General features: G+C 42.2%; 1 protein-coding gene and 1 pseudogene across 1 annotated transcript; both read left to right on the top strand.

The window, feature by feature from the left end:
* The first annotated feature begins 27,674 nt into the window (after positions 1–27,674).
* MEX3C (mex-3 RNA binding family member C) lies at positions 27,675–50,833 on the top strand. The gene is made up of 2 exons (XM_001155789.7): positions 27,675–28,789; positions 47,806–50,833. Exons 1-2 carry the CDS (start codon positions 28,036–28,038, stop codon positions 49,029–49,031), a joined length of 1,980 nt encoding a protein of 659 aa, XP_001155789.3. The 5' UTR covers positions 27,675–28,035; the 3' UTR covers positions 49,032–50,833.
* Positions 50,834–65,862: 15,029 nt separating this feature from the next.
* LOC134808610 (serine/arginine-rich splicing factor 10-like) lies at positions 65,863–67,462 on the top strand (annotated as a pseudogene).
* The last annotated feature ends 4,627 nt before the right edge of the window (positions 67,463–72,089 follow it).

The following is a 72,089-nucleotide window of genomic DNA, read 5'->3' as shown; positions in this document are numbered from 1 at the left end:
TAAAATTCAGGGGCCTTCCACCTCAAAATTTCTAGGGGTCCAATGGTGTGGGACCTGTCGAGATATTCCATCTAAGGTGAAGGATAAGCTGTTGCATCTGGCCCTTCCTACAACCAAGAAAGTGGCTGATATTGTTTGCCCATGTCCCCACCCAAATCTCACCTTGAATTGTAATAATCCCCATGAGTCAATGGCGGGGCCAGGCAGAGATAATTGAATCATGCAGGTGGCTTCTCCCGTACTGTTCTTATGGTAGTGAATAAGTCTCATGAGATCCGAGGATTTTCTAAATGGGAGTTCCCCTGCACATGTTCTCTTGCCTGCCACCATGTAAGACATGACTTGGCTCCTCACTTGCCTTCCACCATGATCGTGAGGCCTCCCCAGCCATGTGGAACTGTGAGTCAATTAAACCTTTTTCCTTTATAAATTACCCAGTCTTGGGTATGCCTTCATTAGCCGCAGGAGAACAGACTAACACCTAGTGAGCCTATTTGGATTTCCAAGGCAACACACTCCTCATTTGGGTATGTTACTTCAGCCCATTTATTGAGTGACCCGAAAGGCTGCTAGTTTTGAGTGGGACCCAGGACAGGATAAGACTACACAACAGGTCCAGGCTGCTGTGAAAGCTGCTCTGCCACTTATGCCATGTGATCCAGCAGATCCAGTGGTACTTGAGGTGTCACTGGCTCCAGATAGAGATGCTGTCTGGAGCCTCTAGCAGGCCCTCCTAGGTGAATTACAGCAGAGGCCTCTAGGATTTTGAAGCACAGCCTTACCATCTTCTGCAGGTAACTAATCTCCTTTCAAAAGATAGCTCTTGGTCTGCTACTGGGCCTTGGTGGAAACTGAACATTTGACTATGAGTCACCAAGTTATCAGGCAATCTGAGCTGCCTATCATGACCTGGGTGCTTTCTGACCCATTTAGCCGTGAAGTTGGGCCTACACAGCAGTATTCCATCATCAAATGGAAGTGGAATATATGTCAGTGGTCTCAAGCAGGTCCTGATGGCACAAGTAACTTACCCGAAGAAGTGGCCCAAATGCCATGGTCCTCACTTCTGCTACCCAGCCTTCTCTCTCCCAAGCTGTACCTATGGCTTCATGGGGAGTTCCCTATGATCAGTTGGCAGAGGAAGAGAAGAGAAGATGGTCTGCAGATGGTTCTGCGTGATACCACCTGAAAGTGGACAGCTGTAGCACTACAGCCCCTTTCTGGAACATCCCCCAAGGACAATGATGAAGGGAAATCTTCCCAGTGGGCAGAACTTCTAACAATACACCTGGTTGTGCACTTTGCATGGAAGGAGAAATGGCCAAATGTGCATTTACATAATGATAAATGAGTTGTAGCCAATGGTTTGGCTGGATTGTCAGGGACTTGGAAGGATCATGATTGGAAAACTGGTGACAAATGTGGGGAAGAGGTATGTTAATGGACCTTTCTGAGTGATCAAAAACTGAAGGTATTTGTGTCACACATAAATGCTCATTAAAAGTTGCCCTCAGCACAGGAAGATTTTAATAATCAAGTGGATAGGATGACCCATTCTGTGGACACCACTCAGCCCCTTTCCCCAGCTACCCCTGTTATCGCCCAATAGGCTCATGAACAAAGTGGTCACGGTGGCACTGATGGACATTGGCTCAGCCATATGCTCAGCACATGAACTTACACTCACCAAGGCTGACCTGGCTACAGCCACCGCTGAGTGCCCAATCATCACCAGCAGAGACCAACACTGAGCCCTCGATATGGCACCATTCCTCAGGGTGATCATCCAGCTACCTGGTGGCAGGTTGATTATACTGGACCACTCCCATCATGGAAAGGGCAGTGGTTTCTCCTTATTGGAATAGATTCTTACTTCTGATATGGATTTGCCTTTCCTGCACACAATGCTTCTGCTAAGCCTGGACTCATAGAATGCCTTATCCACAGCCATGGTATTCCACACAGCATTGCTTCTGACCAAGGAACTCACTTCACAGCCAACGAAGTACAGCAATGGGCTCACACTCATGGCATTCACTGGTTTTACCATATTCCCCATCATCCTAAAGCAGCTGGCTTGATAGAACAGTAGAATGGCCTTTTGAAGTTGCAATTATAATGCCAACTAGGTGACAATACTTTGCAGGATCAGGACAAAGTTCTCCAGAAGGCTGTATATGCTCTGAATCTGTGTTCAGTATATGGTACTGTTTCTCCCATAGCCAGGATTCATGGGTCCAGGAACCAAGGGGTGAAAGTAGAAATGGCACCACTCATCATCATCCCTAGTCACCCACTAGCAAAATTTTTGCTTCCTGTTCCTGGGACATTATGTTCTGCTGCCTAGAGGTCTTAGTTCCAGGGGAGAAATGCTGCCACCAGGAGACACAATACAATTCTGTCCAACTGGAAGTTAAGACTGCCACTGGCTACTTTACTCCTCATGCCTCTAAGTCGACAGGTTAAGAAGAGAGTTACAATTTGGCTGGGGTGATTGACCCAGACTGTCAAGATGAAATCAGACTACCACTCCACAATGGAGATAAGGAAGAATGCCTGGAATTTAGGTGATCCCTTAGGGTGTCTCTTAGTATCACCCTGCCCTATAATTAAAGCCAATGGGAAACCACAACAACCCAATCCTAGGAAGACTACAAATGGCCCAGACCCTTCAGAAATGAAGGCTTGGGTCACTCCATCAGGTTAAAAACCATGACCAGCTGAGGTGCTTGCTGAAGGCAAAGGAAATATAGAATGGGTAGTAGAAGAAGGTAGTTTTCAATACCAGCTACAATCATGTGACTAGTTACAGAAAAGAGGACTGTAATTGTTATGAGTATTTCCTTCTTACTTTGATAAGAATAAATTTGTGCATATATATAGTTGTATTAAGCAGGTATCTTTGTTTTATTTCCTTTCTTATTCCTTTATCATGTAACATAAGATTTATTGACTTCATATCAGCATTTAAGTGTTAATTCTATGTAATAGTACTTAAGGATTAGTGCAAGTTTGGTTGTACAAAGGATAGTTGTATTATGTTAGGCATAATTGTGACCTTATTATGATCTTTATTGGAGATAAGCATGATTCAAGGACATATGTATGGGTGCCATGTTGACAAAGGGTAGACTTGTGATGGTTAATATAGGTGTCAGCTTGACTGGATTGAGGGATGCCTAGATGGCTGGGGAAGCATTGTTCTTGGGTGCGTCTGTGGTGGTGTTGCCAGAGGAGACTGACATTTGAGTCAGAGGACTGGGAAAGGCAGATCCACCCTCAATGTGGGTGGGCACCATCCAATTGGCTGCCAGCATGGCCAGAATAGAGCAGGTGGAAGAAGGTGGGATAGGTTTGCTGGCTGAGTCTTTTAGCTCTCTCTTCTCATGCCAGATGGTTGCTTCCCCTCCTCCTGCCCTTGGACATCAGACTCTAGGTTCTTCAGCCTTTGGACTCTGGGACCTGCATCAGCTGCCTCTTGGGGGTTCTCGGGCCTTGGGCCACAGACTGAAGGCTGCACTGTCAGCTTTCCTGGTTTTGAGGTTTTCAGTCTTGGACTGAGACATGCTACTTGCCTCTCTTTCCCTAGCTTGCAGTCAGCTTATCATGGGACTTCGCCTTGTAATCGTGTGAGTCAATTCTTCTGAATAATCTCCCTTTCATATATACATATATTCTATTGGTTCTGTCCCTTTGGAAAGCCCTGACTAATACACAGCCCATCTCTATTTAGACACTGAATTTCATCAGAAATATTTGACCTGTATCTAGATTTCATAAATTTTACAGTTGACAAAGTAGATTCACATCCCCAAGTAGTTCCAAGCATGCTTACAAATTTTCCAAAAACGTTATTATTAGTTCTTAAATTTAAATTAATAAAAAATAAGTAAAATTTAACATTCAGTTCCTCAGATATGTTAGCCCCATTCCAAGTGCTCAGCACCCATGTGTGCCTGGCGGCTACTCTATAGAATAATGCAGCTTTAGAGGAGACGACAGACAAGAATCAAACGCTCTCATTAACAGCTCTACAGCTAAAATTATAATAAGTAACAGGAAGTATAGATACATAGTGTTAAGAGGTTGTAGAATACCTGACTTTGCCTGAGGGGAAGTGCTACTTAAGAATTCTGAAGATTAATTCTTCAGAAGGAGAGCACACTTGGGAAGAAGGGCTTTCCTGGCACAGGAAGAAGCATTTTCAAAGGTCCGAGGCAGAAGGGAATTAGTCATCATCTTGTGGGGAATCAGATGGCCCTTTCAAACTGGGTAATTGTACTGGTGTTCAATAAAGGACTGTTTAACAAGAGGCCAAGCCATAGGGAAAATAGTACAAGATAGTGCAGTACCCTAGGCTAGCAACAGCAAGGAGCCATTAACCACCACACCACCCAGCTTAAAGGAGGAAGGGGATAAAACAGTTATCAGAATGTGGAATGGGTGTGGTGAGGGCCTTCTAATAGGAGCTGTGGCCTTCACAATGGATATGCTTCCAGCCCACAGAGTTCCAGCAGGATGGTAGCAGGGGAAACAAATAGCCCAACTTTACTTTCCTTCCATCCCCCAATGTCCTACATGTGCCTCCCTTTGGCCAAGCCCAATCAGGACCAGAAGGGAAGAGAGCCCACTGATGCAAAACACACAGGTCATCCTTGAGCAGGAGGAGTAGAGAGTCAGCCTCTACTCTTAGGGAAGAAGGGCAAGCTGAAGATACTCAGCTCAATCGTTTGTGTATTAGCTTCCTATTGCTGCTGTAACAAGTTACTGCAAACTTAGTAGCTTGAAACAGAAATTAATTATCTTGCAGTTCTAAAGTCCTAAAATCAAGGTGTTGCAGAGCTTCATTCATTCTGGAAGCTGTAGAAGAGGATTTATTTCCTTGCCTTTTCTAGCTATTAGAGGCCTCCCACATTCGTTGGCTCACAGCCTCCTCCTCCCATCACTCTGCCCCCTGCTTCTGTCATCACATCACTTTCTCTGCCTTAGACCCTCCTGACTTCCTCTTATGAGGACCCTTGTGATTACACTGGGCCCAGCTGGCTATTCCAGAATAATCTCTCCATTTCAAGGTTCCTAACTTCATCACATCTGCAAAATACCTTTTGCCATATAAAGTAACATATTCAGAGGTTTCAGTGATTAAGTTGTGGACATTTGTCATGGAGGGGGTGAACTGGCCATTATTCCATCTACAAGGTGTGTCAAGAAAGTGAACTAAGGCCACTGTGGTGGAACACAAAGGGTAAAGAGGGGATATGGAGAGTTACAGTGATGATGGGATAAGAAGGAGCCCTATCAGCAAAGTCTTGTAGACCATGATAGAAATCTTGTTCTATATCTTAAGACCAGTGGAAAGTCATTGAATTTGCATTTTGAAAAAAATGCACTCTAACTATAAAATGGAAAATAGATTGGAAGAAGGAGTAAACACATTGAAGATGAGGCAGTTGTATGATTGAAAATAATGGCTCAGACTAAGGAGGTAGAGAGAGGTCAGAGGATTTGAGAAATATTGAGAAAGTAAAGTTTGTAGGACTTTCAGATCAGCTAAGCAATGAGGAGTGAGGGCTGGAACAGGTTAAAGATGAGGCTTAGGTTTCTGACTTGCAGAACTGGATCGATAGTGGTACAATTCACTACAAGGAGAAACACTGTACTCAGCACAAGTTTATTTGGGGATATGGTTTTGAACATGTTGAGTTTGAAGTGACTTTTAAAAAAAACTAAGCAGAAAAATCAAATGGGCAATTGGGGACAGAAGTATAGAGTGCAGAATTTCCTCTGGTTGCACAGGAAATTTTAAATGCTTGGTTTTGAGGTGATCATTAAAGCCTCACGGATGAATGAAATCACCTAGGAGGGAATTCAGTTAGGAGAGTGCCTAGGACTCAGCCTTGAGAGACTGGAACATTTAATGACCAGAGAAAGGAGATAATGACCTGAAAAAGAAGAGACAAGTCTGAGGCATCGTAAAAGCAAAAAAAACCCTATTATTTAAATAATAATAATAATAATAATAAGATTGTAGTCAACAAGGTTGATTGCTCCTGATAGTTCAACATAAGTGATGTCTGGAAGATCAATGTCAACTCCACCCATACAATCATATCATGAGATTCTGATAGAGAATTAAACACCCTTGATGCTAGGGGCTGTCTACCCTGCCTCCCCACCAATTTTAAGTAGATAATGGCCATGTTGATTGGTTTAGGGATGGGCACATAACCACTGAGAGCCAATGAGAGGCACTGACAGCCTTCCAGGAAAGAGTATCTTTCCTGCTCTCTTGAAATGTAAGATATAGGGCCTGGAGCTGTTGCAACTCTGTTGCTACCACATGAAGCCTAGGACTAAAGGCAACACTTGAAAAGCAGAAGAGAAAGATAATGAAAAACCAAATATTTATGCTATCTTTTGAGCTCTAACTCAGCTGTGCCTGAAGTTTGATCTAGCCCCACACTTTCAGTTTAGGTGAGTTGATAAATTCTTTTTTTGCATAGGCCAAGTACTTTGTCACTTACAATGAAAAGAATACTAAATTCTAGGGGAGGATAAAAATGTAAACAGTGTCCAAGATCTTCAGAAGAAAAACACCTCATATATCAAGATGATCAAGATGTTAACTAAAATTCTCATCAAAATTGTAGTAAAGCCATGAAAAAAGATAAGAGAGGTTTGTTTTGTTCTGTTTTTGAGACAGAATCTTGCTCTGTCTCTCAGGCTGGAGTGCAGTGGCGCAATCTCAGCCCACTGCAACCTCCACCTCCCAAGCTCAAGTGATCCTCCCACCTCAGCCTCTCCAGTAGCTGGGACTACAGGCGTGCACCACCATGCCTAGCTAATTTTTCTATTTTTTTGTAGAGACAGGGTTTCACCATATTGCCCAGGCTGGTCTCAAACTCCCAGCTCAAGAGATCCTCCCGCCTTGGCTTCCCAGTGCTGGGATTACAGATGTGAGCCAGCATGCCCAGCCAAGATGGTCTTGAGAGCAGAAAAATAAAATAGACAGAAATACTAGAAGAGTATCTATGTTTATAAGCTCCAATTTAAGATGAAATACACAGAAATAAATAGGAATATATGTAAAGATAATTAAAAATTATAATCCCAGACCATCTTCAAGTAACTTCTTTATTATAACCAGAAATCTGGTTCCAAGGTTTTCATTGTATCTTTCATGAGCCCTGAAATGGCAATTTTACAGATGCATAAATTATGGTGTTCAAGATTTCCACAGCATTGTAACTGTACTCAGTAATTATAATTTTTTATTGACACAAAAGTTAGACTCCTGGGCCTGTCTCAGTAGAATTTAAGACTATTGCTCAGCATCTCACAAAAGTGATTATCCCCTTTGTGGGAATTAAGGAATTTGACCTCGAAATAAATTTTACATTTGGAAGTTAAAAAAATTTACTGGCCTTGCCTTCTCTGAACCCATTTGTTAAAAACTCACCAAAATGTGGTGCTACCACTACCATGACCTAAGAGAAGAAAATAGATCCAATGGAACAGCAGTCCCCAACCTTTTTGGCACTAGGGACCAGTTTCACGGAAGACCATTTTTTCTTGGAAGCAGGGGATGATTTCAGGATGAAATAGTCCCACCTGAGATCACCAGGCGTTAGATTCTCATAAGGAGCACTCAACCTAGATCCCTCCCATGTGCAGTTCACAATAGGGTTCGTGCTCCTATGAGAATCTAATGCCACCACTGAACAGACAGGAGGCAGGGCTCAGGCGATAACGCTTCCCTGCCCTCCACTCACTTCCTGCTGTGCGGCCCCATTCCTAGCAGGCCACAGACCTGCACCCATCTACAGCCCAGGGGTTGGGGACCCCTGCATTAGAAGAAAATCCACAAACATCTAATGAGGACCCATCATATACAAGACAGCATGCTAGGCTCACTCAGTGGTGTGAGGCATGATCCTTGCCCTCACAGAGCTTGGAGACCTGTGGCAGAGGTAAGACATACTCATGAAGAGTCAAATATCAATATAAAGCTCTATGTAATAAGTGATAAAAAGAGTAAGACAAACACTAAGAACTTAGAGGCTGGAAGAGCAAGAAATCAGTAGAGATTGGAATGCTTCAGAGTAGGTATAAGTAAACGGACAGGAAAGAAGCGCAGGGCTCTGCAGGCAGAAAGATCTGTATAAACAACTATCCAGGGGAGGAAAGAGTGTGGTAAGTAACTGTAATTATTATAGAATATTCTGACTGAAGCAATGATTCTTAGAGAGTTTTAGTTGGGGGGAAAAATGTTGAAAAATTAGGGAGAAAATTAAATAACAAGCTAAAAACTTAGGCTTCTTGTTATATGAAATGAAGTGCTGAAGACTGTTGAAAATTAAGTCAATGGAAATAGACCATCTCTTTTCTTCAGTATCAAAGCCATCAAAGCCACTGATCTAAGAGCTTGCACTTGGTTTGTGTGTGAAATAATAAGCTTTTGAACACAGGAGACTTCAATCTAGGTTGAGTGCCCCTTATGAGACTCTAATGCCTGATGATCTCAGGTGGGACTATTTCATCCTGAAATCATCCCCTGCTTCCAAGAAAAAATGGTCTTCCATGAAACTGACAATCAAGCATTATATTATATGAAAAGTGAGAAATTTGGAGAGGGTGGGAATGAGTCATGGGAAACAGGCATCATACTGATAAGGTGAGGTTTGCATTTCAGGTATCTTGCTGTAGCTGCTACTTGGAGGATGGATTTAACAAGGATGAGATTGGAAGGAGCCCAGGTAGAAGGCTATTGCAAAACTCCAGGCAAGAGTTAATGAAGGCCTGTACTGAGCTATTGACAACAGGGATGGAGAGGAGAAGAATGCAAGGCATATTTAGGATGCATCATTGGGACTTGATGATTACCACTGACTATTGAGCGGGGTGATGAGAAGGAGGAATTCTAGACTGACCCACAAGTTTCTGACCTGGGGGATGCTATAAACTGAATTCTGTGCCCCACTCCCTACCCAGTTTCGTATGTTGAAGCTTTAACCCTTAATGTAATGTATTTGGAGATGGGGTGTTTGGAAGTTAAATGTATTTATTTAAATTTTTTATTTCCATAGGTTATTGGGGAACAGGTGGTGTTTAGTTACATGAGTAAGCTCTTTAGTGGTGATTTGTGAGATTTTGGTGCGCCCATCACCTGAGCAGTGTACACTGCACCAATCTGTAGTCTTTTATCTCTCACCCACTTCCCATCCTTTTCCTCTGATTCCCCAAAGTCCATTGTGTCATTCTTATGCCTTTGCATCCTCATAGCTTAGCTCCCACTTATGAGTGAGAACACACGATATTTGGTTTTCCATTCCTGAGTTAGGAAGTTAATTAGATTTAGAAGAGGTCATGAGGTTGAGGCCCTCATGATGTGATTAGTGCCCTTATAAGAAGAGACACCAGAGTTTGTTTCCTCTCTCTCTCTCTTCACCTTGTGAGGGCACAGGAAGAAAGTGGCCATCTGCAAGAAAAAGGCCCTTACTAGGGAAAAGAATTGGCTGGTGCCTTGATCTTGGACTTCTCAGCCCACAGAACTGTAATAAATAAATTCCTCTTGTTTAACCCACTCAGGCTCCAGTATTTTGTTTGGCAGCTGGAGCTGACTAACACAGGAAACTAGGTAGAGAGTACTATTAACCAGGATACAGAAGGAGGTTCTTTTGGGAGAGGAAGATGGTGAGTTCAGTGTTAACACTGTATAAATCAGGACTCTTTGGCTGCCAAGTCATGGAAATCCATATCAAACTACTTTAGGGAACTTCATAAATTCACCAAATGGTGGAAAGTAGGGGTTGAGAAAACTTCTTCAAAACTGAACTCCAAAAGCACCAGGATTAGCTCTCTGTCCTGACCTCTGTCTCTCTCTTTCCCTCTCACCCTTTGGCTTCACCTGTATTTGGGCTCATTCTCTGAAGGCCCTTCAAGTGGCAAGGGATATTCCACCAGCAGTTCTGGAATCCAAGAAGAAAGAGAGCTACTCCTTCCTTGCAACTTTGAAAAATTCCTGGAAAGAGATCCCACAGGAATCAAAAAAATGAATGAGATATTCTAAGTCCCTTCTTTTGAGGAATTATAGTCAAAAAAACACAAAAACTTGAAGACACCTCTGATATTTCCAAAGAGCGGACCCCAATCCTGGCATGTAATAAGAGCTCAATAAATATTAAATCAAAGGACAATGAAAGGACACTTTCCATAAGATCATTTGGCATTTATGAAGTACCTTCATGGCATACATTTTCATCTATTATAGAGTCTCTCCTTCGGCCCTGGCCTCAACTCATATGTCAAACAGTAACAAGTAGGTTGAAGTTTTTGGACAGAAGAGCCAAATTCTGCAGTCACACTTCACTCAAAACTCCTGGGAGACCAAGCAACAGGAGGCAAAAGCTGGAAAACACATTACACTTTGCATAAAGAATTTCTCCCCACCCCCACCCACCACCATCACACCATTTAAATTGTCCCGCCAACTCACCAACACAGCAGTATCCACTGCACCATGTGTTAGGAGAGGAGGCTCAGAGCCCTAGCGAACCGCTTCTAAAGACTATAAAACCAGCTTTACACTATCACAGTGAACACTGGTTTCTCTTCATAATTCTACTGAGCTTCTCTAAAGACAAAGATTGGATGGGCATGTTTAACAGCGATATTCATAAATGACAAAGACTAAAATCAGATTTCAAAACTGCACAGTGCATCTTCAGTATTACAGCACACAATGTTTTTTGCCTTTTGTCTGAACCTCAATATATTTAGTTTTATTATATACTAATTTTATTTTGTTTTATTTTATTTAGGCTGCCAGTAACATTTATTGAGGGCTCCCTCATGCATGACCCTGAACTATGTACCAAGAGAAAGATAAAAGCAGCTAAGTTTCCCCAGGGCACAATCAAAAGAGTATCAAGAACATTATTTATTTGATAAGTCTAGATTAGACCCCTCTTTCTCAATCTCTGAATCCCAGTCCCCCAGAAACCTCTTTGTTCTGATCCTATGGGACTCCACACAGACTCATAAGTGGTCATGACCATTCTTTCCCCTACCTTATTGGTGGCCTCCAGTTCTTTCACCATTTCCCTGCTGCCACTGTCACAGCCCTGTCATCGCCAGCTGGGTATCGCCTTGACTGTAGCCAAGGAACATTTATTTGTTCCAGCTGAATGATCTACTTATCTATTGAGTGGGGTGATGAGAAGGAACAATTCTAGACTGACCCACAGGTTTCTGATGTGAGAGATGCCATAAACTGAATTGCATGCCCCACTCCATACCCAATTTCATATGTTGAAGCCTTAACCCCCAATGTGATGGTACTTGGAGATGGGGTGTGCATGTGTCCACACACATGCACACACACACACACACAACCCCGTGATGTATTCCATTACTCACCACAAGATAACTCTACCCTGGCCTCCATTACTTAAAGAACTCTAAAGATATAGTTCGCTCCACTTGCTTTTCATTACAACCCTCTTGCCAACAACCCTGGCACAAGTCTATAGGAACTAGCTTAACAATATAACACTGTTAACATCTCTAGCGGTTAGGCCAAAAGGCCTTCTGGAAACCTCCACCCTCACCAGCCCTTAGCCTCCTGTTCTTCCTGCCTCCAGCGAAGGTCTTACATCAAGTTCATGTGCATCCTCTCCTCCCTCAGGTCTGTATTTCCCTTCTGGGTGCTCACTCAGAGGGGACTCCTGGTTACCCTAATGGCTCAGGAGTCTTGGGCTTGGAGTGGGCGTCCTGTGAGCGAAGCCACTCAAAGGGGCCCACACACCTATCAGAGTCCATAGCAGAGAAACATTCTAGACCTATGCCCCTGGGGCTCCCTCTACACAAAGATGATTTATGGTCAATTGTTTGGAACTCAGAGCCATTTTCCTCCCTAAACAAACTAAAGAGTGGTGGGTAGGTGCTCAGGAGAACTCACAAAACTCTATTTGACCAACAGACCTCATCTGGAGTTCTACACATATGATAGAACCTACCTAACAATATCCTGCGGTTCTATGGTTGCCATGGGGAAGTGAGTTCTAAGTTCCAGCCAGGATCACAACTCTGCCACTGCCATCAGCAGGAACAACCCAGCTTTCACCTTCCACTGCTTGCCATCCCAAAGGTAGGGAATTGCCTGAAGCCTAGAGAGTGTTTGTTTGTTTGTTTGTTTTTTTAATGGACAGGGGCAGCCACTTTGAGGGCTGAGGTAAGAGGATCACTTGAGCCCAAGAAGTAGAGGCTGCAGTGAGCTGTGATCACACCACTGTACTCTAGTCTGGACTACAGAGTGAAACCCTGTTTCAAAAATGAAATGAGGCCGGGTGCAATGGTTCATTCACACCTGTAATCCCAGCACTTTGGGAGGCCCAGGTGGGTAGAGCATCTGAGGTCAGGAGTTCGACACCACCCTGGCCAAGATGGTGAAATCCCATCTCTACTAAAAATACAAAAATAAGCGGGGTGTGGTGGCATGCACATGTAATCCTAGCTACTGGGGAGGCTGAGACAGGTGAATCACTCGAACCCGGGAGGCAGAGGCTGCAGTGAACCAAGATCGTGCCACCGCACTCCAGCCTGGGAAAGACAGAGAAAGACTCTGTCTCAAAAAACCACAAAAGAACAAAAATGAAATTAAAAGGGATGAGGGAAACAGAAAGATGTGATTCTGGGAGATGAAGCAGGCTGTACAGGCAAGGGAGTTCAGAAGGGCTGCCTCAGGGTTTTGGGCTCCTCCAGAGACTCAGGCTGCTCCCCTGTGTGTCAACTCAGAAGACAGGCCTTGATGGCATGTTCAGCCCGGATAGGACTCCCATCACAGAGTCTACACTACTGCACTGATGCTGCAGAGAGCAATGGATTTGGGGGTTCTAATGGAAGAGAAGGTGGGAACTAAGAAAAGTCTGTCAGGTTTCTGGGTGAGGTCAAATAAGGAATTTTTAAAAAACGATTAACAACTAAAGCTAGATCAGTATTTGATCAGTATTGTACTTAATGAGGTCAAATCCAATTTAATACACTATTATTACGGAATTCTGAATACATATATTGAATGTTTGTCAATCCTATTAGATAGGGCCCTTTTGTAGATTTGAGAGACCCCTCGACCTTTGTCTATGTCTAATCTGTCTCTCTTATTTGCACTTTAATTAATACTTGGCTTGTGTAGAGTCAGATAAACTTACTTATAAGTTAAAAAAGCTAAATGTAAAGAAAACAAGTATTAACCTCTATTATATTTCCCTGGATCTGTTCAGAAAGGTAAAAATATATATATATATATATATATTTTTTTTTTTTTCTAGATGGTGGAGTAGGAGGAGGTGTGAAAAAGTTTTCTATATTTTTAATAACCTTTGTTCAGAGACCCAAAAAGTAATTTTTTAAATGGCAGTAATAATATGAAAATGTTTCTTTTCATTGCAAATATGAATGGATTTAAACGACTTTTATCTAAGTCTACTGTCTTATTCTGCTCTCATCTAAGTCTGTACTCTCATTTTATTTAAGATATTATGGTGTCAAATTACTTTCACCTGACCACGTACCTGAAGTGGAAAAAAGGGAAATGATGATTTAGAAAGTTTACCAGATTCAGGAAAGGAACTGAAGGGCTATTTTAAATTCCACAATCCTGGTAGCTTTGGTGTTCTGTATTAACAGAATAAATAGTTCCATGAGAATTATTTACATGCAATCAATTCAATGGTATTTTCTGAAACTATTATGTGCTAAACAATGCATTGTAGTGTGTCACACGAGGATCTACACACAAAAGCACACAGCATGGTACCTTCATTGATGGAACTTATAATTATTTACATATGTGAAAAGCCAGAGAACTCTGTTTAACATGTAACCAACTACTAAACCCAGTGCCTATTGCTTTCTTAAATAAGAGAAGATGAGGGACCCAAGGTAGCTCCAGCGAACAAGTTACAATTTAAATAGACTGACAAGTCCTTTGAATGTTGGAAATTAACAAGAGCCCAAGTAAGGTTAAGCTTGGCCTTTTATAAGAAAGTATGGGCCAGGCTGGGTGGCTCACTCCTGTAATTCCAGCACATAGGGAGGCCGAGGTTAGTGGATCACCTGAGGTCGGGAGTTCGAGACCAGCCTGGCCAACACAGTGAAACCCCGTCTCCACTAGAAATACAAAAATTAGCCGGGTGTGGTGGCACGTGCCTGTAGTCCCAGCTATTCAGGAGGCTGAGGTAGGAGAATTGTTTGAACCCGGGAGGCAGAGGTTGCAGTGAGCCAAGATTGCGCCACTGTACTCCAGCCTGGGCGACAGAGTGAGACTCCATCTCAAAAAAAAAGAGAGAGAGAGAGTATGAAGAAACTGGGCTGGGCACAGTGGCTCATGCCTGTAATCCCAGCACTTTGGAAGGCTGGGGCAGGCAAATTGCTTGAGCCTAGGAGTTTGAGACCAGCTTAGGCAACATGGCAAAACCTTGTCTCTACGAAAAATAAAAAAAATTAGCTGGGCGTGGTGGTACATGCCTGTGGTCCCAGCTACTGGGGAGGCTGAGGTGGGAGAATCACCTGAGCCCTAGGGGAAGGCTGCAGTGAGCCATGATCACACCCACTGCACTCCAGCCTGGACGACAGAGTGAGATCCTGTCTCAAAAAAAAAGAAAAGGAAAGGAAAAAAACTGGCCTGAAGTGGGAAAGTTACTTTGGAACACACGGGAAGAGATAAGAGAGAGGAGAACGTGTTTTGAGAAGATGAGCTTGTCAGTGGTGTGGAGGTGCATAAGAGGAAAATACATCAATTATGAGGTCACTGCAGTCTTCTAAGGGGAATGTGGCCAGAGTTAGCACTAGTGTGGATGTATGAAAATGAAAAGGGAGAAAGACAAAAGGTATTTCAGCAGAAATACAGACACAACGTGTGCATCATTAGAGTAGGAGACAATACTTGTTCCTTTTAAATTTTTCATCTTGGTTCTTTCCTTTTGTCTGGATCCATTTCCTCTATGTCTTTTATTTTTTTGTCTTGTTTTTTGTTGGTGGTGATTGGGTTTAATTTTTTTTTAATTTTTTTAATTTGTGTTTTAAATTATACAAGCATACATGTTAGTTTTGGAAATTTTGAAAAATATACAGGAAAAGTATAAAGACATTAAAAAACACCTGTACTCCCACCACTCAGATGATTTCAGATAACATTTTTTTCCAATCTTGATGGATGCATTTAGGAGTGATTATTAAACAAGATGGGCTGGGTGGAGTCCATAGATGAAGCAGCTTGATGGCTTCCTTCCCACCATGGCCTTGGAGCATACTTCATCAGTTCCCCATTCTCTGCCCTGAGCCACGGTTCAGGAAGATCCCATAGCTTTCCTGTCATTTTCAGGTATTGGCACTGAGTCACGTGCCGGCATTAAAAGTCCATATCTAAGTCAAGTCAATACTTCCGCCTCCCTGAGCTCAGGATCTGCAGTTTAGGGGCTTGGAGTGGAACAGGTCATGGTCTGCTTTGTCATTCTTGTCACCCCATCCTATTCACACTGTGAGAAAATCCATATACCCTTACTCCAAGGGTGGAAGTGAGGCTTGTGCCTACTGGTGCTCACTCTCTCTTTGCCCTGACTTTGTGGACTACTCTAGCCAACTTCCCACTTTCGGATATTGCCACAGCTGTCTCAGGCACCGGGGTCTATGCCACAAAGCACTCTCTACCCCCATAAATTCACTTCAATTGTCCTTTCTGAGAAATCTCTTATATAGGCTGCTGCTGGTGATAACGGTGAGCACTAGGCTTTTCTTTTTTAAATTTACAGTAAATATTGTGAAGCTCTGTCTAACCCCTTTTTTGAGAATATGAGGATATTTGTTATCAATTATTCCTAGCTTTGGGCTTTGGCCAAAAGTTCAAGACGATAGAAAAAGTCCATTTCACATCCTAATACATATACACACACACATACACACATAAAATAATAATACTTAGGCCGTGCACAGTGGCTCATGCCCGTAATCTCAACACTTTGGGAGGTCAAGATGGGAGGACTACTTGAAGCCAGGAGTTCAAGGCCAGCCTGGCCAACATAGTGAGACCCCATTTCTTTTTTTAGGAAAAAAGAGAAATAATAATAATAATAATTGAGACCACATCACATCATTTGCCTCATACTTATTTTCCACTAGCATTATAGAGTGAGCATTTCCTGTGTCACAAAACTATATTCCAAAAACATGAATTTTTTCTTTTTTTTTTGTTAATAACTGCATCGTATAATGGCAGTAATACAATTATAGGATTAAGAGACCACAGGAGAAAAGGCAGGTGATGTTTCTGGAAGACAGATATGGAGTACAAAAAGGGAGTGGAAGAGTCATGTGACAATCATTATAAAAATACAGTACAAGGCCGGGTGCGGTGGCTCACACCTGTAATCCCAACACTTTGGGAGGCTGAGGCTGGTGGATCACCTGACGTCGGGAGTTCAAGACCAGCCTGACCAACATGGAGGAACCCTATCTCTACTAAAAACACAAAATTAGCCAGGTGTGGTGGCGCATGCCTGTAATCCCAGCTATTCGGGAGGCTGAGGCAGGAGAATCACTTGAACCCGGGAGGCAGAGGTTGCAGTGAACTGAGATCGCACCACTACACTCCAGCCTGGGCAACAAGTGTGAAACTCAGTTTCAAAAAAAAAAAAAAATACAGTACAAAAACATGATTTTTTTAAACATGATTTTTATTGGCTCATAATTTTTCATCATATGACTGTTCATTTCTCATTATCTATTCAGCCATCACCCAATTACACATTTATAATTTTGCTAACATAAATGTCATTGCAATAAATATCCTTGTATGCAAATCTTTGTGCACATCTTTGTTTATATTCTTAGGATAATCCTAGAAATAGAATGTTTCAATCAAAGGTTATGGACATTTTTAAGGCTCTTAATACCACAAGAAAACCCCTCAAGAAAAGTGGAATAACCACTCAGTGTGTGGAATAACACACACATTGTACCCAAATATTATTACCAGATTTTTTACATTTACAATTTGATTAGTGAAGTATCATACTTTCCTGTCATGGTTTATATTTCTTTGTTATTGAGGCAGACTCTTATTTACTCTGTATTTTTTCTTCGGCAAATGGTCTGTTCATGACCTCTGCTTATTTTTCTCTTGGAATCTTAATGTTTTCTTATTGATTTAGAAACTCTGTCCATGTAATAAGAATAGTTATCCTTTTTATCATATTGTATTTGTTGCAAATGTTTCCCAATTTGTTCAACTTGATTTTGCAGTAATCAGGGCAACTCTGTGGGCCTTAGGTAATAAAATTATCATCAACATTTACCAAGCTTCTAAATCTTTCTGTTTCTCCTTTAATCTCTTGTGGTCTCCATTTGGCTTCATATGCTTCTGCCAGCAGCTTTCTCCAGATTGACAACCTTCTAGCTTCTATATCCAAGGAGGCCAAAAAGATTTAATGTCAGATAGAAAAACTCAGAGCAGGCTGACCGGCCCAGCTTTATAACATGCTCACCTCCACACCAATCACTGGTGCCAAGAAAAGCAAGTGCTCTGATTTGCCAGATTAAGACATGTTGTTAAAGTGAGACGAGAGCCCCTAAACAAAGGAAAGAGCTGGATAAACTGGACAGACAAAGCAAAACAAAACAGAAACAAACACAAACAAATACTAACATGGGTCTTCATTAGTATTTCCTTCTACTAGTGTGATACTTCTTTCTTTAACCCAAAATTAATACATTTTTCTTCTGGATTTTTTTATTATTATTGAGACAGAGTCTCATTCCATCACCCAGGCTGGAGTGCAATGGCACGATCTCAGCTCACTGCAACCTCCGCCTCCTGGGTTCAAGCAATTCTCTTGCCTCAGCCTCCCAAGTAGCTGGGATTACAGGCGTCTGCCACCACGCCCCAGCTAATTTTTTTTTTTTTTTTTTATTTTTAGTAGAGACAGGGTTTCACCATGTTGGCCAGCCTAGTCTCAAACTCCTGACTTCAGGTGATCCACCCGCCTCGGCCTCCCAAAGTGCTGGGATTACAGACATGAGCCACCGCACGGGGCCTGGATTCTATTTTTTACATCTAGCTTATCTTCTCCAAATCCCTTTGTTTCCTGTCCTCTAAGGTTCACTTTGTTTTTGCTTTTTTTGTTTGTTTGTTTGTTTGTTTTTTAAGAGGCAGGGTCTCTGTCACCCAAGGCTGGAGTGCAGTGGTACCATCATAGTTCATTTTAGGATCAAACTCCTGGGCTCAAGCAATGCTTCAGCCTCAGCCTCTTGAGTACCTAGGATTACAGGTGTGCACCACCATGCCCAGCTGGCTTCATCATTTCTGCTGGCTTGGTCATAGCCAGTACAGCCAGTTCCAGCCTCAGTTCTTCCTGGGTGGTCTAATGTTCTCTTCACCTCCAACACACACACACTCCCTTTCTTCAGTTCATTCTGCACACCATCACAAAATTAACAGTCCCCAAACCTCACATCCATCCCTTCAATGATGTCATTTTCCTCTTCACAAGCCCTTAGTGTGGCCTCCCTGCCCCACCCACTTACCACAGAGAGGAAGTGACCACTAATGTCATGACCACTCACTTGGCTAGATCACAATGAACTGTTATTTCACACAGCTTTCACAACTCTGCTCAGCAGATATAATCTCCCTTGTATGGAAGGGAAACTGAAGTTCAAAGAAGTTAAATCATTAAGTAATGCATTGTTCATATGTAGCGAGGCTGGGACTTAACCGCTACTCTGCCTGAATCTTTACACAAGAAACCAACCCATCCACAGTAGATGGGCCTCCAAGCAGAGTATAAACCCCTTAGCCTTTTTAAATTTCCAGGTTTTGCTTCCTCTTGTTGCCATATATCAATCCCTCTTTGTAATCAGATGTGTCTACTCACCTCGCAATCCCACCCCTGAGGCTCCCGAGTCTGTGGGCTTCTCTTTTGCCTCTGTGTCTTTACTTGTGGTAATTCTCACCAAGAAGCTGCCTTTCCCCCTCTTTTTTACCCATTTAGAGTCCACCTCCCCTAAATGTCTGCTTAATTTCACTACTTCCATCAAGACTTTACTGATTATCTTTTTTTTTAAATTATATCTTCTCAAAATGCCTACAATATGTTTCTCTGGCATCCACTGAATTATTAGATCATTGCCTTCCATGCCCTCGTGCATTCTAACTTTCAACCATTCTGCCACCTAGATTATGAGTCTTTTGTGGTCTAGTGCATGACTTATATTTCCTTGTATTCCCCATATGTTTGGTACAATAACTTGTAAGATGTTAGTCAATATTTGTTGATCCGTGTCTTTCTCCTCCAAGGGGCTGTATTAGCAACAGGGTCTCACTCTGTCACGCAGGCTGGAGTGCAATGATGTGAACACAGTTCACCGCAGTCTCAACCTCTTGGGCTTGAGCAGTCCTCCTGCCTCAGCCCCCCAAGTAGCTGGGACTACAGGCACACACCACCATGCCCAGCTAATTTTTTTTATTTTTGGAAGAGGTGGGGTTTCACCATATTGCCTAGGCTGGTCTCAAACTCCTGGGCTCAAGCGATCTGCCCGCCTTGGCCTCCCATCGTGCTGGGATTACAGGTGTGAGCCACCACACCATGCCAAGTCATAATAATTCTTGAAAAGCTTTTCCCCTTTGGCAAAATATTAATTTGATCTTAAGACTCAAATATTTGGACATTCCTATTACATTGGTAATTTTCAAGAGTCAAGATCATAACAGTTGTAAAATGCTGAGAGTATAGATAAATTATTGGGAAATTTACACTAGCAAATATTTAGTTTACCTCCTAATAAACTGCTAATAAACATGCATAGAGAATTTACTGCCAAATACCACTATATGGAATGTTTTATTGATGTACCTTAATAGTAGTTCATAGCATCTAAAGAGACGCGAAATCAATTTTAGAGGACCTTAAACTTATTAAACATTACTATTTACTTTCTACCAGATTTTACAATGTTACTTTATATAATAAATAGAAGTTACAGGAAAACAAAATATTTTTGGGGAATATGGAAAATGGTCTAAAGATTGTTTTATATTGGAGGTTAGAGTGCCTGTTTTAACTAGCAAGGCTTTGAAAATTGCATGAAACTTAGGAGATGATAAATGTTTACAATTTGCATCCACGTTGTTACTAACACAATAGCCTGTTAAATCCCTTGGCAGGAATATGAGCAGACTGCAGGCCATCCACATTATTCATCTAGGGGGAAAAAACATTATTCACAAATTTTAATTGCTCCTGTGACACCAACAGTCTGAAAATGAAACATAAAAATGTAGCCTTTGGGAAGTTTTGCTGTGCAACGACTTTAGTGCAACCCTGACCAGAGGGATCGATGTCTCTATCACAATTACACAAAGACCTGAATAAAATAAGTTAATAGTTTCAACTCGGGTCCTAGTGGACCGTTGACATATTTTAAAATTCATTCTATCCACTGTAAACTCAACAAGTCCTACACCTGACCCAAAATAAATAAGTCACCACCTCCCCTAAGAACCAGTGCCCTGAGGGAGAGGTTTTAGCAGAGAGATTTATATTTAGGCTCTCCAGGTAAAGGGAACCAGCCGATGCCTGCCTAGAGAATTAGGTTGACCTTCCACCTCTAAAGCTAAGACTTAGAGGGTTGCAAAGAAAAAGAGGAGGATTGGCAGGAGAGATGGTGAGAAACACCAAATCAGAGAAGTGACCTTTAGATTCAAGCTACAACAGAAGCCACCGACTGTCATGAAACCCTTGAAACCCTAGAAACATTTACCCCAGACTCACTCTACCTGCAGCCCTCCCCATTAAGAGCAACAGCATCTTCTGCTTGCACAGGCCAAAAACCTTGGAGTTTGCTGGCACTGTCTTCAAAAGTGTGTCCCAAATCCCACTGTTTCTTGTCACTCTGCTCCTCTTTGTGTCACCTACACTCAATTCTCAACATGTTTATATATAAGTATCACTTTTTTTTCCTTTTTGGTACCAATTCCTTGCTTAAAACTCAGCAATGCCTTCTCATTTCCCACAGAGTAAAGCTGAAATCCTTTAATTTTTTACTTTTTTTCTAACAGAGACAGGGTCTCACTCTGTGAGTGCAGTAGCTGGAGTGCAGTAGCACCACCTCAGCTCACTGCAGTGCTGGGCTCAAGCAATTCCTCCACCTCAGCCTCTCCCATAGCTCCAACTATAGGTGTGCACCACCAGGCACAACTAATGAAGTCCTTTAAATGGCCTAAAAGTTCTGCATGCTCCACTCCTAATTTAGCCTTCACTCTAGATGTGTGGCTCTTCCTGGAACACTTTTTCCCCAAATACCCCCTTGGCTAACTCCTTAACCTGCAAATCTTTGCTCAGACATGACCCTCTCAATCAGGCCTACCCTGACCCACCATCGTGGGTCAGGATCCTGCCCAAGACCCCTGTAGTTGATATCCTCCTTACCATATTGCACTCTTGTTTATATATATACAGATGTGTGTGTGTGTATATATATATGTGTGTATATATATATGTATATATATTTATTTTAAGATGGAGTCTCGCTCTGTTGCCCAGTCAGGTTGGAGTGCAGTGGCACAATCTCAGCTCACTGCAACCTCTCCTTCCCAGGTTTAAGTGATTCTCCTGCCTCAGCCTCCTGAGTAACTGGACCACAGGCACATGCCACCACACCCAGCTAATTTTTGTATTTTTAGTAGAGACAGGGTTTCACTATGTTGGCCAGGCTGGTCTCAAACTCCTGACCTCAAGTGATTGCCTGCCTCAGCCTATATGACTGGTATTACAGGTATGAGCCACTGCTCCGGGCCTTTGTTTTTCATATAGCATTATCACCTTCTAACATGCTGTACAATTTATTTTGTTATATATTGTTGTTTAACTTTTGTGCCCTACCCCCCTTATAGAATGTGTAGGTTCCGCAGAAGAAGGGATCTTTTTTGTTGTTGTTCACGAATGTGTTCCAGATACTTAGAACAGTGCCTGGGACATAGTAGAGGCTATGTAATTATCTGTTAGATAAATAAATGAATTCATGTTTTATCTGTGAAGAAAATGAGGCACTAACAGGATAAGTGATTTTTAAGCTAAAAAGCAGCCAACTCCCCTTTAGTGCATGTCCCCCACGGTCTCTGGAAGATGTATTCCATAGGTTAGGTTATAATGGCAAATCGACATTTTTGTCAGTGTTAGAATACAGTGGTAGAGAAGTTCAGTTCTACATCAATGAATCTTAGAAGTTAAGAAAACGATCATTTCACATTAACTCCTTTTTTTTCCTATCTTTCTTTCTTTTTCCCTTTTTTTTTTTTTTTTTCTTTTTGAGACAAGAGTCTTGCTCTGTGGCCCAGGCTGGAGTGCAGTGGCGTGATCTCGGCTCACTGCAAACTCCACCTCCTGGGTTCAAGCAATTCTCCTGTCTCAGCCTCCTGAGTAGCTGGGACCGCAGGCGTGCGCCACCATGTCCAGCTAATTTTTGTGTTTTTAGTAGAGACAGGGCTTCACCATATTGGTCAGGCTGGTCTCAAACTCCTGACCTCAGGTGATCCACCCACCTCGGCCTCCCCAAGTGCTGGGATTACAGGCATGAGCCACTGGCACCCAGCCTTCCAGCCTTTTTTCATTTTTCTTTTTTCCTGACCATTAGATCATCAGGAATCATGTTATCTGAAACTATCGCAGAGTGGTGAGAGTACAGGCACTTTTTAATGTCTTCTTTATCTTTAGTAGAACTCTAGATTTCTTTTTTGGAAGCTTTTCAGTTATGAGTTTAATTTCCTTATCATTATAGGAATATTTAGGTTGTTTAATCTTGGTTGAATTTTGGTACTATATAGTTTTCAAAACGTTGGTCCATTTCTTCCAAGTTGTTGAATTTATGAACATAAAGTTGTTTGTGGTAGTCTCCTTTTATGCTTTTAATGGCTTCAGGATCTATAGTAGGATCCCATTTCATTGCCAATGTTGATAATTTGTGTCTTCTTTCTTATTTTTCTCAGTTTTGCTAAATGTTTAGCAATTTTATTGATGTTTTTAAGGATCCATATGTTACATGGAGCTTCTCTACTATTTCCATATTTTCAATTTTATTGATTTCTGCTCTTTATTAGTTTCTTTTTTTCTGCTTGTTTGGGTTTATTTTGTTCTTTTTCTAGTTTCTTCAGGTGGGGATTTAGGTTATTGATTTGAACCCTTTCCTTTTTTTCTAATATATTTTAGTGCCATAAATTTCTCAGGTGTGCTTTAGCTGCTGTGTCCCACAAGTTTTCTGGGTTTTTTCTCTTTCTTTTTTTTTTTTTTTTTTTTTTTGAGATGGGGTCTCGCTCTGTCACCTAGTCTAGAGTGGCGCAATCTCGGCTCACTGAAGCCTCCGCCTCCCGGGTTCAAGCAATTCTCCCATCTCAGCCTCCTGAGTAGCTGAGTAGCTGAGTAGTAGTAGTAGGTGTACGCCACCACACCCAGCTAATTGTTGCATTTTTAGTAAAGATGGGGTTTTGCCATGTTGGCCAGGCTGGTCTCAAACTCATGACCTCAGGTGATCCACCTGCCTTGGCCTCCCAAAGTGTTGTGATTACAGGCGTGAGCTACTATGCCTGGCCATCCCACATGTTTTCATATATTATATTTTAATTTTCATTCAGATCAATGTATTTTTTTATTTTCCCTGAAAGATTTCATTGACTCATGGATTATGTGTTGTGTAATCTTCATGTATTGAGGTTTTCTTGTTTTCTTCATGTTATTGATTTCTAGTTCAATTTTTTTATAGTCATAGTGCATACTTCATATAGCTTCAATTATTTTGAATTTGTTGACGTTTGCTTTATAATCCAGGATATGGCCTATGTATACAACTGTTGCATGGGCACTTGGAAAAAAGTTATATTCTGCTGTTGTTAAGTGGAGTCATCTATAAACATCAATTACATCCTCTTGGCTAATGGTGTTATGTAGTTCTACTTTTTTGCTTTCTGTTTACTAATACTTCTATTAATTACTGACAGGGAGTGTTGAGGTCCCCAACTATAATTGTGGATTTGTAGTTCTCCTTTCAGCTTTATTGTTTTCACATTGTTTGGTTTCGTTTGTTTTCCATGTTTTTGTTTTTGTTTTCAATTTTTTAGACACACCCAGGCTGGAGTACAGTGGCACGTTCTTGGCTCACTGAAACCTCTGCCTCCAGGGTTCAAGTGATTTCCCCTGCCTCAGCCTCCTGAGTAGCTGGGACTACAGGCATGCACCATCAGCCTGGCTAATTTTTGTATTTTTAGTAGAGACGTGGTTTCTCCATGTTGGCCAGGCTGCTTTTGAACTCCCAAACTCAGGTGCTCCACCCACCTTGGCCTACCAAAGTGCTGGGATTACAGACATGAGCCACCGCACCTGGCCTTTTTTCCATATATTTTGAAGCCTTATTGTTGGAGCATACACATTTAGAGCTGCTGTGTTATCTGGGTAGATTGATTCTCATGTAAATAAATATTTATTATCAGGCTCTGTGCTATAAAGTGAAATAGTCTTGGGCAGTTTGTGATTAGAGCATATAAGTAGCTTAAACTATGTATTTTAAATGTGTTGGCCAGGTATGGTGGCTCGTGTCTCTAATCCCAGCACTTTGGGAGGCCAAGGTGGGAGCATCACTTGACCCCACGAGTTTGAGACTAGTCTGGGCAACATAGTGAGACCCCCATCTCTACAAAAAAAAAAAATTAATTATAAATGTGTAAACCAGGGTTTTGTTGTGTTGTTTTTGTTTTTGTTTTCAGTAGATTTCATTTTCTAAAGCAGTTTTAGTTCACAGCAAAATTAAGCAGAAAGTACAGAGAGTTCCTATGTACCCCCTCTCCACACAGACACACAGCCACCCCATTATCAACATGCAGTACCACAGTGGAACATTTGTTAGAATTCATGAACCTACAAACCTACATTGACTCATCATTACCACCCAAAGTCCATAGTCTACATTAGGATTCAGTCTTGGTTCTGTACACTTTATGGGTTTTGACAAATGTATAAAGATGTGTATCTACCATTATAGTATTAAAAATGGTAGTTTCACTGCCCTAAAAATTCTCTAAACTCCACCTATCTATTCCTCCCTTCCTCCAACCCCTGGCAACCACTAATCTTTTTACTATCTTCTTACAAACCAGGGGTTTTTAACTTGGTGTTTTATGTTAGTTAAGACAGGCTAACTGGGATGGCTGGGCCTTGGTGTGGCCCTGCACCTCCCTTAGCAAAAATTTATAAAATTAAAAAAAAAAAAAAAGATAGGCTAACTGCTATAACCAATGTATACAAAAATATATTTCAAACTCCTTAAAAATCTTTTTTTTTCCACTCATATAAAGTATGAAACAGGTACATCTGATTGGAGGGCACCTCTGCTCCATGTGGTGACTCAAGCTCCTTTTATCTTGCGGCTCTGTCATCTTTAACATGTGGCTTCCAAGTTCATCATACTCATTTACATCCACAGATAGAGGAGGAACAAGGATGATAATATGAGGGACTCTTGAAGGAAATTCTGTACACTTGGCTAAAACTCAGTCTTCCCAACCACAGTGGAGGCCAGGAAATGTAGTCTAGCTGTGTGCTCAGGAAGAGGAGGAAACAGATTTAGTGAACATCTAGCCAGTCTGTTTCATAGGCCTAGAGAACCCCAAGAGATCCATGGGTAGACTTTAAGGGGTCGTTTAAGCATACAGAAATATACGGGAAATGTTGCCTTCATATGTATTTTCCTGGGGAGAGGAAGGGAAGGACTAGCCCTGATTCTATTGACTAGGAATGTAGGTTGGAAGAAGTCAAATGTAAGCTGAGGATTAAAAATGTGTGGAGATGGGGAAGGTGGGATAGAAGGTCAGGGCAATCTGAGCAGAAAAACAACACTAGCAAAGGCACAAAGATGGGATAGTACAATGCATATTTCAAAAACGGCCAAAGGTTCAGATTAGCTGTTGAACTGAGTTTATTTGAAATAATATCCATTTAGTTGGTCAGTCAGCAAGGACATACTGGCCCCTCCTAGGTACCAAGTGCTATGGTAAAGCTGGCTTTATAAAGAAGAGAAGAAGAGAGACAATTCCAGAACAAAGAATGCAAAGTGTTGCTAGGGACATAGAGGACACCATAAGAGCCAATTGCAGGACATCTACCTTACCTAATAGGTTAGGGAAGACACCCTAGAGGAAGTGATGTTTAAGCTGAGCTCTGAAGGACAACTTGTATTGACGTTAGCTTAGCTAAGAGTGAAAGGAGAGGCCAGATGCCATGGCTCACGCCTGTAATCCCAGCACTTTGGGAGGCCGAGGCGGGTGGATCACGTGAGGTCAGGAGTTCAAGACCAGCCTGGCCAACATGGTGAAACCCCATCTCTACTAAAAAATACAAAAATTAGCATGGTGTGGTGGTGGGTGCCTGTAATCCCAGCTACTCGGGAGGCTGAGGCAGGAGAAACTCTTTTTTTTTTTTTTTTTTTTTTTTAAGACGCAGTTTCGCTCTGTCGCCCAGGCTGGAGTGCAGTGGCATGATCTTGGCTCACTGCAACCTCCACCTCCCGGGTTCAAGCGATTCTCCTGCCTCCGCCTCCCGAGTAGTTGGGATTACTGGCGTGCGCCACCACGCCCGGCTAATTTCTGTATTTTTAGTAGAGACGGGATTTCACCATGTTGATCAGGCTGGTCTCGAACTCCTGACCTGACCTCGTGATCCGCCCGCCTCAGCCTCTCAAAGTGCTGGCATTACAGGCGTGAGCCACTGCAAGGGGAAGCTCTTGAGCCCGGGAGGCGGAGGTTGCAGTGAGCCAAGATCGCAGCACTGCACTCCAGCCTGGGCGACACAGCTAGACTCCGTTTAAAAAAAAAAAAAAAAAAACCCCGAAGAGCTAAACTTCAGCACCTCCAGGCTGCTGATGTAACCATCCTGCCGGCAGAGAAGCCGGGCCAGCGGGGCGTGGGAGGGCCCGGCCCCGAGGGAGGAGCATTCCCGAGTCCGAGAGGGAAGGCCCGGGAGCCACGCGGCTCAGGAAACCGCCCCCGCGAGGGGATAGGAGAATACTGCGTGGCCCCTCCTTCCGTGACCCTTCTTAAGGCCCTTCCTCTGAAGGGGGCGATCTCTTCCTCAACCCGAGGAAACAATGCTCTCGAACGTATGCCTGCAGCTCTGCTCCAGGCCGCTCACACAGTGCCTTCCCTAAAAGAACTCAGCCACATGGGCTACAGGGATGAAGGGTTGAGGGGAAACAAATCCAGGTGTGCGCTTCGACGGCACGCGCCTGCGCCAAAACCCCGCTTGGCCCTTAGTTTCAGCCTCTGCAGCAGCGCCTTCGTCCGCCTCCTTTTTCCCGCCCCCGCCGGGGACGTCACAAAGAGTGACGTGTAAAGTGAACAATCACAGTCCCTCTCCGCGCTTGCCGGGAGGAATGAGAGGGAGGTGGGCGGGGAGAGGACGGAAGGAGTAGGCTTCGGGAACTGGCTGGTCCCGGTCACCCAATCAGAGAGCTCTGGGGAGGGGAGGGGCGGGGCCCGAAGGAGGGTGGGGGGTGGGGCTGGGGAAAGGAGTTGGAAGGCTGCGGGAGGAGAAGGCGGGCTCCCAGAGATTAAAAGCACCCAATCAGAGCGCGCCGGCTTCATTCGGAGAGCGGCGTGGGGCGTAGCCGCCGCCGCCGCGCGCGCCGGGGGCTGGTTAAGGCCATGAAACAAAAGAAACCCTGAGAGGGGAGCCGCTGCCACCTCCACCAGCCCGCCCCGCCGCCGTCCCCACCCACCCACCTAGTTACCTACCTCTGCCTCCTTCCCCTGCCCCTCCACCCCGCCCTCTCCGGTCTCCGGGCGGCCCTGGCGCTCCTCGGCCCGGGTCCCCAGCCCCGCCGCCTCCCCAGAGGAAAGGTGTTTGCGAGCTGAGCAGGGCCCTGGCCCTGTCCGCCATGGGGCTCGCCGCCTGCCGCGCCTGACCCGGCCGCCGCCGCCGCCATTGACAGCGCGCCGCCGCGATGCCCAGCGGCAGCTCCGCGGCCCTGGCCCTGGCGGCGGCCCCGGCCCCCCTGCCGCAGCCGCCCCCGCCGCCGCCGCCGCCACCGCCGCCTCTGCCGCCGCCCTCGGGCGGCCCGGAGCTCGAGGGGGACGGGCTCCTGCTGAGGGAGCGCTTGGCCGCGCTAGGCCTCGACGACCCCAGCCCGGCGGAGCCCGGCGCCCCGGCGCTTCGGGCCCCGGCAGCGGCGGCGCAGGGCCAGGCCCGGCGGGCGGCGGGGCTGTCTCCAGAGGAGCGGGCTCCGCCCGGCCGGCCCGGGGCCCCGGAGGCGGCCGAGCTGGAGCTGGAAGAGGACGAGGAGGAGGGGGAGGAAGCGGAGCTGGACGGAGACCTGCTGGAGGAGGAGGAGCTGGAGGAAGCAGAGGAGGAGGACCGGTCGTCGCTGCTGCTGCTGTCGCCGCCCGCGGCCACCGCCTCTCAGACCCAGCAGATCCCAGGCGGGTCCCTGGGGTCTGTGCTGCTGCCAGCCGCCAGCTTCGATGCCCGGGAGGCGGCGGCCGCGGCGGCGGCGGCGGGGGTGCTGTACGGAGGGGACGATGCCCAGGGCATGATGGCGGCGATGCTGTCCCACGCCTACGGCCCCGGCGGCTGTGGGGCGGCGGCGGCCGCCCTGAACGGGGAGCAGGCGGCCCTGCTCCGGAGAAAGAGCGTGAACACCACCGAGTGCGTCCCGGTGCCCAGCTCCGAGCACGTCGCCGAGATCGTCGGCCGCCAGGGTGAGTGCAGGGGTGGGGAGGTCCAGCTGGGCATGGCCCCGGGCGTGGGTGGGGAGACGAGAGAAAGGAGCGTGGGACGGAAAAGGCGAACCCGGCGAGGCCCCCAAGTCCACCGCGAAGGGGTCTGGGAGGAGCCGAGGGTCGACCAGATGTGAAGATGGGTCACCTTGCGAAAACCCACGCTTTTCCGCCCGTCTTGCCTGGTAAAAAGTGTGAAGTTTCTCGGGCGACCCAGTCCGGTGGTGTTCACGTTACTTGGGCTGTATTCGTGGAACACCAGGCTGGCGTGGCACCAGAAACCTCAGTGAGGTGGTAAAAGGTCGGGCTCGAGGAGTTGTGGGTTCGCTGTTGGGTACGGAAAGCTTCGAGATTGCAAGTTTGCGCCGCCGAGTGTCTTCTAAAAGCGTTCAGCCTTCCTTACAAGAACTTGTTCAGATGGAGAAAAGAACAGAAATGGAGGCCTGTAGACAGAGCTCACTGGGGAGGGAAGGGGTGTTCAAATGGTCGGTATCACCGCCATCCCCTGCCCCCCCTCCGCTGTTGAGAAACTTAGCTTTGGAAAAGCAGCCCAACTCACTGCCGCCTATCTTAACTGTATTTTCTCTCGATACGTTTCAACTCTCGGAAAGACACACTGACACACTGGCTGTCTTTTAAAGCTGTTCGGTGTGCAGGATGAAGAAAAAATGGACACTAAGGTAATTAAGAAACTTCATCGGTTTATACAGTTTTCAGTTAATTCTCCTCTTCACTTGCTAGCACACCAGTACTGCAGACAGACTCCTCCCACATTGTTCAGACAAAGGACCTATGTCTCAGATTCCAGGAGTAGATTTGTGAAGGTGGGGGAAGGGGATGCCTGGGGTACCTCTGTATCCGACATTTTTAGGGAAGGTCCTAAGTTCTTTATGGTAGCATTTCCCCTTTATGAAAGGGGCAGATGTTACCTGCTGCCACCGCATGACAATGTGGTTTAGCCTGGTTGATGCATGCCTCTTTACTGTTAGGTTGAGAGCATTGTTGGGGTCAAATAAAGAGAGATGATGGCGCTGCCGCTTAAATGATCTCATCTTTCCCAAGTGGTCTAAAGTACACATAAATAAGAGCTCTGTCGAAATGGTGGTTTCACATATCAGACTTGGCTTATTTCTTTCCTATCTGTAGGATTTTAATAAAAACTCATCTGAAATCTGGATAAAGGAGATAGCTTAGTTCAGACTGCCTGATGATTGGCACTTACAGACACTGTTCAAAGCTGGACCTTTCAATTGAAAGATAGCTTATGCTTGTCGTTCTTCTGGTTAATGAGTTTCAAATACCTGGATTGTTTGGTTTTGGCGATACTTAGAGTAATAATCCAGGAGAAAACTTTTATTTACATGGGATAAAATTACAACATCTCAATTTGGATCAGAATGAGTTGACCATTCATGTAAGAACACTGAGGAATCGCTATGTACCAAGCTTGTATTTTGCCAGGTTTTGAGTTTGTGGTATTGAGTTGAGAATGTGAAGTTAATTCAGACTTTCTGCCCTTAAGAAGATAACAGTCTAATAAACAGTAGAATGGCACTAACTATAGTGTATTTAGTGTGACAAAGTCTCAGGTAAGAGAACATCTATGGAGAGGGCCTTGGAAAATGGGTAGGAAGGAGTCTAACAAATGGAGATTGAAAAACTGTGGAGGAACAATGTGAGGAGGGGTGTGGAGGACTAACCTAGGTATAATTGCCAAGTAGTGTTGTTTTGATACTTGAGGTCTGTAAAGGGGAGTGGTGGAAAAGGGGGAAGGCAGGCGTTCACACCAGAATGTGAAGAAGCCTGAATGCCATATGAAGATGCCACTTCTCAGGACAAGTTGCTTCCGTGTGCTTATGGTAACAGTCTAGGGTAACAAAGGAAGAAAACATTTACGTGCCAGTTTTACTGAAGGACAAGATAACGTATTTTATAGATTTAGTTTAATACAAACTTTAGTCCTTCATTATAGTAGACACCCCTTAAAGCACTGCTAAATGGCCCTTACTTGTGTATGTTGTTAATCTTTATAGAAATCAGTTTTTTAAAAGTAAAGTGAATTCCAAGTTTTTATTTTGTACCAGCTATTACATGATAGGAAATGAGATAAAGCCTTAGCTTTTCTTTTGAGGGCTGTGTTTATTTGGTTAATAAGGAAATGTTGAATTTAATTATGTCTTAGATCATGGAGACAAATTGCTGGCTCTTCCATTTAAACCTTGTATTTTCCCAGAGTTGACAATACTGTTAAAAGTATGTCATCATTCTCTATCTTAAAAGCAGAAAATCTGGTCCTTTTGCTGTTTTGAACCATACAACTTGTGGATCATTGACCCCTTTGCCACCCCCATGTCCCAGCAGCATAGTAATAAACCTGTAAAGTGTTTGCTCACTCGTATGGAGAACGAAGTGACTTCTAATGTTCACATTCTTTTACAGTATTATATTTCCCCACGGGAGAGAATCTGCCCTAAGTGAGTAAAACAGGGCAAATCATTTCATTTTCTTGTTTGCTTTGAAGGAGCTAAACTTTCATCCTTAAGATTAAATTATCCATTTCTGCCATTTTATGTATTACCTGAAGCCATAATTTTCTATTTGACATCTCTTAATTGATTTTGGAAATAATTATGTCACAGATGGAGACATTTATGACTTCAGCTCTGAAGCAAAGAGCAGGACAAATGGAATTCTGAGTCACATAGACTAGCAACTCATGTAGATGGCCTCTGAGTTCCAGTGTTTTTCTAAAACACAAACTACCGCTTTTGATACTGATGAAAGTTGGCAGAGTGTTTGACCTCGAATTTATACTCCCCAGTAGCATATGGTCATTGGTAAATGTTAAATTGGCCTTGTTTTTTAAAGCATTGCATCTATTGTGAAACAACAGTACTGTAAAATAAAGCCAGGAACTGAAGAGGCTTGTTGATATAATCAAAGAAGTTTTAGAATATGGACATCAAAAATAAACCTGACAACAGATTTTAAGACCTAATTTTATAAACTTAGAACGTCTCTGTTTTTAAGTATAGTACCTTCAAGACATATTAACAGTGATTAACAGGTCTAATTTTAGTCAGCAGGTTTTGTTCCGATTTGTACAGTCATTTATATCCACTTAGACTAAAAAGTGAATTAAAATAGAACTGTATACCCATTCTTAATACATTATAAATTAATACTAAATGTCGTAAATTCAGTTGTTTAGAGACTTGTAACCCAAGATTTTATATTACTATTAGGATAAATGTGTATCTTTCATTAGACCTTAATTAATGGTCTATGTGTGTTCTCTAGCCACATAGTCTAGAAAAGTCGTCTCTAGCTTCTTTTTATTGTACACCCTGTCCAAAAAAAATGTGCATACTCCCAATATCTGGATATTTATGTATGAATAGTAAGTGTGCTTAATATATTACACATTATAAAACAAAATTCTTTATTAACAATTAATACTTTACACTGTTTCAATTTGTCTTCCCAATTTCTTAGGGTGGAACCACCCTTCAAGCTCTAACACAACTGAAATAGGGTTTATACGTCTGTGACCAGGAGAAAAAGAGAAAGCTTGGTCTTGCTGTACATAAATTTTCTCTTCAAGGAGAAATACATATTTCATGAGAATAAATAGTTTCAGAATGATGCTACAGCACAGTGTCTTTTTCTTTTATGGGGATGAGGGTGCATTGTTGGACTTCTCTTAGCTTAGTACTATGTTAGGTGCTTCACCAGTGCCGTTTAACCCTGCTAGGTGGTTACTGCCGTTTAGAGAGGTAGAAACAGAGGTTCTGAGAGCTAACTTGCTCAAATAGTTGAGATTGGATTTAGCATAGTTTGACATCAGAAATAAAATTCTTTGTACTCTACATTGCCGCTTCAGTATTGAAGCATTCTGCTCTGGAAGGTTAGTATTTTGGATTAACTTGTGCCCTAATCGTAGGATACTGAATTTCTAATATGCATAATTTAAAATACCACTATCCAAATTAGTTTACTTGATAAAATTTTGGTGTCTGTACTACCCACAAGGCACAGTTTTAATTGTAATATAGTTCTAATGTGTCTAGCTAAAAATTTACTGTCATTTGTAGTACAGAAAGTTAATTTGCGTATATATATAGACACTAGCTTTAAAAATTAAATATTACAATTTTTCTAGGCTTTAAAATTTAAATTTCGTTAATAATGGTTTGTATTAGTTCTGGGACCCTTGAGAAGGGTTCAGTTACTGTAATTGTTTTTGCAAATGGGTGGGGAATCTACTGCCTTTCTTCCTGCCTTATTCAGCTAATGAACTATTCTGATTCACTAGGGAGGAAATGGGAAATGAAGTGGTAATTCAAGGGTGTATTTTGTACCCCTTGGTTACCAACAACCTGAAAATGATCCAGGGAACCAAGTATTTGTGTTAGTCTGTTAGAGATTTCTATCTAGAAAATTTTCAAACAATGTTTATAGGTTGGAATTCTAGGTGGTTCTTTACAGCGTAAGTTTTTAAGGAAAGGTAGCATTTAGTTATAAGGGAATGCTTAATATATTGCTGATTTGGTTTTTGAATACTTTTGCCTTAAACATAAAAATGTTTTAGTATGTGTATTTTAATATCGTAGCTTATACAATATGTAAAAATACCTATCGTAGCTACACCAAACTGCCTGTGACAGTCTCTGTTCAGCTGTGGTATATTGGAAAGAACCAAATCAGAAATAGATATTCCTGTGCCAATAACTCACTGTGTAATCTTGAACAAGTCACTTGAACTCCCTAGGCTTCAGATTCCTCTTTTGCACCTGGGCATAATCGTATCTACAATTCCTGTAGAGACTCTGGAAGATAAAGAAATCGACATATATGAAACTGTAAGTGCTAAACTAAGCACATTACTTTTGTTAAGGTAAATCTGATATTAATTTGGAACCACCGTTTAATCATGTCCACCTTTTTTGGCTTTAGCAGATAGTTTGACTCATTATATTCTTCCAATGTAATAGAACTAGAACCAACGGATATCTGAATGCCTTTTAGATACTTGGCACTTCTGTCAAGATGGGCTTGTTATGCTGTGGTTAACAAAGAACTCTGACACCTCAGTGTTAAAACAACTATGGTTTATTTCTTGTTCATAGGGGCTCTGCTCATTTTAGTCATTCAGGGACACAGGCCAACAGCAGCCACCATCTCCAGTGTTACTGATCTTCTGTTGTGCCAGAAGATGAAAGACTACAGCATAGCACATACTGGTCTTAAAATGTTAGATCTGGAAGTAATGCTTATCACATCTGCTCATATTTCATTAAAGCAAATCATCTGGCCACACCTAACTTCAAATGGCTGAGAAAGTATATGACAAGTATGTGCCCACAAGGAGAGCCATGATGACTACCACAGTACTATTTTATAATTTATAGGATTGTTATAGAATTCTAAACAGTGTCATTCCTGCCATGTAGAATTTGTAACCAAACTCAAGATGAAAAAGTAGATAATGTTCATAAGATACTAAAGGAGTGTATTTGCACTTAAAAATAAAAAAGCTTTTTAAGAAGCTCCAAGTAGATCATGGATAATTATGTTTAAATCTCCATTGATATTCAGGTGATCCTTAAGTGATACCTTTTTTATTAAACTGCATTCTTAATGCTTTCCAAGTAGCTTATATACCATAATTTGTGGATTTACTTTTAACATTTTCCCCATGCTACCATTAGTTACTATATAGAGACTTACAAAGATTAAATCTGATATTTAAGCCTTGAAAATAATTTTCTAATGTTAGGATTACCAAACCCAGATATACTAAATTGAATGTATGCATAGTCTAATACTGTTTGAGTAGTTCAAGTCTTTATTCTATAACTGACTTTGAGAATTTTAAGTTACACTAACTATAGGACCTCTTCCATGCCAGTGTTTGAGATGTAAGGACACTTCAAGTGTTTGTTGCCCTTGTCCGGTAAGTACGGACTACAATTCCTCATTGCATGCAGAGAAGCCTGGTTTGGTCACAAGTAAAGTCTATCATGGAATAATAAGACTAAGCCTTAAAATAATAAAAGAAAATCCTTTAATGAAAACTGCAGATGTAGTTGAAGGTAAGCATAAGTAATTTGGTCTTAACATGATTGAAGGGGAAGTGGGGAGGGAGTGGCTTCAAACAACTAGAAAAGATCTCCCAAAATGGTTACCAATGTAAAAGTATATATTTGCATTTGGAGCTGACCTTTTTATTATTATTTCCCTTCTCTGTGCCTCCCTTTCCCTTTGCCTTCTCTTCTGCCTTTCTACCAGTGCCATTTAGTATAATGCAGGAAAGGACATTGGACTTGGAGTTAGAAACCTTGTGTTTTGCACTTGCTGCCTGTGACCTTGGATAAATCACTTAACCTCTCTGAGCCTGTTTTCTCTTCTGGAAAAAACCTACTTCATCTACTTGTTCTTCCAGGTTTCTCTCTCCCCTTTCCCTCATTTGTTGTAAGGATCAAGTCTGAGAAGATAGCATTAGTAGAAATTGACAGTACAATTGAAAGTACAGAGATGATAAATTATATATCAGATAAGGTAAATTTTTACTGCTAAATTTCTTTTATACTCTGAACAAATGCTAGTTAAAGCCAAAAAATGTCATTTTAGTAAGTTTTTCGTAGGCTATACCAATAAATTATGTAAGTTATATTTTTTAAATTTATAATATGTCTTAAAATTTATTTAAAATCAGAGCTTTGGAAATGTATTTCCTGGCAAAGAACTAAGCAAGTCTGGAAGAGAATCATTTACAAATGAATCTAATTCCATTGTATGGTACCCAGACAGATAATTCTAAGGTTTCTGTTAACATTCTCTAAAGAGCATGAACATAATTTCAAGCTCCCCAGTTAGGAAAACTTCTGCCTTTCATCTCTAATTTACACCCTCTTCTGGTTTTTTCTTTCAGGTTTACTGAAAGGCCAAATAATAAACCTTTTCATTAAATATTTTTTATTGTCTTGTCTAAAATAAGTGAAAAAAGAGGGGTTTTAGATTTAATTTAACTTCTGTTTTTTAAAATACCTTGTACATGCAGGGAATTCTTCTCCACTCCTAAAAATACACTAGAAATATTCTTATTGGGATTTAGGAAAATAAGGCAGCTTGAGAGAACATTGGTTTAGGGGTCACTAGTTTATAACTGGACAATTTTAGGCTTCGGTTTTCCTCATGTCTAAAATGAGATTTAACTAGGTGGTCTGTCACATTTCTTATATTCTGATTTTTGTCCAAAGAGAGTCCCTAAAATTAGGTAAAAGTAAACCAGATTTCATATTACCAGTTAGATTGACTTTGCAAAATCTTCTCAATTTTGCAAAGTTTATGATATGTTTTATCTTTAGGAGTTTCTTTAAATGTTTTTAACTCCGTATAAAAATCAGTTCACTTGTCTTTTAATAACAACAAACTTATGTCAGGCACTGTGCAAAAACTACATGTGTCATCTCATTTAATCCATTCTTAATTCCACCGAACGGATAAACAAGTCTATGGAGGTACAAACAACTTATCCAAGGTCTCAAGCCATTATTGTTTGAGACTTCAACGTGCCTATCTCAGTAAGTGGTAGAACAAGTAGACAAAAATCAGCAAGGATATTGTAGAAGATCTGACTACTGTCACCAACCAACAGTATAAGAAAAGAAAATAGGTCACTATCTGTACATGAACATGTATCACTAAATACTTTTAGTGCTTGAAGTTAATACAAGTCAGTGAAGGTAGAACTGAATCTTAGTCATCTTTGCATTATTAATATGGTTAAAGTACCTAAAACAAAGTGGAATACTTCCTTTTTACTTTATTGAACTAAATTTTTTTCTTATAAACTTGCCATTTTATTGTTTATATCATTGTACTTTCCATATTGTTTTAATTGGGGTTTTCTTCCCTCTTGCCTTTATTCCCAGCATATTTTTATTTATTTATTTATTTATTTATTTATTTTTTGAGACAGGGTCTCACTCTGTCGCCCAGGCTGGAGTGCAGTAGAGCAATCTCAGCTCATTGCAACCTCCGCCTCCCAGGCTCAAGTGATCCCCAGTAGCTGGGACGGTAAGTGCACACCACCACGCCTGGCTAGTTTTTTGTATTTTTGGTAGAGACGGGGTTTTACTATGTTGCCCAGGCTGGTCTTGAACGTCTGAGCTGAAGCTGAGCTCAAGCAGTCCACCCACCTCGGCCTCCCAAAGTGCTGGGATTACAGGCGTAAGTCACCACAACTGGCCAAACAGCTTTTTATGTAAGGACCCAGTCAACCTCAAGTCGTTTGGCACTTTTGTTTGAAGTACAGTAGATGCTACTTGATTGAAGGCATTAAATGTTTATATGAATACTGATAATGAAACTAAAATCACATAAATGAAGGTGTTTGAAGTATTGTCATAGTAATCCCTAAAGTCAGACAAACAGTATTCTTGCCTTAAAATAGCTACAAGGAGGCCACTTGAACCCTAGAAAGGAAAGCTATTAGTTTTATATTATGCATTTAGGAATACATTGCATTCTTAAATTATTACTTAAAATGTTGAATTAATGTTGTGTACATGAAACATTCTTACTGGGATTTAGCTGATACTCATTAGTCTTTGAAGATAGAATACTAGAATTGATTAATAGAACTAATGGCAATTCCATATTTACTGTAACACCTTAATACAGTATTTTATGTGTTTCTGTAAAATGAAAGGAGCTTTTGAATATTCTGTCTAGACTATTCCAAGGGGAAAGGGACCTTATTTTGTATAAAATTATTAATACAACCCCTTCATTCATTCTTATATATCATGAAACGTGAGATGATTTAGGGTTTTTGTTTGTTTGTTTTTGTTTTTTTTTTTTTTTTGAGACAGAGTTTCGCTCTTGTTGCCCAGGCTGGAGTGCAGTAGTGTGATCTCTGCTGACCTCAGCCTCCGCCTCCCGGGTTCGAGCGATTCTTCTGTCTCAGCCTCCCAAAATGATGTGTTTTTAGGGGAAAATAGTGTGATGAAAGTAGTGTGGACTTAAGACAACTTGGGCTAAGCACTTAATAACAGGCATTGTAGTAAGCATTTTTAATACATTATTTCATTTAATCTTTGCAAAAAACAAACGAAGGAAGTGTCTTTAATCATAGTTTGCCCTAACGTTGAAACAGCAGGTTCCGAGTCCTGCAGATAGTCAGTTTTTTGCTGCTTATATTGTTTCCCTTGAACTGGACCTTAATGGATTCATACATGATAGCTATAATAATGAGTTGTGCCTATGTTTGTATTATTCTTAAGTTCGTGGAGCCTTTCACACATACAGTTTTATCTTTTCCAAATGGCCATGTTTGTTATTCAGATAACTCAGGGAGGAAAAGGAATACTAGGAGGGTTTTCCAGATTATGTAAGGAAATACCCGAGCAGAGATAGAAGAGGAACAAGACATGTTTGGGGGATGAAGTCTGGGAGAAGGTAGGTTATGGCCGCTTAATGTGCAGAAGGGGTGGGGACTTAATTTCAGGCCAAAGAGTTTTATTTTTCTTGAAGGTAAGAAGAGCTACTCAAGATGTTTAACTCCCCTCTCTCTTTACCCTTCAAAACAAAACCTCTTGGGAAATTTTTTAAGAAAAACCCCAAGGACTGCCAAAAGTGAAAATATACACATAATGCAGTTGTGATGTTTGCTTGTAAGGGTTTGAGCTTTCTTTAGTCACCTTGTATTTGTAGCTAATGTATGAAATGAATGGAAAACATAATGCGTTCAGTTTCTAGAAAACAAGTTCCTTTTTGCAAAATCTACAACACAAGTACTTGATGTTCATAACAGTGGTCATACATAGCCCCAGCCTTGCATTCTGTCCTTTGTTCTCAGCATTTTTCTGTTCATTATTGTGATAGGCCTTGTGGTGAGTCCCCCGTCTTGTCTCTTTTGCATCCTTTATGCACCCCCTAGTCTTAACATTCATATCTGTTTATGTTACTGTCTATCTCCAGTTTTTTCTACTACACGATAAAGTCGAAATTCCCTTGCCTGACATCAGAGACTTCTGTCTCCCCATCCAGCTTTATCCCTGCCATTCTATCCTCCAGTGACATGAAGCTCTCACACTGCTGAACCCAGTTGTCTGACTGTGCCATCCTGTACTCTTGATTCCCTGCTTTTGCACTTGCAGTTCCCTCTGCTCTCCTTCCCATCTGGCAAAACCATTTTCTTTAAGCCTCAGTTCAGATGCCTTTAAAGCTTTCTTTTATTTACTGTAAGTAGTAAAGTCATCTCCTTTTGTATGTACCTACTGCTTTGTAGGTACCTTTAAACCAGTTACTGTATTCAGTGTTGCTTTACTTTTTTCCCTCTAGACTAAGCTTGAGAGCAGAAATGATGCTGGTTCATTTATACCACCTGGAAGTAGCACTAGCATCTTTATAGGGAATTTAACATGTGAATGGGTAAGTTCAGGTATTAGGCTGCACTTTATCTCACAATTGATAAAATGCTCTTAGAGTTCACCCAAGCAGTGATTTTGCTGGGAACGCCTAGGATAAGTGGAAGCCACTTTTACTGTGTATCACGTACCAAACCACTAATCTCCCAACATAAACATAATCTCCTAGTAAAAGTCATTGTAAACACTTGGCTTCTATATTTTCTCCCTATTTGATATTTTTATTTTAATATTATTTGTTTATTATAGAGAGGGGGTCTCACTATGTTGCCCAGGCTGGTCTCGAACTTCTGGCCTCAAGCAATCCTCCCACCTCTGCCTCCCAAAGTGTTGGGATTACGGACATGAGCCACCACACCCAGCCCTTACTTGATTTTTAGATTTATCCCTTCACCTATTCCAATGCCCGTGATTCCCCAAACCTTTCCTGACCCTACCTTATGTCTATTCGCTGCCCTGGCCTTTGGGTTACTGTTCCTGAATTGGGATTTAAAAGCTAGGTACTTGGAAGAAAAGGAAAATAATTGAAGGAAAGGAGAAAGGTAATGTCATAGGCAGAGTAATCCCACCCACCCAACAAGTCCATATCCGAATTCCCCAGGAACTCTGAATATGTCTCCTCATTTGGCAAAAGGGATGTTGCAGGTGTTTATGCAGACGTGATTGAGGGTATGGACCTTGCTTTGGGGAGCTTGAGATCATCTGGATGATCATCTGGGTATAATCACATGAGACCCTAAAAGCAGAAAACCTTTCCCAGTTGGGTCTGAGATCTGAAAAAGAAGATTTGAAGCATGAGAAGGACTCAGCCTCCATTGCTCGCTCTGAAGATGAGTCACAAGCCAGGGAATGTAGGTGGCCTCTAGAAGCTGGGAATGACCCTCAGCTGACAGCCAGCAAGGACACTCAGTCCTTTCACTGCAAGCAATCAAATTCTGCCAACAACCTGCATGTGCAAGGAACTGGATCCCTCAAGCTTCTTGCAAGGAACATAGCCCTTGCAAACACCTTGATTTTAGCCCTGTTGAGACCCATATCAGATGTCTGACCCACCAAACTGTAAAATAACAAATATATGTAAAAACAATAAATTTATGTCATTAAAGCCACTGTGGTAACTTGTTAAGGCAGCATTAGGAAACTAAAGCAGGTAATAGGGAATTAAAGGACAGAAATATTTTTGGACTTTAATTGAACTATTGGCAATTCCATATTTACTGTAACACCTTAATACAGTATTTTATGTTGAAAACTGCTTCTTAATTTTTTTTTTCTTTTCTTTGGGTCAGGGTCTCACTCTGTTGCCCAGGCTTGAATGCAGTGGCACGATCTCAGATCTCTACAGCCTTGACATCCTAGGTTTAGGTGATCCTCCCAACCTCAGCCTCCCAAGTAGCTAGGACCACAGGTGTGCACCACCACGCCCAGATAGTTTTTTATATTTTTTGTAGAGATGGGGTTTTGCCATGTTGCCTAGGCTGGTTTCAAACTCCTGAACTCAAGTGATCCTCCCACCTCAGCTCCCCAAAGCGTTGAGATTACAGGCTTGAGGCATCACACACAGCCAAAAGCTACTTCTTACAATAATTCTTGAGAGACTTCCAGAATGTCTTGTAGGGTATTGAATAAGAATGTAATATATCTAACACTTTAGTCTCTCCTCTCTTGGGGCAGTGATTGTGGAGTTTTTAAGGGCTCTGAGAATCTCTAGTAGTTTTTATTACTTTGTAACAGTTACTGCTAATTTAGCAGCTTACAACAACACAAATTTATTATCTCCATTTCTGTAGGTCAGAAGTCTAGGCATGGTGTGTCTGTTCAGGGTCTCACTGTGTTCAAATCAAGGTATTGGGCAGGACTGCAGTGCTTATCTGCGGCTCATGTCCTCACCCAAGCTTGCTGGTTTTTGATAAAATTCATTTTGAGTAGGGAGTGGGAGGTGGGTGTTGCAGGATGATGACCTCTACCTCCATTTTCCTTCTAGCTCACAGCTCCTAGAAGACACCTGAAGTTCCTTGCCTTGGGGTCACCATAGGCAATTTACAACATACATTGTTTGCTTTCTTCTTCCAGGTTAGCCAGAGCACATCTCTCTGACTTCTCTTCTGAGTCATGCTAGGAAAAAAAAAAATTTTTTTTAAGAGACAGGGTCTCACTCTGTTGCCCAGGCTGGAGTGCATTGGTGTGATCATAACCCACTGCAGCCATGACCTCCTGGACACAAGCAATTCTTCACCTTATTAGCCTCCCATATAGCTAGGACTCCAGGGACACACCACCATACATGGCTAATTTTTTTTTTTGTTTTTATTTTTGTTTGTTTTTTTGTAGAAACAGCGTCCTGCTATGTTGCTCAGCCTGTCATTAACTCCTGGCTTCAAGCAGTCCTCTGGCCTCAGCCTCCAAAGTGCTAGGATTACAGGCATGAGCCACCACAATCAGCCAAAACCTCTGCTTTTAAAAAACTTACGATTAGGTCAGGCCCACCCAGATAATCTGGATAATTTTACTATTTTAAGGTGAACTGATTTGGATTGTAATTATATTTGCAAAGTCCCTTCACAGGGGCCACCTAGGTTAGTGTTTGTTTAACTGAAAGTATGTGTACATACTAGGCCCAGGAATCTTGAGGAGCCATCTTAGGATTCTGCCTATCATACTGTCTACTATAGCTTTTTAAAGGATTTAGTGGTGAATGATGAACAGCTCCATGGACTTTCATTTTCTGCTTAATTGTACACTACTGGTGACCTAAATATTAACTCAATTCTTTATCACATGGTGCTTTTTCTGTTGGGAAGTGGGAACAAATGGTATGGATAGGCCATGTGGTCTTTTTGCTACCATCTAAATGAACCATGGTTTAAAAACAAAAACAAAACTTGAAAAATCCTGCTCTGAGTATCCAAGATATGTTGCTGGTGGCTAGAAAATAAATAATGGGTTTTTAAAAATTCGGTGTTACAAATATGTCTGAGCTGTCTGGCCTCCACAAGCTACTTTAGGTGACCATAGAGCAGAACTATAGTATTACCATTTTCAACTGTATGGAAATTTCATCTGTAAAGTCAGATCTTAAACCCAGGTTTTCTCAATAATGCCACACTCCCTCCTTTTCACTATCACTGTACTGGTTCTTAGTTGTAAGTACATCATTTCACATGTGTTAATGGAACTAGAAAGTGGCCTTAAAGGTGATGTTGTCTAGTGGTTTTAAACTTTTCTGACAGGAAAAAGAACATTTTATATTGCAGCCCATTATATATTTCACTGAAACATTTGGAACATATTGAATTCTTTTTTTAAATGCTGACTGCACCTACTGAATTGATACTGCAACCCATGGTTTGAAAAACACTGAAGATTACCTTCATTTTAATTTCTTTTCTTTCAACCCCTTTCCCAGCAGCAGAGGACCTCCCCGTCTTAATTTCTAAGGCTAAGAAAAGCTCTCTTTATTTACCCTGGAGAAGCAAGGCAGAATCCTTTGCTGTATCAGGGAGTGAGAGGACCAGAGTTCTAGCTGCAGCTAAAGGGTTTTAAGGTGAAACATAGCCCCAGCAACAGTGATGTAGGAAAGGAAAATGGGTTCCTACACCAGTGAGGTTAAGTTGGAGACTCTTTTTTTAGGGAATTTACTTCCAAATCAAGATAAAATTAGTTCTTGACCTCTAAACAGTCTAGTCTAGACTTCTGCCCATTGATTACCTTGAATACAACTTGCCATATGTGGATTTTTATCTGTAGCTATAAGAAGTGTAGTCCTCACATTTTTAAGTTTCAAAACTTTGTTCAACTTTGAGGCTACAAAATCATTTACCCTGCTGTTTGTACAGTAGTCCCCCCCTTATCCAACAGGGATGCCTTCCCAAGACCTTAAGGGGATGCTTGAAACCGCAGAGTACCAAACCCTATATATACATACTATGTTTTTTCCTATATGTACATACCTGTGATAACATTTGATTTATAAACAAGACAGAGTAAGAGATTAACAATAATAAAATAGAAGACTTATAACAATATACTGTAATAAAAGTTGGTGAACGTGGTCTTACTCACTCTCAAATATCTTTTTTTACTGTACTGTACCCACCTGCATTTGGACTATGGTTGACTGAAAGGAGCTGAAATGATAGAAAGTGAAACTGCAGATAAGGGAGGGGGGCTACTGTAATTTAAAATAATATCAGTAGCACTAACCAAAAGTCTAATCAATATGCTAAGACTAGTAAAGTGTATCATTTCTGTATATTTAATTTGTTTTTCTTTTCTAACTTATTTATTTGAAAAAGTAATGTGTATGTATGACTCAAAATTTATTTAAAAAAATAAATAAGAATATACAGTGAAAACTGCCTCCCTCCTTCCCTGTCCCCCTAGGTCAACCACTTTTATGAGTGTATAGCATTCCATTATATAGCTGTACCAGCCTCATGCTAATTCAAACAATAATTATAAAATACAGAAGTTATTTTGCACTTGTGCACATATTTCTACAGGATCAATTGTACAAGAAGATTGTAGAAGCGTAAGAATATATGGGCTTATAACTGTGATAGCTCTTAGAGGGCAGTTTATACTCTCACAGCTAAATATGAGAGTTCTTTTCCCCACTCTTACTAGCATTGTTGTAAGGTTTTTGTTATTTGACAATCTTATAGGTAGAAAATAATAGGTCAGTTCCCTTGAAAATGGGAATTTCCATCTTCAGAGCCATTTGTATATTTACTTGGATGTTAGCTGTTTCTTTCACCCTTTTATTGGGTTTTTGTTGTTTTGATTTGTAGGGGAGAGATGTGTGTGTGCATGCGTGTATGTGTGTGTTTGTGTGTGTGTAAGAAAGTGAGAAATTAGCCATTTCTAATAATGTTATAAATATTTTAGGTTTTTTTACTTTGTTTTTGGTGACTTGTGCCATGTAGCAACTTAAAAAATACAGGCTAATATATCATAATACGGCTTCTGAATTTTATTTCACTCTGAGATTATAAATTCTATTATTTTTAAAAATATCTTCGAGTTTTCAAATAAAAACTCAATTTAAAGTACTCAAAAAAGCTAATACCTTCGTCACCTGCAAAATTACAAAACAAGATTGTTTTTCTCCTTTAGTTTGTGTCACCTTTAAAAAGTATCTATTCGAGTAGTCCCCAACATTAGAATGTATTTGTAGTTGAGAAATCATGTTAGTTGTTTGGAACTCAGAATATGTGTTCCTACAGAAACAGTGGTATGATTGGTGAGCTTCCCTATAATCCCTAATCTGAGTTTAGGATACTATAATCAAAAGATTTAGGGAAGTGAAGAAATAGTTTCCTCTGTCTTTATTGGCAGTGGCTTAAACTGGGTTGGCGGCCGGGCACGATGGCTCACGCCCGTAATCCCAGCACTTTGGGAGGCCAACGCGGGCAGATCACCTGAGTTCAGGAGTTTGAGACCAGCCTGGCCAACATGGTGAAAACCCGTCTCTACTAAGAATATATTTTAAAAATTACCCGGGTGTGGTGGTGGGCACCTGTAATCCCAGCTACTTGGGAGGCTGAGGCAGGAGAATTGCTTGAACCCAGGAGACGGAAGTTGCAGTGAGCCGATATGGTGCCACTGCACTCCAACCTGGGCGACAGAGACTCCATCTCAAAAAACAACAACAACAAAAAACCAGGGTTGGCTTTGCTGTCTTCCTTTTACTTTTTTCCCTGATCTGCAAAACCTAATAAACACATGACCCTTTTGGGTGTAGACCAGGCCTGTCTTTCTCCCCCGTCTCAAGAGTGGCCCATGCTCAAACCATTTGTCTTCTCTGTACCCAATGAACCATACATTAAACACCTATTTATTAATACCAACCATAGGCTAGATAGTGTTCTGTGGACCCTCAAGCATATTTCCTCAGTTAATAATATACCTGTTAGGTATTTAACAGAAAATATTCTACTAAGGGTGTGACTGACAGTTACTTATAGTATCAAAAGTATTTGATTAAGGGATTTTTACATAGTTTTCTTTTTTCTCTTTTATTTCTGTTTTCCTTTTTTTTTCTTTTATTTATTTTCAGTTTTCTAATGGTCAATATTAGTAAGGGATGAAAGGGACCAACCCTAGACCCTTAGACTAATTCTCCCTTTGTCCTTAATGCAATTTGCCCAGTGTTTTTCTGCAGAATATTGTCTGTCTCTTGTTAGGAATGTAACTGTGGCTGACTGCCTTCTTGCCACCTTGTCAAGTTGTAGCCCACTGTGAACTTACATATCCAAATAGTAACTCCCCTGAGTATAGAATATGACCAGTTCTGTGTTTATACACCCCTTTCAGAATTTCTTAAGCATCAATAGAAAGTGATCTCAATTCTGCACACCAAACTGCACCTGCTGCACTAAATGAGGGAATCTCCTGGACATTTAGCCTGTATAAATGATACGTAGATGTGGAAGTTTCATTGTACTCTCTGTTCTTCTAACTGATTTTCTGTTGTAGAACAAAAGCACATACAGGCTGAACACTTCTAATCCGAAAATTTGAAATCCTAAATGCTCAAAAAGCCTCCGATTTTGTTTTAGAGCTCCAAAATCTGAGGCTTTTTGAGCACCAGCATAATGCTCAAAGAAAATACTCACTGGAGCATTTCAGATTTTCAGAGTAGGGATGCCCAACTGGCAGGTATGATGCAAATACTCCAAAATCTCAAACATTCCTGGTCCCATGTGTTTTTGGATAGGGGATAACTCAACCTGTGTAGTCAACACCTAGTGGCTTGGGAATGCTTTGGAAGGGCAAACAAACAAGTTCCACTTTGTGCAAAAAAGTGATCAGGTCATGTGCTTTATTAGAAAGCATCGTCCAGGTGCGGTGGCTCCCGCCTGTAATCCAGCACTTTGGGAGGCCGAGGCAGGCAGATTACTAGGTCAGGAGTTCAAGACCAGCCTGACCAACGTGGTGAAACCCCATCTCTACTAAAAATACAAAAAATTATCCAGGTGTGGTTGTACATGCCTGTAGTCCCAGCTACTTGGGTGGCTGGGGCAGGAGAATCACTGGAACCCGGGAGGTGGAGGTTGCGGTCAGCCGAGAATGCATCACTGCACTCCAGCCTGGGTGACAGAGCGAGACTGTGTCTCAAAAAAAAAAAAGCATCATCTGACTAAAGTGATATAGGAATATTAATTTATTGAGGACAAAAAAGGAAGGGAGCATTTAAGAAAAAGACATGCTCAGATTGTGACACTTCAGTAGCACCTAGCTTCTTTTTTTGTTTGTTTGTTTGTTTGTTTGTTTTTTTGAGATGGAGTTTCACTCTTGTTGCCCAGGCTGGAGTGCAGTGGGACAATCTCGGCTCACTGCAACCTCTGTCCCCCGGGTTCGAGCAATTCTTCTGCCTCAGCCTCTCAAGGAGCTGGGATTACAGGCATGCACCACCACGCCCAGCTAATTTTTGTGTATTTAGTAAAGACGGGGTTTCACCATGTTCACCATGTTAGTCACCCTGGTCTTGAACTCCTGACCTCAGGTTATCCACCTGCCTCACCCTCCCAAAGTGCTGGGATTACAGCACCTAGCTTCTTTATTTTGACAAACTAAGAATAGTATGATATATTCATGAGAACACATCTATGCTGGCAAGCTCAAGTTAGGGTCTTTGAAAAGTATAACCCCAGAGTTTTATTCCTTGGTTGTGTACTTGACATTTTAAGTTACAGTTTGAAGCCCTCTAATCTTCACATAGTTGGCACTAGTAATCTGTGATTACTCAAAAAAAAAAAAAAAAAAAAAAAGTTGGTTAAAGTGGAGAATTATGTAAAGTTATACATATGTGTCTTAGATGTTTTATTTTAACTTAAATATACTTAGGATTTGGGGTCATGGCCTTTTATTTGAAATTGTGTCTGTCAATCAGAGCAGTCCTTGAATAAAACCACACCCAGCACCCACATTCCATACAATCTGCAGTATCTGTTTCTTTTAAATGGAGCAGGACTTTACAATGATTACAAAATCATTCTATATTATTTTTTTTTATTCCAGCCCTTTACAGCTGTCTCACCTATTCATAATTCAATAGCAGCTTTTTCTTTAAGATACTCATCTTTTTTGCATTCATGTTTCACTAGTTTATGCAGTAATTTAGATAATTTAGTTACTAGCGTGAGTACACCTACCACAAACAACATGGGAATAAACAAAACTGAATCATAGCAGGCCTAGAATTTAACTGGTGGGAGCAGAAGTGAGATGACCTACTAGCCATGAGCACGGTGTTTTTGTCATCAATTGAGTTTTACAGAGGAAAGAGTAATGTTAAAGTGGTAAGATAATTAGATGGAAGTCAGTTTAATAACTTCTGTCAGATAATTGTGAAAATTGAGGTTCTTGGACTAGCAAAAAGACCACAGATTTTAAGTCAAACTAGGTTTACTTCTGGCTCTGCCACTTCCTAGCTATGTGAAAAACTCTAAAACTTACCCATAACCAGATATTTAGCTTAAAAGGTGCATTCTGTGATTTGTCTTTATATATATCATTGAAGTAGATGTTGATTCTTATGAAATGTTTTCTTTCTAACAGGTTGTAAAATTAAAGCACTGAGAGCCAAGACAAACACGTATATCAAGACTCCTGTTCGTGGTGAAGAGCCCATTTTTGTTGTCACTGGAAGGAAAGAAGATGTTGCCATGGCCAAAAGAGAGATCCTCTCAGCTGCAGAGCACTTCTCCATGATTCGTGCATCTCGAAACAAAAATGGGCCTGCCCTGGGAGGATTATCATGTAGTCCTAATCTGCCCGGTCAAACCACCGTCCAAGTCAGGGTCCCTTATCGTGTGGTAGGATTAGTGGTTGGACCCAAAGGAGCAACTATTAAAAGAATTCAGCAGCAGACCCACACCTACATAGTAACTCCGAGCAGAGATAAGGAACCTGTCTTTGAAGTGACAGGGATGCCTGAAAATGTTGACCGAGCACGGGAAGAAATAGAAATGCATATTGCCATGCGTACAGGAAACTATATAGAGCTCAATGAAGAGAATGATTTCCATTACAATGGTACCGATGTAAGCTTTGAAGGTGGCACTCTTGGCTCTGCGTGGCTCTCCTCCAATCCTGTTCCTCCTAGCCGCGCAAGAATGATATCCAATTATCGAAATGATAGTTCCAGTTCTCTAGGAAGTGGCTCCACAGATTCCTACTTTGGAAGCAATAGGCTGGCTGACTTTAGTCCAACAAGCCCATTTAGCACAGGAAACTTCTGGTTTGGAGATACACTACCATCTGTAGGCTCAGAAGACCTAGCAGTTGACTCTCCTGCCTTTGACTCTTTACCAACATCTGCTCAAACTATCTGGACTCCATTTGAACCAGTTAACCCACTCTCTGGCTTTGGGAGTGATCCTTCTGGTAACATGAAGACTCAGCGCAGAGGAAGTCAGCCATCTACTCCTCGTCTGTCTCCTACATTTCCTGAGAGCATAGAACATCCACTTGCTCGGAGGGTTAGGAGCGACCCACCTAGTACAGGCAACCATGTTGGCCTTCCAATATATATCCCTGCTTTTTCTAATGGTACCAATAGTTACTCCTCTTCCAATGGTGGTTCCACCTCTAGCTCACCTCCAGAATCAAGACGAAAGCACGACTGTGTGATTTGCTTTGAGAATGAGGTTATTGCTGCCCTAGTTCCATGTGGCCACAACCTCTTCTGCATGGAATGTGCCAACAAGATCTGTGAAAAGAGAACGCCATCATGTCCAGTTTGCCAGACAGCTGTTACTCAGGCAATCCAAATTCACTCTTAACTATATATATATACATAAATACTATATCTCTATATGGACTCGTAAAGGCATGGGTATAATGGTACCCCCCAGTAAACTTCCTAATGATTTCTTATGACTGTTATCAGGCTTTATTGGGATTAGGCTAAAGTTGTTAGTAAACTTATAAAAGGCTGCTATGGTAACACTAAACCTAAGTGGTCTCTTGTCTATTAGTTTGGTTTGAATTATTAGTACTATCCTGTAGACCCAGAGACATAGTTTATATAAGAATTGCTAAAGCTGAAGTTCAACTTGGCTGAGTGAAGATAATCATAGGTTATGTGAGCCTATGAGAAAAGTGTGTACGTCTAAGATTTCATAACAATGGGTCCCAAAGCCTAACCACTTTAAGAGTTTATGGAGGGTACTTGGCATTACAGACGATTCATACACTTCCAGTGCTGCCTTCTTTACACTGCCAGTTTTGACAAAACAGGTTTGTTTTTTATTTTACAACAACATATGCCTAATTCTGCAGGATTGCAAGTAACTTTTTAATGCATTGTGCTTACTTATTGGTAATGATAGGGCTGATGGCAGTTTACTAGATCACTGGTTATAATTTGGGACAAAAACTGCTACATCAACTTTCATCTCGCCCAGAGTGCTCAAGGCTGGTATGATCAGTGGCTCAGGAATGCAATTGTGAATTCCTGCCCATTGCCTCTCTTGGTGAATGTGGAAATGGCCACCTGGGTTTTCCCATATCAGGAAGGGCTTTGGGATGGCACCTATATTGGCTGATAATTGAGGATGCAAACATTCCATTCATTAGTGTGATCGAGCTGTTAATTTTTAGACTATAGATCAAAATGTGAAACATTTTATGTTCAATCCATATTTGTCTTGCACATTATAAATATATTTTTATTTTTTAGTAATTTAGGGGAGGGAGGAGGGAGAAAGGGATAATGATGCCCTTGGCATAATTCACAAAAGCAGCTGTGACAACCTCCAATCAGTTTACTTCATTTCAAAACTATTTCCAATCACAAGGAAAGATTTATTTAAAATATACTCGTACATTTCACCTGTGGATGTCTATAACTTCATCCTCAGTATGTTCCCAAATCTGTGCTGGCATTGAAAGGACAAAACATTATACTAGTGGGTTTTTCTACTAATTATTTTTTGAAGCATTATTTTCCCAACACAAAAGAGCTTTTTTCTCGGTATAATGAAAATTGAAATCCTATGTGTATTCAATAGTAAATAGACAAATTTTATTTTTTATTTCCACTTGAAGAGTTACATTTCGTATAAAAGTTTACAAATAACGGTTTTTATTTTGATTTTTTCAGTATAAAAAAAGTTGCCTTGATGGCATATTATGATGTAATGCTAATTGCTTGTAGGATAGTAAATCGTCAGTATTGAAACCTAATCTCTAGCTGCCGTCTTGTAGATATGAACGAATGTTCACCAAGCATGTATTTTGTATTTTGTTGCATTGTACACTGCAACTAATAAGCCAAGGAATCGACATATATTAGGTGCGTGTACTGTTTCTAAAAACCACAAACTAAGAATGATAAATTATCAATATAGTTTAGTATTTGCTAATTTTACTACACTCTTTTGTTATGTATATGTAGGGAAGTCATAGGGATTATAAATTCAATTTGAGTAAAATTTAAAACCATATATTTTATGATAAAGGGCCTTTAACTTAAGATGGCCAAAGCACTGATATTATATATTTGCTGTAAAGAGAATTATAAGAGTTTTATTTTTCTGATATTAAAAGTTACTTAATAAAGACTTGTTTCCATTAACTTGAATGTATTCTCCTTGGTGTTTTTCATATAATCATCAGTTTATACCAGAAGATTAGTTAACAGAATCGAAAATTTTCTTTTATAGACTCCCTATTCCCCAACCAGCTATCTGTGCTCACTCTTGTAGTTATTTTGTGTGTGTGTGCTCTTGGTTTTGAATGTGTCGCTTATGTTCCTGTCCAAGTTTAGTTTTTTCTTTAAATGAGTGTTAAATTACAGTAAACTGGAAATTTGGCTGGTTGTAGATTTAGTTGCATATTTGTTTAGTTGACCACAAACCACTACTGATCTAATTGTAAATAGTAAATGACTTTTTTTATACATTATTACTTGAAATCCTGAATTCAACTTAAATTCTACTTGGTTTGCATCCTTTGTTTATGGATTTTTGTCTTTTTATCACCAAATCTGTAAAACAAGTTCTTTTCTAATACAAAAGCACCAGTTTACCTTTCAGTAAAAACTACCTTCTGAAAGATTGACAAAAATATTTCTCCATTTATGAAATTGATTTGATACAGATTGGAATAAATCATTGACTTTTTTTGATAAAGACATTTCTAAGAAAGATCATTTTAAAGAAACTGAATTTTTTTTTTTTTTTTTTTTTTTTTTTTTCTTGAGATGGAGTCTCATTCTGTCACCTGGCCTGGAGTGCAGTAGCTCGATCTCGGCTTACTGCAGCCTCTGCCCCTCAGGTTCAAATCAGCCTCCCGAGTAGCTGGGATTACAAGCACACGCCACCACACCCAACTAATAATTTTTGTGTTTTTAGTAGAGACGGGGTTTCACCATGTTGACCAGGCTGGTCTCGAATTCCTGACCTTAAGTAATCCGCCCACCTTGGCCTCCCAAAGTTCTGGGATTAATAGGCGTGAGCCACTGTGCCCTGGCTCTATTTATTCTTAATACTTAGAGGTATCACATATCCATACCAAGGCTTCATTGTGGGTTTTGGACAAATTCTTAGGCTGTGGTAGACTTGCAAACATAGATTCAATGATGGGCAAGATCATCGTTCTAGAATTGTTGGGCAGAATTACTTTGTCAACTTTAGGATTAGCCTCCGGAAGTATTAGTAGTCTAATTATTTGGATATGTTACAGTATTTGTACAATTCCTGTTTAGATTGGATGACTTGTGAAGTGAATTAACTTTTACCTAATGCTTGGTCAAAATCTTACAAGGGGCCTTGAAAATAATCTCTATTTTAGAAGCTTTCCTTGTCCCAGAGTAAGCCAAAACTTGTATGGAACCAATGTTAGCAAAACTGATAAGCACTTAACTTTGGTTCTAAGTCTGGATCTGCCTTTCCCTGTGTGCCTGTGTTGTTTTTCTTGTTTACTTAAGTACTGGGGAAGAGAGACCTCAGGAAATCTGTGGGCCTATGTTACACGAAGTAGCCATACCACACTGGATAATCTGCAATGTGAATAACCAAGAATTAGGCAAACCTATTGGGAGACCTTTACATTATTCCATTTTCACAACCTGGAAAGGTGGATGCTAAACTGAAAACAGGTTTGGCTAGCTGCTCAGTTATTGTAGTGTTCTATAATTCTTCCTGTAAAAGACTTTATATCAAAGGAATCCCTTTGCAAAGTAGACTTAGCAAGAATGGAGGCTAGACTAATAAAAAACAGGTATAAAATAGGGGTAGTAAATGTGTTTTTACAGATTATTCAGTGAATCTGTTAGCCCAAAACCAGACACTCGTTCTCAGTCTGCTACCTGCCCCTTCTTCTATCCCTTAAATTTCTACTTTTCTCATTCTAAAACTTTTTATAAATAATGGAGATTGGGGATGTTTGTTTATAATACACTGTGAACATCTTTTCCTTGTCAGTATACTTCTACAACGTAATTTAATGGTAGCAGTAATATTCTCTTTTCTGGCTATCTCGTAACTTAACCATTTGCTCTTAGTGACTAATCGAAGTAACTATGGGCAGTGGAGCCCTGATGAAATACAGCGAAGGACATTGAGATGCCTCAGGAGGAGATTCAATTTAGTAAAGATTTAAAATAGCTGTTCTCTTTAAAGTGGCATACCTTCCCCCTCGGGTATATCAGAGTAACTCTTCCTATTAAGTTTCTTCAGCTGATTATATGGAATAATTGAAAATTGTGAAAGAAATGTTCCCGCCATTGAGATTTTCTACTGCCTCCATATTCATTTATCTGCATTTTAAAGGATAGCATTTGTACACCAGTCAGGAAAACTTCATAAGGAGGATAAGTGATTAGATATTTTAAATAGTAAATGGAGTTCACTGGTCAGAGATTGGAATTGGGAGGGAAAATGGCTGAAGAGAAACCACACATTTCTAAGCCCTTGGGGTGAGTTTAGATCCTCATTAGTCTCATGGAAAATGGGGATATTTGTAACTTGATTACTAAATGAGCTGTAAAAATAGACTTCCTGCTGCCTTTGAATGTGTTTTAAATGATAAATCTTCAATCTCTAAAAGCATGTGCGTAAGTACTTTCCTTTTGTAATGTGGAAGTTTTAAGAAGGAACTACAGTATTCAGCTGAGTTTAAAACAAAAACTGAAAAGAACTGGCTTAGTAAGAAGAGGCTTGCTAGTTTAAGAAGAGGCAGTAAATGAGAATCAAGATTATATAAATCTGCTCAATTCCTACCAGTAACATTTCAGTTTACCCAAAGCTGCTAGCAGTGTTATGCATAATTTACTGCATATATTAATATGGAGCATGAGGATGGGACAAATCAGTCACACCATCTTCAGGGCTGCACAAAACTTAAGGATACAAACATGACCTGTACCATAAAGTAAGTCAGATGGTGGTTCTTCTAAATTAGAATCTTCTTGGATAAGTCAGCAATAGTTTACCTGTATTCAAAATGGAAAATCTGAGGGTTTCTTATTTAATCCTGAAACTGAGTGTAATTACTTAAAATTTGGAAATAAAATGTAGATATTCCCCTATATTAAAGCATTAAGGCTTTTATATCTGTTTCATGACATTTTCAAGATCAGAAACACTGAGTGGAACTTTTGACATGATCTGTTTCTGCAATTTCAGGGAAATTACCAAAGTATCACAAGGGACATGAATGGGTAGTGGTTTCAAGTCTACTTGAGTCAGATGTGAAGTGCTAGGCATTATACCTTAACTATAAAACTAGGGCTAGGTGCAGTGGCTGATTGATGCCTATAATCCCAGCACTTCGGAAGGCCGAGGCTGGAGGATCACTTGAACCCAGGAGTTCAAGAGCAGCCTGGGTAACAGGGAGACCCTGTCTCTAGAAAGCTAAAATTTCAAAAAGGATTGAGGGAATACTTGATAATTTGTGGATTTGGCTAATGCCCAACATGTGTAAATTAGCCAGGTTTATTAGGTGACAAGAGAATGTGATCATAGAGTTAATAAATAGCAATACCTATTGAAAAATTATTAGTATTGTTGAAGTAAAATTTTCTGAAAGACCATTTAAAACAACAGAGAAATACTGGACAGATAGACTGTGTTGCCCAGGCTGGCCTCAAGCGATCCTCCAGCCTTGGCCTCCCAGAGTGCTAGGATTACAAACATGAGCCACTGTGCCCAGCCTACTTAGGATGTTTTTTAAAAAATCCTGGAAGCTCTAGTTATCTAGAGGCTAGGCAGATCTTTCTAAGTTTGTGTCATCAGTGGATGGGTGAAGGTTCTCAGAATTCATATTCTGAGAGCTGCCATCTCATTTGAATTTGAGAAAGCAAACTCCAAAATCTGCTTCTCTTGGACTGTTCCCAGTGGCTTTTCTTGAACCACACATAATCCAATGAAAAGATCTTATTCTCATGACTAGAAGCTTGTGAGAACTCTTGAGTCAGTCGTCTTTTATGTTTTCCTAAGCAGGTGATTCCAAGTGCTTTTTCAAAAATGCATCCTTATGTTGAAGATTGTATTTGTGTCAAGGATTTCAGAAATGGTCCCTTTTCTTTGCTAGTAGGCAAACTTTTTTGATGTTCCTATTACTTTAGATGGTGCCCTTATCTTTTTAACTTTCCCCAGGAATAGCATCCTTCTGCCATCCCTTCCACCGTCACCACTACTTAGACACCCTTAGGTGCCACCCCTTCCCGAGAAAAGATAGAATCAGGACTCCACACCTCTCTCTCCCTGGGGTCTTAAAATCCAAGTAGACCAATGAAGGGAATTTAGTGTGTCACCTTTTAGAGTACATCTGATTTTTCAGTCATTTCCTATGCTTTCCAAATCCTGGTCATTACACCTAGAAACTGCTCCTGGGCTAGCCCTACAAAGGTGTCAAGGCATGGGAGTTGTAGAATTTCACTGTAGTCTCCAACTTGGGCTTCCATTTCAAGTTCCCTTATTTTCTGGCTTTGTCAGAGGGTACTTAATCCCATATTTTGCAGATTAATATTTTGCATCTCATTTTCCTTATCTGTAAAATGGAAATAATTGCCTCTGAGAACTGCCTGAAACCTAAGTATGAAACTAAGGCATAGAAATGCTTGCTGTGAAGTACATAATTTACTTTCATAGGTAGCATCCTCTTGTTCTGATTCTTTTAAAAATCCAGCATGACCCTGAAAATACTGTTGAAGTGCTCTGGAAGAGCAGTGTAAAGTAAAAGTGAAAAGCCTTTGGGGTTTGAAGCACTACCTTTAGTTGTGTGGCCCAGTTAGTACAAAGTGAACTCAGGTGCATAGTTTTACTTAATCTTTACCATAGCCCTAGAGGTGGAAGTATTATCTCCATTTTTCAGAGAATAAAGCTGAGGCTTAAGAGTAAAAATTAATAAAGAGTAAAAAATAAGTAACAGGCTTAAGGTAAAAATTCCCAAGTCTAAAGGCATTTTCAGAAGATTCCATGGAAAATGCCTCAGTTGCTTGCAAATGTGAGCATTTTTCATTTAACTGGGCATGCCAATCAAAATATTTCAGTGGCCCTTTTTAATGATAGGATTAATTCATATCCTCAGACTGTCATGATCATGAAGAGCTTGAGCTAGTTAAGGCACAAATAGTTGTTTCAGAATCGATTTGTTGATTCAGTGAGCACTTGCCTTGCCAAGCAAATGAAATGTCAAAATCAGTCAAAGCTTTGGTGGAGTCAGAATTTTTACTTAGTTTCATCTTTGACGCCATAGCATGAGCAGATAGTGGCCCAGCCAGATAACTTTGTTGACTTTTTGAAGGATTGGTCTTTTTCTAGAATAATGCAAATCCATTGACTTAAGTGTTTGTAGTTCTGAGTATGTAGTTTGCCTTGTCCTAGAGAGAAAAATCAAGAATGGGGGATGGACCTCATATTTTACTACTATGTGATGCTTTTTTTTTTTTTTCTTCCTGGACCACATTTGTTTTTTTGTTTTTGCTTTTGCTTTTTTTTGAGACAAAGTCTCACTTGCTCTGTCACCCAGGCTAGAGTGCAGTGGTGTGATCTCGGCTCACGGCAACCTCTGCTTCCTGGATTCAAGTGATTCCCCTGCCTCAGCCTCCCGATTAGCTGGGATTACAGTCAGCCGCCACCACCCCAGGCTAATTTTTGTATTTTTATTAGAGAGAGACGGGGTTTCACTATGTTGGCCAGGCTGGTCTCAAACTCCTGACCTCAAGTGACCTGGACCACATTTCAACCCCTAGCTTCTTTTCTGTTCTGGCCCATTTTCTATTGCTTTTTCACATCTTTCCAAAAGGCTATTTAAATCAGTCCACTGACCTATGAGTCTTCATTCTGATCCCAGTGTCTCTAACATACCCTTGACTTATAGCTGCTAAAAGTGTACCAATTGAGAAGAGGGTTGGTTCTGCTTCCGGGGATGGCTGCAGGAGTTTAAAGTTGCTGCCAGATCCGACACTTGTAAGCCTGTTTCCTACCCACCTCCCCTTGTATGGGTGGGCTAACCTCAACTTCTCCCTTTAGCTCAGGGGTACTCAACCTTAGTACTATTGACATTTTGGGGTGAATAATTTGTTGGGGGGTAGGAGGCTGTCCTGTGCACTATGGGGTGTTTACCAGCATCCCTGGCCTCCACCCACTAGATGTCAGTAGTACACACACACACACACACACACACACAGTTGTGACCATCACAAATGCCTTCTGACATTGAAAGCCAAACCCTCATTAGCCAGTCCAAGGCTTAAGCAAGTTCTAGGTTGAGTACTTGAGTTAAGCATGCTCCTAAATGTTTCATATACAATGACACTTAATCCTTAAACTCTATGAGGGAAGTAGTACCCCCTCCTACAGATGAGAGCCCCATCTCAGAGATGAATGAACTTGCCCAGGGTTACACAATGAGACAAAGAATGGCATTCGGCCATTCTGATGTGCATGTTCTTCACCCCTGCTGGGTGCTGCTTCCTCACATTCCAATTGAAATGCCACAGTCGGGGTTCCTAAGCCCGAGGACCCCTTTACAAAGCTGTCTCTTGCACTTCCCAGGTTTTCTCTAGAGATCTTGCTGCCAGGCAGCCAGACCACTGTGTCCTTTGGGCCTGCTTTACAGTCACCCAGGCCCGGGCCTGCTGCACTTCCCACCTCAGACAGTGCCTATTACCAGCAGCCCCATCAAGTTGCCTCAGAATCTATTTGGTGAAAGATAGGTTGTGCATGGAACAAACAAGAATTAAGCTGCCTGAATCCATTTTCTTAGGCTTCAAGTAAGATTTTATTTGAAAACTTAGGATGCCTGCACCTTTCTTGGAAGTCTCATTTTTCTGTGGTTTTCCTATTTGACCCTTGTTCCAGGAAGGAACCAGAGGACTTCAGAACCATCACCTTCAGGCCTTAGAAAGGGTTGTGGGGATGCTGTCTCACGGGGCTTTGGAGACTCCTCTTGGCTAAGTCCTGAAAGGGCTTAGAGGGACATCCTTAGTTTACTCTTCCATTAACAACATAGAAAGACACCTAAGTATGAGTCCTTGGTCTTCTTTCCCAGATCTGGATCCACTTTCTAAGGGTGTTCTAAGGGCAGCGCTAAGACCACCTGGAGCTAACCCCAGTGGACCTGTGTAGGGCTTTGATGTCACACTGGTTTGATCCAGCAAAGCTCCACAATGAATTTGTCACTGTATCACTCAGATCTTGAAGAAGTCGCTTTATCTCATCTACAAAGGGACCAGAAACCAGTGCTGAGGGAGTGTGCTCCAGACCTGTCCACCTCCTACCTGGGTTTCAAGGGCAAACACAGCCTTGAGACGGTGCTGCTTAATCTCACCTGAACCTTAGAGTCACCTGGGAGCCTTTTAAAGGTGCACAAGAAGATGTTTATTACATGTATCACATAGCTCCTGGAGGTATTGCTTTAGTTTGAGGCAGGTAAGCACTTTAAGAACACAGCATGCTCTCACAGTCTACGAAGCTGTGAAGATGTGTCAGGAGAGGAAATTGTCCAGCTTCACAATGGACCATTTTCCTTGGGCTTTTGGATACTGCTTTTTCATTTAAATCAGTGCCTGGGTGTGGGCTTAGATTTTTCAGGGGCTTCATAGGCTACATAGTTGCAGTTGCCTTTAGAGACATAAAGAGGAACAAAAAGCTCAGTGCTTGAATAACAGTCTGTTTTGACCAGGAAAAAAGGCACAGATGGAGGAAAACCCTGAAGGTACAGCAGGGATCCCAAGGCCCAAGGCAGGGAGAGAATCTTCTCCGCCTCCTTGAGTCCTCAGACCTGCAGGCTTCTGGTGCTCCCACTTAGATGCCTCCCTGTCTTTTTATTTCATTCCAGAAAGAATTCCATATATTATATTTGACCCTTCCGCCAATCCTATGAAGTCGGACAGCTACCTGATTTTACAGATGAGGGGAAGGGGGCTGAGCAGGGCTGCCAGAACTGGGAACCAGGAGGCCATTATGCCAGAGTAACAACTGGGGAGGCTGAGCCCACACGTGCCCATTTGGTTTGAACAACCTCCAGGTGCCAACCTGGAACCCACCTCTTCTCAGAATGCTTTCAGCATTTAAAGCTCTCTAAATTGGCTGGGTGCAGTGGCTCATGCCTATAATCCCAGCACTTTGGGAGGCCGAGGTGGGTAGATCACTTCAGGCCAGGAGTTCGAGACCAGCCTGGCCAACATGGTGAAACCCATCACTACTAAAAAATACAAAAAAATACAAAAAAAAAAAAAAAAAAACAATTAGCCAGGTGTGGTGGTGCATGCCTGTAGTCCCAGCTACTAGGGAGGCTGAGGCATAAAAATCGCCTGAACCCAGAAGGCGGAGTTTGCAGTGAGTAAGATAGTGAGATCTTGCCGCACTGCAGCCTGGGTGACAGAGCAAGACTCTGTCTCAAAAAAAAAAAAAAAAAAAAAAAAATGGCTGGGTGGTGGCTCACGCCTGTAATCCCAGCACTTTGGGAAGCCGAGGCAGGCAGATCACTTGAGGTCAGGATGTTTGAGACCGGCCTGGCCAACATGGTGAAACCCCATCTTTATTAAAAAACACAAAAATTAGCTGGGCATGGTAGCACAGGCCTGTAATCCCAGCTGAGGCAGGAGAATTGCTTGAACCCGGGAGGTGGAGATTGCAGTGAGCTGAGATCGTGCCACTGCATTCCAGCCTGGAAGACAGAGCAAGACTGTCTCAAAAAAAAAAAAAAAAAAAAAAAATCTCTAAATTCACAGTTTATATTAACAATGGTAAAACAAAGTCCTCTGGGTGTGAAATATTTCATTCATAAAAAAATACCTGTCTCTTCTGGGTTGTTCTTAGTAATCAGACTGCCCTGGCCACTCAAGTATTTGTTATTCTACATTACTGAGCACCTAGAACATGCAGGTGGCACTGTACTAGAGGCTTACCTATGACACCTATTATTTGAGGGGCCAGCCTTGCCCCTTAGCAGGTATAATACAGCATAGGACTTTTTTTTAGGATGGACTTGATCCCACACCAATGCTTCCATGAGATGCCCTGTGCCTTGACACCCTAGAGGCCTTGTGAGGGACTTCAACCCCTAACCGATCCCTGGGTCCTATAGGAGAACACTCCATTCTGACTAGCTGGCATGAGAAGGCACCTGAGGTATGGCACTGTGCAAAACTGGAAGGCAGGTTGGCAAATAACCCAGGGCGTGGGCTGGCCACATGGAGTTATCAGCATGCAGGGCATCTGGCCCAGCCCAGCCCAAACCCTGGGTGAGTTTAGAGTGGACAGAACCTCCATGCTGTTTCAGAAGAGGAGAGGGGACTAGCAGAGGAAAAATGTATTAATTCTGAGACTGACCAGGGAGAAACATCACAGAAAAAAGGTGACTATCAGCCCAGAAGTCCAGATACTTGACAGGAGGGTCCAATACAGAGAGCAGCTTGACCAGATAAGACTTATAGCCAAGGATGGAGTGCTGGCAAGGACAGGGTGATGACTTTCTGCCAGGGCCAACTGGACCTGGCCAAGCAGGCAGGCGGAGCCCTGGAGGTGGCGGCTGAAAACTCTGGGCCTGGATGGATCCTCAGGAAGTGCTTCCACCCCCTCCTCATCCCCAGGCCCTTCCCAGGCCTCTCATTGCCATCCAGCCACCCTCTTCCATTGTTCCCTCCCACTAACATTCATCAGCTGGGCCCAGCATTCGGCTTGGGGAAACAGACACATAAAAAGGACTCTGTCCTTAGCTAGCTGGGTCCTTCCCTCCCACTCAGCTCTCCCCTGGGGTTTAGGAAACAGGACTTCAATGCATTCTTCTGATGCTGATTGAATTCCTTCCTTCTGGGCAGCTTTGTGTGCCCTTGGCACAAAATGGGAAAGGGAGCAGGAAGGGTTTAAAATAGCATACAACTGGCCAATTTGCACACCAACATAGGCTAGCTATTACAAACCCCAAAATCCAGGTGATGCAATTTGTTCCAGCTGTCTTTGGCATGGGCTCTAGCGTGGGTTTGCATTTTTAAGAGCAACGGAAATAAACATACCAAGTGCAAATTCTGTTTCTGTTGCATGTGTTGGCGCCACTGCAAGGTGTGGTTGCAATTCAGACTGCAACTTGCTTTGGTGTCCGAATAAAATGTGGTTGTTATCCATTCTTGGCCACAGGTTCCCTCAGATGACTTGTGGTCATCAGGTGCTGTTGGAATCAGCAACTTCTAGGAACCAGAAACTGAGACTGCCATGAAAGGAAGCCACTTCTGGGCGCGGTATTTAAAGATATGTTAGACAGCTTCTAGAAATGGTCACCACAGGCCAGAGTCCCTGATTGCAAATAAATACTTTTAACGTAAAACACATCACTCATGGAGAGTCCCTCCTTAGACATTTGAGAGGGCCAGCGTCATGAATACAGAGCGTTTATTTACAAAGGATGTTTTAAGTCACTTTATTAGTTACTATGTCTGTCATAACCAGGAAAGAACAGCCAGCCATCCTGGGATGTCGGTACTGGGCCATCCACTACATCCACTAGGTTCACTTAGTAGCAGCTGAGTAACTCAGATTTGTGCCTAGGCAAAATAACAAATATATAGGTCAGGGACCTTCTGGGTGGCTTGGGAATGACTGTGTCTCAGTTGCACAAATGCCAAGGGCCTATAATAGACTTGTTGTCAAGCTAAGGGTTTTGAGGAGCATAGGGTCACTACACCTATAGATATTTTGTTTCCCTTCTTTGAAAGGAAGAAAGGTCGGGCGTGGTGGCCCACACCTGTGAGCCCAACAGTTTGGGAGGCTGAGGCGGACGGATGGCTTGAGCCCAGGTGTTTGAGACCAGCCTGGGCAACATGGCAAACCCCAACTCTACAAAAAATACAAAAATTAGCCAGATGTGGTGGCACATGCCTGTAGTCTCAGCTACTTGGAGGGCTGAGGCAAGAGGATCGCTTGAGCCTGGGAGGTAGAAGCTGGAGTAAGCTATGTTGGTGACACTGCACTTCAGCCTGGATGACAAAGCAAGACCCTATCTCAAAAAATTAAAAAAAAAAAAGGGAAGAAATGTCAGATATTTCAGATATCAAAAAAGGGAAGAAATATCAGATATCACCTTATCAGGATGTTCTAGAATTACCTAATTTTTTTTTTCCTCCTAATCTTTGATTTGAATGACTTTTTTTTAGGTCTCAAAGCATTTCACAGCTATTGTCTTCCTTTTTAAGGGCAGGAGAGGAGATCCTGGGTAAGGAAAGTGGCTGGGACATGAAAAGCCTTTTTGCTCAAAATCACATAATTATTCATCAGTTGAAAGTGGAATTAGAAACCAGGATTCCTACTGCCTAGTAAAATTTCTATTTTACATCCTGCTGCCTCTGTTACTTGGCTCTAATTTTCCTCCTACTTCCCCCTAGAAACGTCAACCTGTCACAGATACACACCTGAAATTCCACCATTAGAGCTTCATCTGTTCTGCTTAAGGGATGAATGTGAATTAAATTGCAACTCCTCCTAGAAGGAAGGTATCTTTAACTCAGGGATCAGCCAACCTTTTCTGCAAAGGACCAGATAATATTTTAGGTTTTGCAGACCATACAGTCTGTCGCAAGTATGCAACCTGCCTTTGTAGCACAAAAGCAGCCATAAACCATACAAGTGAACAAAACATTATTTATGGACACTGACATTTGAGTGTCATATGATTTCCACATATCACAACATATTCTACTGAGTTTTTTTCAACCATTTAAAAATGGAAAAATCATTCTTAGTTCATAGGCTGTACACAAACAGGCAGTGGGGCGCATTGGTGCAAAGGCTGTGTGGTTTACTAGTCCTTGCTCTAAGGTGTCCTTGGTCATTGGCTGTGCTTTGTGGGTAAAAGTTCTATTGAAAAGACTGGGTGAGAAAACTGAGTGAACAGGAAGCCACCAAGCACCCTAAGCAGGAGGTGGGGAGTGCAGACAGGTCACCACCATCTGCAGTGTGGCCACTGCTGTCTTGAAGCTGTACCTTGAGCCCATCTACAAGGCAGCAGCTGCCCACTGGACCGTCTGTGCAGCCACTGCATTTGGGGCACCCACTGGAGCCATTCAGACCCACTGTCCACCTAAGGGTAAGCCAGATGTTCCTACACGCTGCAGCTCAGCTGCTCCAAAGTTCAGCTCCTTTCCTCCAACTCCCCCATCTGTCTGTTAGGATCCTTGCCTCGCCATAAAGAGGCTGAAAGGTCATTGTTCCATGTTGCTGTTAAATGCAAGAGACTTTGTTTCTGTTTTAAAATACAAAAACCATTCGAGGAGGAGGTTGTTGCTATAGACTGCCACATGGTAGACACTAGGCATAAGGTGCTATCATCTTGAAAGCACTTGCTCTTACTATCTCATTTGGTTCTCCTGGGCAGAGTAAATAAGAAGATGCAATTATCACCATTTTACACATGGAGAAACTAAGGCTCAGAAGTTAAAGTGACTTTCCTGAGGCAGAGCAGAGGAGGAGGGTCTGCATTCAGGTCTGACTCCAAAGCCCTGACTTCCAAAGCTTGCAGTGCACTGGGATGACTCCAGGAGGGCAGGTGTGCAGAGAGTAGCTCCTGTAGAGCCCAGCCTCCTCCCACCCTCCCACCCGGATGAAGAGCTGGCTGAGCACTCATGGCCCAAAAAGGTGGCTGGCCACTCCCTGCAGCCTCAGACTCCCCCGGGTCTCACTGTGGGCCCTTCAGCCTGGCAGTTCCTCCGTGGTCTTCTGCCACTTTGCCTGGGATGGAAAAGGGCTTCCATCCACTGGCAGTGCCCACTGCCTGCCCCATTCTCCCCTGCCCAGCAGCTCAGTCTCCAGGGAGGTCTGCCAGAGCCTCAAGGCCCTACTGGGTGAATAGCCCTCCCAGAAAAGCTTTTGTTCTTAGCTATTTACTAGCTTATTGTATGACATGCAGTCAGTACTCTGTATAAATTTGTTGCGTGGATACATGAATGAATTAACCTTCAGGTGCCCCAGAAATCCCACCATAAGATTCCCTGAGTTTAGCTCAGTGGCATAACCCACAGGGTTTTTTAGAATTTAGTCCAATTGGGCCAGGCGCAGTGGCTCACGCCTGTAATCCCAGCACTTTGGAAGGCCGAGGCGGGCGGATCACGAGGTCAGGAGATCCAGACCATCCTGGCTAACACAGTGAAACCCCGTCTCTACTAAAAATACAAAAAAATCAGCCGGGCATGGTGGCGGGCACCTGTAATCCCAGCTACTCGGGAGGCTGAGGCAGGAGAATGGCGTGAACCCGGGAGGCGGAGCTTGCAGTGAGCCAAGATCACGCCACTGCACTCCAGCCTGGGCAACAGAGTGAGACTCCGTCTCAAAAAAAAAAAAAAAAAGAATTTAGTCCAATTGGGTGAGCCTATTGTAAGGACACAGGGAGCATCCACTGGGCCTTGCTCTTCACACACATTCACTTCATCCTCATGGCTGTCTGCAGTCAGCACCCTCATCACCCTATTTTACAGAGCAAGGGACTGGGGCTCCGTAACATTGAGGAACTTGCTCAAGGTCACCCAGGTGGCCAGGGATGGGGTGAGGATTGGACCTTCTGAGGCCTGTTGTCTCCACACAGTTCTCACCGGCCTTTTATAGGCACTAACTCACGCAGGTAAAGGAGGCTCTAGAATTACATCAAAGGCAAATGGGTGCATGAGCCGTGCTGAAAAAGGAGGGAGCTCAGAGGCTCCCCCATGCCAGCCCCAACCAGTAGCACCAGGCACAGACAGGCTACGCTGGAACTTTGTGGAGCTGCATAGAGCCTGCTCCCTTTTCCCTGCGGGATGCATGCTGGAGGCTGGAATTCCAGTGCCAACACGGGCAGGTCCAGAAACCTGGTATCACAACAGGCCTTTCTGCAGAAGCGAGTGGCCTGGATGTGCATGGATATGACTTGGCCCAATCTGAAGGACACTGACTCTCTCCTGGCCTGTGCTGTGCAGGAAATCCTGCCATAAAGTCACATGCCTTGGTGTGTCACTGCTTCTGGTTTTCAGGAATCCCTTATAAAAATGCATATTTAAAAAATAAAGAGGCCGGGTGTGGTGGCTCACACCTGTAATCCCAGCATTCTGGGAGGCCAAGGCAGGGGGATCACTTGAAGTCAGGAGTTCGAGACCAGCCTGGCCAACATGGTGAAACCCCATCTCTACTAAAAATACAAAAATTAGTGAGGCATGGTGGCGCATTCCTGTAATCCAAGCTATTCGGGAGGCTGAGGCAGAAGAATCATTTGAACCCAGAAGGTGGAGGTTGCAGTGAGCCAAGATCGCACCACTGCCCTCCAGCCTGAGCAACAGAGCAAGACTCTATCTCAAAAATATAAAGAAAGAAAAATAGCTATGTGAGGTGAAAGGAGTCCTGGGGCAGAGGGGGACAGAAAAGGTCCTGATATCTAATTTACAACTTTGCCCTACCAGGCACGTGGCCTGCACCAGGCCTTCCTCACACCCACCAGGATGTGGACTCAGCCTCCCGGGACGTGCCCCATAGAGGATGATGGTGGCATGTGGGGCCAGAGGAACAGGGTGGGCTGCACCCCCCATAGCTCACAGCTTCCTTCTCATAGGTCTCCTCCGTGCTTTCTCACTGGCCACAGCTTCCTCCTTCTTCCTTTACGCAGCAGCCTCCCACTCCCCAGCTCCTGCTACCAGCTCCTCCATGCTTACATGCCCACAACCCGTGCTGAGCCCAGCAGACAAGAGCCTTCAGCTACCAAGACCCACCCTTCTTAGAAGGCAGGAAGAGAATTAGAAATAATAAGGTCTTTTTCTTGAGATTTGAGGTCAAAAGCTAGCTAGCGGCTGCATAGGGAATCCCGCTCAGCTCTCTCTGACATCAGAGCCTGAGGCTTCCAAGCCTGTGCCCTCGGCAGTGAGGCTGGTAGGTGGGATCACAAACCCCTCCTCCTCCCCGTCCCTGCCCTCTGCATCCCTGCTCGCCGCTCGCTAACACTGCTTCTAGTTTCTAGAGGCAGTTGCAGAGCCAAGTTTAAGGCTAAGGAGTCCAAAGGAGTCCGGCACTGAGGGTGAATTTCAGGCATGTGGCAGGCTGTGGGGAGAGATCATCAGTCTTCAGGTGACAGCCTTGTCTCCACCTGTGAGCAAGGTTGACAAGGGCAGAGGTAGCCTCACTGCCTTCAGCTTGTCTTCATTCAGGCTGTGGTCATTTCTATAGACTAGTGGTACCCAGACCATCAGCATGATCGTCATCTAGGAACTTGTTAGAAATACGAATTTCTAACAGCAGAGCTATGGACAGTTTGCCTGGTCTGTTAGGGCCTCCGGCCTGGACTCATGCTACCATCATGTCCCACTACCTGCACACTCCTCCAAAACATGTCTCTGTCCATCAGGAACGTGGCCAATGACACCAGGTCTGCAGATAGACAGGATAAATTTGGTCATGATGGTCCTACAGGAAATGTTTATGTTCCACTTGATTTCCACACCCGCCGTCCAAGAGGATTTGCTTGTGTTCAATTTGAGGATGTTTGTGATGCTGAAGATGCTTTGCATAATTTGGACAGGAAATAGATTTGTGGACATCAAGTTGAAATACCGTTTACACAGGGGGATCAGAAGACACCAAATCAGATGAAATCCAAGGAACAGAGGAATGTGTACAGCTCTTCACGCCATGATGGTTATGACAGATACAGAAGTTCTAGAAGCCAAAGTTATGAAAGGAGATCCAGAAGTCAGTCTTTTGATTACAATTATAGAAGATCTTACAGTCCTAGAAATCAACCAACTGGAAAACCACGGAGTAGCAGAAGCCATTCCGACAATGGTGGATTCAAACACCAAAATCCATCTTTTTCAAGATCTACATCTCACTCAAGGCAGCCCAAGGAAGAAGTGAAGGCTAAATCACATTCTAGGTCTGCATCTCACACCAAAACTAGAGGCACCTCTAAAACAGATTCCATGCTGGGTGCAGTGACTCACACCTTTAATCCCAGCAGTTTGAGAGGCTGAGGCTGGAGGATCACTTGAGCTCAGGAGTTTGAAACCAGCCTGGGCAATATGGCAAAACGCCATCTCTACAAAAAAAAAAAAAAAAAAAATTAGCCAGGCATGGTGGTGCACGCCTGTAGTCCCAGCTACTTGGGAGGCTGAGGTGGGAGGATTGCTTGAGACTGGGAGGTCAAGGCTGCAGTGAGCCTTGATTGTGCCACTACACTCCAGCCTGGGTGACAAAGCAAGACCCTGTCTCAAAAAGTAAGTAAAAATAAATAAATAAATAAATAAATAAGATTCCAAAGCATATTAAATAAGTCTGGCTCAAGATATGAAAAGGAATCAAAGAAAAAAGAACTACTTATATCCAAATGTCAGTCAAGATCGAAGTCTAGTTCTAGATCAAAATCTACATCAAGGTATTGGACTGCTCCTAAATCCAATGGCCACTGATAATATAAACTATGGTTGTTTTTAGGCACATATCATTCATTTATTTATAGTTTGGTTTACTTAAATTATCAGGAATTGGCCAGGCATGGTGGCTCACCCTATAATCCTAGCATTTTGGGAGGCTGAGGTGGGCAGATCTCTTGAGCCCGGGAGTTTGAGACCAGCTTGGGCAACATGATGAAACCCCTATCTCTACCAAAAATTAAAATATTAGCTGGGCATGGTGGTGTGCGCCTGTAGTACCAGCTACCTGGGGCTGAAACAGGAGTATTGCTTGAGCCAAGGAGATCGAGGCTACAGTGAACCAAGATCACACCACTGCACTCCAGCCTGGGTGACAAAGTTAGACCCTGTCTCAAAAAAAAAAAAAAATCAGGAATACAATGTTGTAACAATACTTTAAAAACACTGTACCAGGCAATGGTAATAATTCAAATGATATGCTGTGGAGAAGCCACTTTTAAGAGTCAGTTTGTAACCCCGTGTCTACTAAACAAAATACAAAAATTAGCCAGGTGTGGTGGCGGGCGCCTGTAGTCCCAGCTACTTGGGAGGCTGAGGCAGGAGAATGGCATGAACCCGGGTGGTGGAGCTTGCAGGGAGCCAAGATCGCAGCACCGCACTCCAGACTGGGAGACAGAGTGAGACTCCATCTCAAAAAAAAAAAAAAAAAAAAAAAAGAAGAGTCCAGTTTGTTTAATGTTATAGGTAACCACCAATTTGTGGTGTCCCTGTATATTTTTGTAAAGATTCTTTTTTTTGTGTTTGAAGTTTGTGGCAAAAAGATGTTGGTTGACCATAATTTGCAACATTTTCTTTTTTTTAAAAAAAAACAGGCTGTCTTGCTTTGTCACCCAGGCTGGAGTGCAGTGATGCAATCAAAGGTCATTGCAACCTCTAATTCTTGGGCTCAAGTGATCCTCCCACCACAACATCTCAAGTAGTTTGACTACAGGTGCACGCCACCATTCTTGGCTCATTTTAAAATTTTTTGTAGAGATGGGGTCTCGCCATGTTGCCCAGGCTGGTCTCAAAATCCTGGGCTCAAGCAAATCACCTGCTATGGCTTTCCAAAGTGTTGGGATTGCAGGTGTGAGCCACTGTGCCCGGCCTCACATTGTCTTATTAAAAATAAACTTTCATATTCATATTTGGTAGAACTGTTAACTTAGAAATGTAGCCTGCTAATAAGATGGAATGATACAAAAGTGAAGTTGTAACCACAGTAAAGCACTACTGCTCAGACACATTTAGGTTCAGGCTGGGCCTGGTTGTCCTGACAAGATGTCTAAGCCTGTGATAATCATTTGTCTATCATGCAATGGGGAATAGTTCTTTTGTTAACCCCACTGTTTTAGGGAATGATGCCAGCTGGATTATGCAGTATTTTCAGGGAGATTGAGTTTTGACTGAAACGTGGAGTCTTCACTAGTTCTTTTGGTTTCTATGAAGATTTGGACATAGAAAAACTTACCTTAAAATTTGAGCAGGTCAGTGATGGCAGAAATAATTTTAAGGGGAACAGAATGTCCCTATGCAATTACTCTAAGATTTAAGGAGCACTGGTGACCATAGTATTTCTTTGTTTTCATACTGCTGTTAGAAGCAAGTAAATTGTTTCAAAGTAGGTTTTGCACGTGCATATGTAAAAGTACTGAATTTTAGGCTGGGTGCAGTGGCTCACAGCTGTAATCCCAGCACTTTGGGAGGCCAAGGAAGGCGGATCACCTGAGGTCAGGAGTTCAAGACCAGCGTGGCCAACATGGTGAAACCCCGTCTCTACTAAAAATACGAAAATTAGCCAGACGTGGTGGCACGTGCCTGTAATCCCAGCTACTTGGGAGACTGAGGCAGAAGAATCACTTGAACTCAGAAGGCGGAGGTTGCAGTGAGCCGAGATCGCGCCATTGCACTCCAGCCTGGGTGACAGAGTGAGACTTCATCTCAAAAAAGTAAAAAATAAAAGTACTAAATTTTGATGCTTGCAGTACATGGCGTGTGCGTTTGTAGACAAATTTGCCTACCTCTTTATGAGGGAGGCTTGCTCTTCACGCCTCAGTTTATTTAATGTGAGCTAAGATGAAAGACAGCACTTCATTCTAGATGATTCTGTTGTTCCATGAAATTCAAAGTAATTTTGGAAAAAGAATTAGTCAACTTTCAGCAAGTCACATCTCTGAGTTTTTGGTTATCAATGTAATGCCTGACTAAAAATGGAGTAATACTCTTCATTTATTATACCCTTCATTCAATATATCATTTATAATTTAAAGCATTTCTCTGAAAGATTGTTTTGGGGGCAAAAGTGACTTGACATGTCCAATCTCATTTCAGAATAAAAAGCTAGCATCTTTTAAAATCTGACATGCTTGCTTACATATTTAAGTACGAATTATCTTAGGGAAACAATTCCTTTGAAAGGATTACATTTTTCCATTTTGGTTTTAGTAATCTAGGTTTTGCCTGTAAAGAACAAAAACATGGCTTTTAAATATTGTTTGTGGAATGTGTTTATAAAGGATTGATTCTAGAACCTTTGTATATTTGATAGTGTTTCTAACTTTCATTTCTTTACCATTTGCAGTTAATGTCCAAGTTCTGCTATGCATCATTTACATGCATGTTTCTGTAATTTTTTAAGATTGTCCTGGATGTCTGGTTAAACAACAAAAAGTCTATTTAAAACTGTAGCAATAGTTTGAACTTGTAGCAAAGAGGAAAATTGTGGGGTTAAACTTCGTATTTTCTTTCTTATAGAAGCTTCTAAAAAGGTACTTTTATGTATTCTTTTTAGGAAATATTGTGTACAGCTTTTAAAACATCAATGTTTGGATCAAAACAAGACCCAGCTTATTTTCTGCTTGCTGTAAAATAAGCAAACGTGCTATAATGAAAACAAAATGAAGGAAATAATGGTTAACTGGAAAGAAAGAAAAAAAAAAAAAAAGAAAGGCAAATTCTCTGTTCCATTCCAGGCCCAATGGATCAGAAACTTTGTGGGTGGGCCTGAGATCCACTGGGCTGGATCAGGGGTCCCTGAGTTTTTGTATTGCCTGCCCTGACCACAGGACAAAAAGTTGTTCATGTACCCAAACATTCTGATTATTTAATTTTATAAATTACTTCTGCATACTTCCGTGTGACATTGCACTATCATGCTATTATTTTTTAACATCCAAAAAAGAAGAGTAAAAAGGATGAGATAAAGGTGAAATTAACAATATTTTAAATGTCTTATTACCCTCTCTTGGCACAATACGCACTTCAGACAACATCCAACCAGAATGATTATGGATGTAAAGCCGTATTTCAAATAGTCTTCTGGATGATTGCAATTTCAGCCAACTCTTCAAGGTCTGAGGAAAGTGCTGCTGTTTTCATTTCATAACGTGGCTGGGGGCAGAGGAGGGAGGGTCAGCTCTGCCATGTGGGGGCTGCGTGGTATGATTTCATATTAGTGTTATCTTCAGTCCGAGATTTCTTTTCAACATTGTTTTAAAGCCACTTATCCTTTTTGGGAGCCTTAGTTGACTTAAAAATAGATAATAGAATATCTAAATTCCCTTTGGTGGGCACTATGTAAGTTGCAATTTGATGAAATCCCCGCTCTTCCTCCCACAAAGTACTCCTCCCACACAGCCGTCTAAGGCACGTGAGTCCCTCAACGTTCAAAATTACTAACATTGCACAGCTTTTTCTTTCACGTTGGAAGCAAAACGTTAATCTAAGTAGATGCACTATTATTTTTCTTTCCTTAAGCCCTCTGGGATGTATGTACTCCACTTTGGAGACCCCTGCTCCAGACTGAACACATCACCCCTCCACTTCCCTTGAAAGCCTTGTGGAGTCCCTCAAGAGATTTCATCAATCCAGAGGCTCAGCCAACAGCTGCACAGTTTGCCTAAGGAAGGCTCAGTCCAGGGGGCTCGCAGGAGACCACATATCCCCCTTTCCTCCATGACTAGTCCACCCTGAGTTTCTGTTACCACTCAAGAGGCTCAGACACAGGAGTGTGGAGTCTCGCCCGCAGCCAGCATGGCAGGGGCAGCTGCTAGACAGCCCCAGGCAGGCGGCACTGGGCCCTGACCCCACATGCCAGGCCCTGTCCAGCGGCTACCACAGGCAGTGGGCCAAGGGGCTTTCCCTGTGGGCAGCCCCAGCTGGCGGGCGAAGGCTGGGGGAATACGAGGTAGGGGCAGCTGTGACACCAGCTTCTTGTGGCACTTCTGAAATCTCATTTCCTGCCATAATTCTGAAGCAGGTGTTTCTGTTTTTTAGAGCGTCTTCAGTTGCTATTCTGGTCGTGTGAGTCGCTAGTTTTTTCCAAAGACTGAACTGCTATTTTTTCCTCTGGTGGAGGCATGGTGAGCAGCTGGTCCCCCCACCAGGATCAGTTGGGTAGCAGGCCAGCCCCCCTCGGCCAGCCCTGGCCTGGGGGCATGGGGACCCTTCACAGACTGAGCTGAGGAGCCACAGGGGAGCAGGGAGAACCGTCCGCTGAGCGGCCACCTAGCACTTTGTGTTTCAGTTCGCACTGAGCATGTAGTGTGCAGCTGCCTTGCCCAGGAGAAGCAAAACAAAAACAAGCCAGGTCCCCAGCGCCTGTCTGGGGGACCTCAGCCCCACAGGGCATTGGGAGTGGCTGGAGTCAAACCCAGGCCTAGGGAGAGGCAGGTAAAGAGCTTCTTAAGTGAAATACCAGGGTCTCAAATCCAAGAATTTTAGATCTGGAGTTTCCAAACACCCTGAGACTCATACCAGACACATTCAGTAGGTCCTCTCTACAAGACTTTTAGTTTTCATTTGAATTAAAGTCTTAAAAATTAATGTAAACACATCTGACATCAGATGACAGATCATCTCACAACTCCCACAACTAAGTATGTCTAGAGATCTCAGAGCCAAATAGTAGTAATTTTATAGGACGGAGCAGAGGATTTCATTTGTAAACGCCACAATAGTGTTCTGTATAGTGAAA

The sequence above is a fragment of the Pan troglodytes genome, chromosome 17 (genome assembly GCF_028858775.2).
Source record: "Pan troglodytes isolate AG18354 chromosome 17, NHGRI_mPanTro3-v2.0_pri, whole genome shotgun sequence".
NCBI classification, from domain to species: domain Eukaryota; kingdom Metazoa; phylum Chordata; class Mammalia; order Primates; family Hominidae; genus Pan; species Pan troglodytes.
Note: the sequence above shows the minus strand (reverse complement) of the source record. Positions and strands in the feature narration are given on the sequence as shown.

Excerpts from the sequence above, each read along its gene's own strand:
- MEX3C (XM_001155789.7), top strand. The coding sequence starts at position 28,036 with ATGCCCAGCGGCAGCTCCGCGGCCCTGGCCCTGGCGGCGGCCCCGGCC. Across the intron at positions 28,790-47,805 it reads CGAGATCGTCGGCCGCCAGG|GTTGTAAAATTAAAGCACTG; the intron begins GTGAGTGCAGGG and ends TCTTTCTAACAG.